Genomic DNA, 71,830 nt, shown 5'->3' on the forward strand with positions numbered 1-71,830 from the left:
CAGTTCTACAGAGGAATTATTAAGTCTGTCATTTGCACCTCTATAACTGTCTGGTTCGGTTCTGCAACCCAACAAGAAAGACACAGACTACAGAGGATAATTAGAACTGCAGAAAAAATAATTGCTACCAACCTGCCTTCCATTGAGTACCTGTATACTGCACGAATCAAGAAGAGGGCCGTGAAAATATTTACAGATCCCTCACATCCAGGACATAAACTGTTTCAACTCCTACCCTCAAAACGATGCTATAGAGCACTGCACACCGGAACAACTAGACACAAGAACAGTTTTTTCCCGAAGGCCATCACTCTGCTAAACAAATAATTCCCTCAACGCTGTCAAACTATTTACTAAATCTGCACTATTAATCTTCTCATCGTTCCACCACCAATTTCTTTCCACTTATGACTGTATGACTGTAACTTTGTTGCTGGCAATCCTTATGATTTATATTGATATATTGACCATCAATTGTGTTGTAAATGTTGTACCTTGATGAACGTATCTTTTCTTTTATGTACACTGAGAGCATATGCACCAAGACAAATTCCTTGTGTGTCCAATCACACTTGGCCAATAAAATTCTATTCTATTCTATTCTATTCTATTCTATTCTATTCTATTCTATTCTATTCTATTCTATCTCTTGCTCCCAATATCTGTAGGATGGCATTACTTACTACAAGTTCTATTGGGTCATCATTCCAACAAGCAAAGGAGAGCAACAAAGAGGATGAGTGTTGCGATATTATGCCATATGAACCCCTTTATGAAATTGTTTATAGAATTACTTATGTGCAAATATAAGCATGAGCACTCTTTGAGAAATTGCTTGTATCAGCATAAGTAAGTCTGGCTAATTTTATCATGTAAGCAGAAATCTGTTTGATGCCAAGGTTGCAAGGATGTATGCCTGCAAATGTATCAACACTTTCGTGATAGCCACAGGACATTCCTTTTCTGATAAAGTTTCTTTTTACAAAGCTGCTTAGAAGTTTCTCCTACACACAATTATATGAGATTTATTAGTATGTGGAGTTGGGATGTTACAAGATGAATTCATGTTTGTTACTGTGATTTTGCTACATAAGTTTCTTGATGTTTTAGAATGTGCCTTTGTTGCTATGTGATTTATGCATGCAAGCCTGCCTTTGATGTAGACGCCTTCTGATAAGATTCCTAATAAAAGGAGAGGCTAGGATTTTGTTCGACGCTCTCTCACCCTGAGAAAAACTGCGTGTTTGTCTCATTTCCCTCATGAGAAGCCCACCAAATGCCTGATGCGTCGACAGATGAGGGGACTGGAGGCTAAACTATATGAATGGTTGCAGGAACTGGGAATGTCTAGTTTAATGAAAAGAAGAACTAGGGGTGACATGACAGCAATGTTCCAACATCTCAGGGGCTGCCCCAAAGAAGAGGGAGTCAAGCTATTCTCCAAAGCACCTGAGGGCAGGACAAGAAACAATGGATGGAAACTAACCAAGGAGAAAAGCAACCCGGGACTAAGTGAGAAGAATTAATTTGTGGAACAATTTAGTTGAAGGTTTTTAAGAAAATATAGAACAGCCATTTGTCTGGAATTGTATTGGGACTCCTGCTTCAGCAGGGGGGTTTCACTAGAAGACCTCCAGGATCCCTTCCAACTCTTGTTATTCTGTTAAACTCAAACCCAGTGGTGAAATCCAACTTTTTTTTACTACCGGTTCTGTGGGTGTGGCTTGGTGGGCATGGCATGGCTTAGTGGGCATGGCTTAGTGGGCGTGGCAGGGGAAGGATACTGCAAAAACTCCATTTCTATCCCAGTCCAGGGGGAACGATACTGCAATATCCCCATTCCCACCCAACTCTGGGACCAGCTAGAGGTGGTATTTGCCAGTTCTCTGAACTACTCAAAATTTCTGCTACCAGTTCGCCAGAACCTGTCAGAACCTGCTGGATTTCACCCCTGCTCAAACTCCAAATCCAGCCACATTTCTAATATTCCCATTTAAGGTCGTCTTCCCAAAACGTATTTCAAGTCGTTGGCTGGATTAAAAGCGGGGCATTATGCACTGGATCGTAAAATAGCTCAAGTTAAAGTTAACAAGCTTTGCATGTTGTAAAAAATGAAGCTGACCGGGTCCTTGAAATGATTAAATGTTTTTGCAAACTCATCTTCTAGTCATGCCTCTCTTGGCTAAGAGCCATCCATTCAGTTCAACCGGAGTAATTGACCACCAAGTATTTCCAAATACATATTTTCTCTCTCTCTCTCACTCTCAAGGGCCTTTAAAAACAAATCCACAGGGATGGTTTATTTTTCCTAAAAAGCAATTTTCCTGGAACGGTACCTGAGAGGCCGAGAACTGAGTTCAGAAACTGGTGAAAAGGGCAGTCAAATCAACTCATATTTGAATAAGGGTGAAGCAACAACCAGCAGACCAGAAGATGTCTGGGATGAGAAAGTCAAATTGCTATAGCTCAAAATGCATTGCAGATGGAACTCCTTGCCACAAGATTCCATGAACATCAGTAACAGTAAAAGAGTTGGAAAGGGACCTTGGAAATCATCTAGTCCAACCCCCTGCTCACGCAAGAGACCTGCACTAGGGATTCGAACCACTGAACTGCCGACCTTTCTGATCGACAAGCTCAGTGTCTTAGCCACTGAGCCACCTAGACAGGTGTTTTAACCAGAGTTTTGGGAAATTCATAAAGGAAGGGATTTGTTATCAATGACCGCTGAACTCCCAAAATATGCTAATTATTATGAAGTGTGGACTTCAACTCCCAGAATATTCTAATTATTATGAAGTTGTGCACTTCAACTCCCAGAATTTGCAAATTATGAAGAGATATAGATTTCAACTGCCAGAATTTGCAAATTATTATGAAGAAGTGTGGACTTTAACCCCCAGAATCTTCAATTATAAAGAAATATGGACTTCAACTCCCAGAATTTGCAAATGCTTGGAGAGTTTGTGAGATGCACCATATCTATTTGTAACCTGCAGCTAAAACAACAGATTGTTTCTCTTCCTTCAAAGATAATACTTCTCTGATGATATCGCTAAGTGGAATGCAGATGGTTCACAAGGGAAATTATGAAATGTCCTTCCGCCTGGCAGATTTCCAGGTCTGCCCAATCTTCAGTCTAAAACAAACTTCAGATTCTGAGACAGGAGGATTGCAGGATACCAAAGGGTGTGTCCTGAGACAAAGACAAATTTGCGGCAAGAAAATACTATTTCTTAGAGTACAAAAGACAGGTTTTGAATTGCACGGCTTGTGAAAATATCCAGAAGACATTTTTAAGGACAGCTTGCTTGTAGCTAGTTTTGACCTGCTCATATTAATTTATATTTATTTATTGCACTCTTCCTTTAAGCAATACAGGAATCATATAATTCCGAGCTTATCAAATTTAACAAGTTTAAGATACGTGGGTTTCAATTCCCAGAATTCCCCCTGCTGGCTGGGGAACTCTGGGAGTTGAAGTCCATAGAATTCAAAGTTGACAAACGCTGTTCAGATTTTGCGAAGATTTAAAAAGTTAGAGAACCTGAGAAGAATGTAAAGATTACGAAAGGGTAAAAGAAAAAAAAATGAAGAATAACAAAAAGATGAAAAAGAAAGATATCTAAGGGAGTAAGCAGTAATCGCCATATGTATTTGTATCCAGTATTTTTTCTCTTTTGTTGTGAATGATAAAATATCCCTTCATGTTTTCCACATTTCCAGTCATTAGAAGTAGCCGTATATATCTTAGACAATATCTCTGGTGTCATATAATTGCAGTGCTGATTTTTAAAAAAAATCTTAATCATTCCTGTGTTGAGAATCGAAGAGGAAATGGAAAAGCAAACCACGAATGATAAAAACTCAAAAAGTGAATGGCCGCCTTTGGAATACAATAACATCTCTTATAAGCAAGCAAGCAGACAAAAAACTACCAGCAATTGCCATCCTCTATCTCCCAACGACCGGTGCGTTCTCACAGAGAGGGACTCCTTAGGGTGCTGTCAGCCAAGCAATGTCGGCTGGCGGCTCCCAGGGGAAGGGCCTTCTCTGTGGGGGCTCCTACCCTGTGGAACGAACTTCCCCCAGGACTTCGACAACTACCTGACCTTCGGACCTTTCGCCGCGAACTTAAGACTTACTTATTCCATCTTGCTGGACTGGCTTGATTATTTAAATTTTTAGATGATTTTATGGGTTTGTAACTTTTATTATTTTTACAGGGTTGATCGTATTTTAATAGTTGGCCACACTGAATAAGTTTTTTAATGGTTGTTTTTAATATTGTATGTGTTGTTGTTGTGTTTTATTTTGGCTGTAAACCGCCCTGAGTCCTTCAGGAGAAGGGCGGTATGCAAATTAAAATATTATTATTATTATTATTATTATTATTATTATTATTATTATTATTATTATTATTATTATTATTATTATTATTATTATTGTTTGTTGTTGTTGTTGTTATTATTATTATTATTATTCTTCAATAGAAAACTTTTTTTCTTCATGGCATTTATTTATTTATTTATTTATTTTTTGCTTCAATGTGGGATGTTTAACTTAGGGCAGTGATGGTTAACCTTTCTGGTGCCAAGCGGCCAAAGCACACGCATATGTCTGAAACCCCAAAATGCAATGTGAGCGCACCACCCTTGCATGTGCCCCAGCCCCACGCCCCATTTTGAGCCTGGGAAGCCTCCTGCACCAACCTACACCCCTCCGTGCATGCGCCCCGCCATGCATGAGCACAAGCGGCAGTGACCCGAAGACCAGCTGGCTGGAGGGAGGAGCTGAGCTGGGGCGACAGCTGGCATGCCTGCAGAGAGAGCTCTGCATGCCCCCTGTGGCACGCATGGCATAGGTTCACCCTCACAGCCTTAGGCAAGGACTTTGGGTCCTTTGTGGTTAGGAGGTTGGCAAGATTTTGAGAATTTAAAAGTTTCTGGGAGAAAACAGTAAAGGCTTATCTGAAAGCATTCAAGAATGTGGACTTACTTTCTCAGAATATCAGGTTATTCCTGCTTTCTGAAAAAAAGGTCACCAGCTGAGAAACAGAGGAGGAAATGACAGCTGCATTAGAATTACATCTCCTTAATGAAAAGAAGGACTAGGGGAGACGTGATAGTAAGTGTTCCAATATCTCAGGGCTGACACAAAGAAGAGGGAGTCAAGCTATTCTCCAAAGCACCTGAGGGCAGGACAAGAAGCAGTGGGTGGAAACTGATCAAGGAGAGAAGCAACCTAGAACTAAGGAGAAATTTCCTGACAATAAGAACAATTAATAAGTGGAACAATTTGCCTCCAGAAGTTGTGAATGCTCCAATACTGGAAATTTTTAAGAAAATGTTGGATAACCATCTGTCTGAGATGGTGTAGGGTTTCCTGCCTGGGCAGGGGGTTGGACTAGAAGACCTCCAAGGTCCTTTCCAACTCTGTTATTATTATTATATTACTAGCCAACTAGAGTTTTGAGTGCTCCATGCTATATATAGCTAATATAACCAACGAAACTAGCAGCATTTTCATGAATTTTGGTTTTGCTACTCATCCACTGTACAGGTAGATCTCGACTTCCAACAGTTCGTTTAGTGACCGTTCAAAGCTACAACGGTAGTGAAAAAGGGACCATTTTTCACCCTTATGACCGTTGCACCATCCCCATGGTCACGCAATCAAAATTCAGAGACACTTGGCAACTGACTCGTATTTATGATGGTTGCACTGTCCTGGGGTCATGTGATCCCCTTTTGCAACCTTCTGACAACGAAAGTCAACGGAGAAGCCAAGATTCACTTAACAACCGTGTTACTAGCTTAACCAGTGCAGTGATTCACTTAACAACCGTGTTATTAGCTTAACCAGTGCAGGAATTCCCTTAACAACTGTAGCAAGGAAGGTCGTAAAATGGTCACTGTTATGTACCATATAAGGAGTGAGCTATAGGCTTCACTCAGGTCCTCCAAAATGGCGGGAAAATACTTGAAGCTCATTGGTTAAGCCGACAGCCCTCAGGCAATGTAAAAGAGGACGCTGCCAGACAAGCAAGTTGTTGTGTTGTGTTGTTGTTAGTTGCGAAGTTGTGTCCGATCCATGGACAACGTTCCTCCAGGCCTTCCTGTCCTCAACCATTGTCTGGAGTCCATTGAAGCTCACGCCGACTGCTTCAATGACTCCATCCAGCCACCTCGTTCTCTGTCGTCCCCTTCTTCTTCTTTTGCCCTCAATCTTTCCCAGCATGAGGCTCTTCTCCAGTGAGTCCTTCCTTCTCATTAGGTGGCCAAAGTATTTGAGTTTCATCTTCAGGATCTGGCCTTCTAAAGAGCAGTCAGGGTTGATCTCCTCTAGGACTGACCGGTTGGATCGCCTTGCAGTCCAAGGGACTCGCAGGAGTCTTCTCCAGCACCAGAGTTCAAAGGCTTCAATTCTCTGGCGCTCAGCCTTCCTTATGGTCCAACTTTCACAGCCATCCATTGCAACTGGGAAAACCATCATCTTGACTATACGTGCTTTTGTTGACAGGGTGATGTCTCTGCTTTTTAGTACGCTATCTAGATTTGCCATAGCTTTCCTCCCCAGGAGCAAGCGTCTTTTAATTTCTTGGCTGCAGTCCCCATCTGGGGTGATCTTGGAGCCCAGGAAAATAAAATCTGTCACTACCTCCATTTCTTCCCCATCTATCTGCCAGGAAATGAGAGGGCCAGATGCCATGATCTTAGTTTTCTTAATGTTGAGTTGGGTTGTACTGGTCTACTAACAAAGAGCTGTTGTTACTGAAAGAGCTTTGTCCATCTCTTCCATCACTTAAACAGCCATTTCACTTAGCAACACACACAAAAATTCGGCTCACTTGTGGTCGTAATCCAAGGACTACCTGTATTCTCATCCAGCTTTGTTTTCAAAAACTTCCCTGCCGGAATTTAGGCTGAGTCAACCGAGTTTAGAATCGCATGGGAAAGGAAATAACAGGTCAGAAATGACTCCCTCCTTCTGTAAACTCTGTTTAAGGCTAGTATTTGTACAGCTCAACCATGAACCAAGACCTCACACGAGATAAATCTCAGTACAAGCGCGGGAAATCCTGACTGCAGAGATTAGAAGCCAATAAATTTCAACTGTCAACAGAACAAAGGAAGCCATCTTCATAGCAACTGATGACAACTCAACTGATTACAGCCCAGGGTTTTGAACCCCTGCTTGCAATAAGGAACAAGTGGCTTTACGAGAGAGGCAAGTAGACCCGTCCAACTTCCACAGCAATTCCTGTTTAATAAGTTCTGCTTGCTACCAAACGAGGAACATCCTGTCCTCTTGGGTATAAACATTTGCAAAAGGAGAAGTTCTAGAAAACATTTGCAACTGAGAAATGGGGAAACTAAGACCAAGAGATAAAACCCAAGGTCAGAGATCCAACCTACATTAGAGATGACCGCTGAGCAGGCTATACTGTCCAGTCTACTGTAAATCTTCTTATTCTATCAGGATTTTTTTTTTAAAAAAAATAACATGTTAAATATTAAATTTAGGAGTTCTGGAATTCAGATCTTGTTCTTCGAAGCGTCTGGGTTTTGTTCCCTTCCTGTCTGTTCTACACCAAAACAAAGAACGTTTTTTACACTCACTTCCGCGCCTATGAAATTGGTACAAAAAGGCACTTATTTCATAATAGGGTTGCAAGAACAAGTAAGCAGGAGGGGAGAGCAATTTGGAGATAAAAAACCTGCGCTGTCCTCAGGCAGAAGTGCAACAGGTGCAGCCTTCCTCGTGAACAAGTTGCAGAAAGGATATTTGGTTTAATCAAGTCTTCTTTTTTTAGAAGAGTGAAACAAGTCGGCAGAAACCTCAATCAAAAGGTTATTAATCATCGTGATATGGAACCTCCACATGCTGAAGCAGTCTATCTGTTAGATTCTACCTTTGGGTGTTGTTGTTGTTCTTTTTTAAAAAAACAACAACAACAGAACTTTGGACCAAATTCTAGCAAATCTTCTTGGCAGATTCTTGAACAAAAGACATATTTTTTTGAAAATAGACAGGAAAAAAAGATTTTCCATTTGCAAATGTAAAGTTGCCATATGCAGCTACAAAAGTGGAATTCAAACCCTGTGAAGAAGGGCTAAAAAATAAAGATGGGCTGAACAAGATCTGGAGAAAAAAACTATGATTTGTCTATATATGAAAAGTTAGCCTAGACCAACAGGACAGACTTAAAGGAGGAGCTAAAACAGACAAAATAATTTTTGCTGTCTGTATATCATTTTTCGCTACATCTTTCTCTCTTTTTTTTCCTGCTTTTTTATTGCACTTTTCATTCCCCCCCCCCTTCTATTTCTTTCCATTATGTGGCCTATTTGTAGTTTATCACAGCCATTGAGGTTAAAATTCTCAAAATTATACATTCAAGAAGAGACAAAGCCACCTCTAAGGAGGTTGCTGGGGCTGCCCTCCCCACTTCCAACTGCTAGCCAGAGCTAGGGGCTGGACTAAATGACCTTTAGAACCCCATCCAACTCTGTGTTCTATAATGAAGGTTGGGGAGCCATTGAGGAGGGAGGCGTGTTTCTAAGCAACCGCAAAGAGTATACAACCATGCCCCACAGAATTTCAACTTTACACTAAAAGCTTTTCTAGCCCAAAAAAGGAACTATCCTAATTCAAAACAATTAAAAAAAAACCTCCTGCAAGTCAAAGCCTGACTAGAATAGAATTTTTTTTTTAATAAGTTTTTATTGGCCAAGTGTGATTGGACACAAAAGGAATTTGTCTTGGTGCATATGCTCTCAGTGTACATAAAAGATACCTTCATCAAGGTACAACACAACACTTAATGATAATCATAGGGTACCAATTTAACACTTAATGGTAGATAGCTCAATGGCTGAGACACTGAGTTTGTTGATCAGAAAGGTCTGTGGTTCAAATCCCTAGTGCAGGTCTCCTGCGTGAACAGGGGGTTGGACTAGATCAGGGGTCTCCAACCTTGGTTCCTGTAAGACTTGTGGACTTCAACTCCGGGACTATGGGAGTTGAAGTCCAGAAATCTTAAAGGGACCAAGGTTGGAGACCCCTGGACTAGATGACCTCCAAGATCCCTTCCATTAACAAACTGTTAATGTCCTCCTCCCTCCTTCCCCTCTCTCCCCCCTAACCCTATTACACACCTTCCCAAATTGGAATGCAACCATCCATCCGACTTACGGGGCTGCGAACCCTCAGCGGAAACCTCCGGAGCCAAATTCTTGGAAGTTGCCTGGGCGAAGTCTTCCTTCAGGTTTCTAGGGAGTCTCCCCATATCCCACCTCCCCATCTTTTCAGCTGCGTTTCGGGCTTCTAGGAGACGTGGAGCCATCCCAGGTTATGTTTAGGGCATTCCAAGGAAAGCCACGAGCAAGCCAGCAGAGAACTCTTCTTCCCCACCTCCCCACCCCATTTCCAGAGATGGGATTTCATTACATACCTCTGCCCAGAAGTGCAGCGCAATTTCTAACGCTGGGGAGCAATAACACGCAGAGCGTCAGAATAAATGCCAGAAATAAAGGAGAATGTAGGCTCAAAAGTTGAAAGGAGGGCTTCCTTGGTGCTCTCTGAGCTGGGTGGGTTTTCTGACCCAAACTAGGAAACATTATCAGCACTGATGAAGTTGTCTAGGTTTGGGTCATGAAACCTCTGCAAGAAAACCCACCCAGCTCAGAGAGCACCGAATATCCCAGAGTCTTCCTCCTCCTCCACTCCGCACACCCCACTCCCTTCTGGTATCAACAATGTTACCTAGTTAGGTCATAAAACACCTGCAAGAAAACCCACCAGCTCAGAGAGCACCAAGGACCCCACAGTCCTCCTCCTCCTCCTCCTCCACTCCGCACACCCCACTCCTTTCTGGTATTGATAATGTTACCTAGCTGGGCCATAAAACTTCTAGAAGAAAACCCATCTAGCTCAGAGTGCTCCAAGTATCCCAGAGTCTTCCTCCACTCCGTACACCCCATTCCCTTCTTGTATTGAGGATGTTACCTAGTTGGGTCATGAAACGTCTCCAAGAAAATTCGCCCAGCTCAGAGAGACCCCCAAGGACCCCCTCAAATACAGAAATAAAACGGTCCGAAGTGACCAAGAGCCATGCCTTTGGCCCGCCCTCTAGCCTTGCTTCAGTTTGGGGGCAACCAGCTTCTCCCACACACCCCACACGTCCCCATATCCCCTTCCTTTTTTCACCTATATCACCGTGCGCTTTCCTTTACGCAGATGCCCAAGCGCTCTTCTCTCTCGATCCCCCCCCGTCTCCAAACTAACCCAGGTTTTTTCCTTGGCGTCCAGATGCGTCTCTTGCACGAAGGGGTTGAGCACCAAGGGAGAGGCCAGCGACTGTTGCCTGGGCAGGAGGAAGAGCCGCTGCTGCTGTTGCTCCGGCGGCGTGGGTAAAGGCAGCTTCCCCATGTCGCCAGCTGGCAAGGCGCTTTCCAAAGCCGCCACCGCTTCTGTGCAAAGTAGCATCGGGTGCTTGAAAAAGGCTCAGCCGGCGCCGGCAGCGCCCCTCCCGGCTTCCAAGGCGCTTGCGCGACACACCTCGACCTGACCCGGCCCTGGAGATGGGGAGGGGGAAGAGGCGAAAGGTAAAGGTGGAGCGAGGGAAGCCAACTCCGACTCCGATTCTCTGCGAGTTTTCCTTCTGCAGGATGAGGAACTTGGGTCCTGCTTGGAAGGCAGCGGAGGGAGAAAGCCTAGATCTAGGCTAAAAAAAAAAATTCTTGGGTTGCCCCGGAGCTCCGTTCTGCAAGAACAATGTAGGAAATTGTAGAAAAAAAATTGTAGGAATTCTGTAAGAAAATTCTGCCGATCCAGTTCTACAGAGGAATGATTGAGTCTGTCATCTGCAGCTCCTTAACTGTCTGGTTTGGTTCTGCAACCCAACAAGACAGATACAGACTTCAGAGGATCATTAGAACTGCAGAAAAAACAATGGCTACCAACCTGCCTTCCATTGAGGACCTGTATACTGCATGAGTCGAAAAGAGGGCTGTGAATCCTGTGATCCTGTCCACCATTAAAACCATCTTTCCAAGCAGCCACCTTGTTTCCAGTGTCTTTCTTCCCACTTGGAACTGAACCCAGATGGACATTTCTTCTAACAGGAAAAACAGAGTTGGAAGGAACCTAGGAGGTCTTCTAGTCCAACCCCCTGCTCAGACAGGAAACCCTGGTATTTCAGACAAATGGCTTTCCAATCTCGTCTTTAAAAACTTCCAGGGTTGGAGCATTCACAACCTCTGGAGGCAAGTTGTTCCACTGATTAATTGTTCCAACTGTCAGGAAATTTCTCCTTAGTTCTAGGTTGCTTGTCTCCTTGATGAGTTTCCACCCATTGCTTCTTCAGGTGCTTTGGAGAATAGCTTGACTCCCTCTTCTTTGTGGCAGCCCCTGAGATATTGGAAGACTGCTATCATGTCTCCCCTAGTCCTTCTTTTCACTAAACTAGACATACCCAGTTCCTGCAACCGTTCTTCATATGTTTTAGCCTCCAGTCTCCTAATCTTCTTTGTTGTTTTACTTGTATTCCAAGGGTAGTAAATATCTGTTTAAATTTGGAGCACGTGGGAAGTAGGAGCCAATATGATTGCAAAAGGGAAGCTCTAGAGGGGATCTCCCCTTTCCCTTCCCCCTGTAACTCCTACATCCATATAGCTGCTCCATGTATCTCAGGATGGGAGCTATAGCCAGACAAATCTTGCCTCTTTCCAATATAATGGGTTAGTTGAAAGGGTACTAGTTCAGGGGTCACCAATCTTTCGAACCTCAGGGACCACTAAATTCATAATTTTAAATCCTGCAGACCACTAATACCATCTGCCTAATGACCAGCTGGGTGGGTGTGGCTAGGTGGTCATGTGACTGGGTGGGTGTGACCAACTTGATGTCACTCACGAGGGGCACCTCGCCAGCATCTACTCACCCCTCCCCTCCCAGCCACTCCTTGCCTGCCTGCCAGGGCTCCTTAGGAAGCAGTTGCTGGAGCTAGGCAGCGGAGAAAGAGGCCCAGCAGAAACACCTCACTGAGGACTAGGAGCATAGGCTTTCCAAGCAGAGAGAAGACCTGCAGGAGTGCAAGGCCAGGTACCAGCATCTGGAGGCTCAGCGGGCTGAGATGGTCAGCCAGTTCCAGGCCATGATGCAGTCCCACTGGGACAAGGCCCTCCAGCTCTTCGACACCAGCGGCTATTTCCCCCCAGCCTTCGCCCAAAGCCTCACACCAGGAGGCTGAAGCAGACCCGAGTCAGAATTTCTGCCCCCCTCTGCCCCACACAAAAAGACCCTGAAGGGGGAGACTCTCTTCAGCAACACAAACATTCATTGCACGTATCCATCCCAGGGGCCGTAGTTTGAGGACTCCTGATTTAGTGCAATATAAAAAATGCAAATAATTTTTTCTGCGGACCACCAAAATTTTCTTGCAGACCACCAGTGATCCACGGACCACTAGTTGGTGACCGCTGGACTAGTAAACTCCCGGAATTTTGAGATGGGATGGAAGGACTGGATTCTTCCTTTAAAGGTAAAGGTTCCCTTGCACATACGAGCTAGTCATTCCCAACTCTAGGGGGCGATGCTCATCTCCGTTTCAGAGCCAAAGAGCCAGCGCTGTCCGAAGACGTCTCTGTGGTCATTTGGCCGGCATGACTCAACGCCAAAGGCGCACGGAACGCTGTTACCTTCCCACCAAAGGTGGTCCCTATTTTTTCTACTTGCATTTTTTATGTGCTTTCGAACTGCTAGGTTGGCAGAAGCTGGGACAAGTAACGGGAGCTCACCCCGTTACACGGCAGCACTAGGGATTCTAACCGCTGAGCTGCTGATCTTTCGATCGACAAGCTCAACATCCTAGCCCCTGAGCCACTGCGTCCCTATTCTTCCTTTGCTCGCTCTCTTTTATTGGGGTTTTTCTAATCCAGATATGAAAACCTTCAGAGGAGTAAAGCAGCAGACCAGTAACCAGCAATCAAAGGCAGCAACTTCCTCTTTGGATTTCAGCTGCTGCTGCTGACCACAACTCCAAGCTCTGGAAGGCTCACCCTTAGGTGTGAACAGGAAGAGGAAGTGGGAAAGGGCTGCTCACTTTCTCGAGACACTTGTTCCTTTGCTGACTCAGGCACACCACGCTCAAGCCCTAAAAATAGCAGTTCCAGCGATATAGGCCTTGTTTGGGGGGGGGAAAAAAACACTTTCTTTTTTAGATGAGTTGGCAATTGTAACAGCTGGGACTCTGAAGGGTGTTTTTTGTTTTTGTTTTTGTTTTTTTGCTTTCTCAGGGAGTGAGGAATATCCTGGTGTGATATTAATAGAGTCATCACCTTGATCACCTGCATTTCAGCAAGCAACACAAACTCATCTAAAGGCCTCCAGGAGCAAAAAGCAGAAAACATAAAACAGCAAGGTGTTTGTTTGTTTTTTAAAAAAATTGGGTTAAGGTTATATTTTTAAGGTTTTGTGTTGTTTTTTTTAAAAAAATAATGCTTAGTAATTAAATCAGCCCCAAAGGAAGTAAATAATAAGTAAGGGGCGTGCATAAGAGCACCAACGTGCCTACCGTTCCTGTCCTAATGTTCCCCTTGATCGTATCCAACTCGTATAATTATTTCATGCTTATACTTATATGTATGCTTATATGTCATATAGTTATTTTATGCTTATGCTTATATATAAGCATAATAAATAAATAAATAAATAAATAACAAGGCTCAGCAAATTGAAGCCCACGTGTCTCTCTCTTAAGAGCTGATACATTATCTGGATTTATTTTATTTTTTTAAAGTGACTCTTTGCTGCCATCTGGCCTCACTTCTGTAAGGAAGAGTGAGAAAGATGTTCAGGAGCTAAACTAGAAAGACTCTTAAAGCTACTGAAAAGGAATTGCTTCTGCCAAACCATTGACCCAAAAGATGTTGAAACGTCTTCACTGCCATGTTCGTTGTTTTCTTACTTGGATCTGCCCACAAATTGCACATCTTTTTAAATTTGCAGAAAGACACCTACAATGCTCTCTACATGGGGCTCCCCTTGAAGAGCACCCGGAGACTTCAGCTAGTCCAGAATGCGGCTGCGCGGGTTATTGAGGGAGCGGTTCGGAGCTCCCACGTAACACCCATCCTGCGCAGGCTGCACTGGCTACCTGTTGTTTTCCGGGTGCACTTCAAGGTATTGGTTACCACCTTTAAAGCGCTCCATGGCTTAGGACCGGGCTACCTACGGGACCGTCTACTGCTGGCCTCTATCTCCCAGCGTCCGGTGCGTTCCCACAGAGAGGGACTCCTCAGGGTGCCGTCAGCCAAACAGTGTCGACTGGCTGCCCCCAGGGGGAGGGCCTTCTCTGTGGGGGCTCCTACCCTGTGGAATGAACTTCCCCCCGGGCTTCGACAACTACCTGACCTTAGGACCTTTCGCCGCGAACTTAAAACCTATTTATTTCATATGGCTGGACTGGCCTGATTTTAAATTTTAAATTTTAATTGAATTTTGATGGGTTTTAAATTTCTGTAATTTTATGGGGTGTAATGTCATTTTAAATTTTCTGGCAAATTTGAATCAGTTTTTTAAGGGTTGTTTTAATTATGGTGTATGTTTGTTTGTATTTTATTTGCCTGTTCACCGCCCTAAGTCCTTCGGGAGAAGGACGGTATACAAATTAAAACATTATTATTATTATTATTATTATTATTATTATTATTATTATTATTATTATTATTATTATTATTATTATTATTATTATTATTATTATTTTAAGCCAGGGATGGCAAATCTATGGTACACGTTCCAGAGGTGGCATTCAGAGCCTGCTGTATGCCACCTCTGTCTCCCCAGCTCAGCCATGTCGCACATGCGTGCATGCCAGCTGGTCTTTGGGTCTCTGCTATGCATGCACAGGGGGCGGATGTACATGCACAGGATGGGGCAGGGTGCAGGTGGGGCACCCGGAGTGGGAGACATCCGGGGGGCACATGCTTATGTGCAGGTCTCACATGCGCATTGCATTTTGGGAGTTCCGGCTTCGCGCTTTGACCACTTGGTCAGGAAAAGGTTAGCCATCACTGATTTAAGCGATTGCTTCACCAGCTTCAGTTCACTTATGAATTCACTGGAAAGGTACAATTTGACCCCAGGTGCCTAAACCAGCAGGATGTATTACAGTGGAAGTTATTGACTTGACAACAATGCTGCATAGGTCCAAAGCTATAGGTGTGACCTTATGAGTAATGCCATCAATAAACAAAAGTCTCCATCGCTCCTTGACTATCAGTTTGGCATTTCAGGGGCTGCCCCAAAGAAGAGGGGGCCAAGCTATTCTCCAAAGCACCAGAAGGCAGGACAAGAAGCAATGGGTGGAAACTAATCAAGGAGAGAAGCAACTTAGAACTAAGGAGAAATTTCCTGACAGTTAGAACAATTTAATCAGTGGAACGACTTGCCTCCAGAAGTTGTGGCTGCTTCATCACTGGAGGTTTTTAAGAAGAGATTGGACAACCGTTTGCCTGAAATGGTATAGGGCAGGGGTCAGCAACCCGTGGCTCTGGAGCCACATGTGGCTCTTTCACCCCTCTGCTGCGGCTCCCTGTCGCTCAAAATACGTGTGTTAACCGCCAATGTGCGACACCCGCCGGCCCGCAATTTATTGAGCTTTTCAACCCCTGGTAGGCCGACCATGGATAAATCCAAGAAAAGAAAAGTTTTAGAAGAAAAGAGAACGTTTAAATCAACTACATATGCTAGTTTTGTGGCCGCTCAGGAAATACTCAGGCACAGGAAGGGTTTTGTGGCTCCCGGTGTTTTCTTTTCTGTGAGAAACGGGTCCAAATGGCTCTTTGAGTGTTTAAGGTTGCTGACACCTGGTATAGGGTTTCCTGCCTAAGCAGGGGGTTGGACTAGAAGACCTCTAAGATCCCTTCCAACTCTGTTATTCTATTCTATTCTATTCTATTCTATTCTATTCTATTCTATTCTATTCTATTCTATTCTATTCTATTCTATTTTCTATTCTATTCTTAATTCTGTTCCATTCTATTCTATTCTATTCTATTCTATTCTATTCTATTCTATTTTCTATTCTATTCTTAATTCTGTTCTATTCTATTCTATTCTATTTTCTATTCTATTCTATTCTATTCTATTCTATTCTATTTTCTATTCTATTCTTAATTCTGTTCCATTCTATTCTATTCTATTCTATTCTTAATTCTTTTCTTTTCTATTCTATTCTATTCTATTTTCTATTCTATTCTTAATTCTGTTCTATTCTATTCTATTCTTAATTCTGTTCTATTCTATTCTATTCTATTCTATTCTATTTTCTATTCTATTCTTAATTCTGTTCTATTCTATTCTATTCTATTTTCTATTCTATTCTATTCTATTCTATTCTTAATTCTATTCTATTCTATTCTATTCTATTCTATTTTCTATTCTATTCTTAATTCTGTTCTGTTCTATTCTATTCTATTCTATTTTCTATTCTATTCTATTCTATTCTATTCTATTCTATTTTCTATTCTATTCTTAATTCTGTTCCATTCTATTCTATTCTATTCTATTCTATTCTATTCTTAATTCTTTTCTTTTCTTTTCTATTCTATTCTATTTTCTATTCTATTCTTAATTCTGTTCTATTCTATTCTATTCTTAATTCTGTTCTATTCTATTCTATTCTATTCTATTCTATTCTATTCTATTCTATTCTATTTTCTATTCTATTCTATTCTATTCTATTCTATTTTCTATTCTATTCTTAATTCTGTTCCAGTCTATTCTATTCTATTCTATTCTATTCTATTCTATTCTATTCTATTCTATTCTTAATTCTTTTCTTTTCTATTCTATTCTATTCTATTTTCTATTCTATTCTTAATTCTGTTCTATTCTATTCTATTCTTAATTCTGTTCTATTCTATTCTATTCTATTCTATTCTATTTTCTATTCTATTCTTAATTCTCTTCTCTTCTCTTCTCTTCTCTTCTATTCTCTATTTGCCCTTCAACTTCAAGCGCTGGCCATTGTTCCCTTTGACTGCATTAGAAAAGGATAAATGCACAATGCAGCCAAAAGCCTCGGCTTCCTGATGAGTGTCTTGAAAGTAATAGGAGTGCAACCTTCTGAGTCCTTTAAGTTCTGAGTCCTTTAAACACTGGGAGTTTTTAAGAAGATATTGGATAACCATTTGTCTGAAGTGGTGTATGCTTTCCTGCCTAAGCAGGGGGTTGGACTAGAAGACCTCTGAGGTCCCTTCCTACTCTGTTATTCTGTAAGTGTGGAGGAAGAGAAAAGCCCTTTAAATGCCCAATCGTCCCACCAGACAGGAGCTCAGACTCAGGTTTGGGTTTGCCTTGATGGAGCAAGAATGGAGTTCTTCTCTGGAGACCCACTCGCTGAACACCCGAGGTGCTGTCCAGGGTGCTACTTGAGCTATGCTTGGCAGACTCTACATCTCATGGGGTTAACCTGCTTCTTGCACCCTTCAGACACTCTGGGAGCCATAATTTCAAAAAGGAGAAGGAGTGGACCAATTTCCGTTTCATTTAATGGACTTCCTGTTCACTAAATGCATCCAGTAGGATCACCTCCAATAGATTTAATGATGCGTCCTTTTTTTTTTTTTAATCACGTTAAGAATCATACCCGTGGAGCGGATTGATGCAGAGACTCATGGTCTTTGTTGTGGTCCGCCAGCAGTGTGCAGAGCTGGCAACGGAGTCGGACAGCGATGAGGCTGAGGAAGAACATGGGCCAGTCCTTGAGGCTGGGGAAGGCCTGGATGAAGGCTCTGGGTCGGAGGCTGAGATGGGGACAGGGCCATTGGGGAGTGAGGTGTGGACTCCGAAGCCTCCAGAGACTGACAGTAGTGAGGCAGAGGAACAAGAGGAGCCTGTTCCTAATGTACACAGGAGAAGAGCTGCCAGAAGGCAAGAGCAGCTAAAGCAAAGAGGATAACTCGGGAGCAGGGCCAAGAGATGATTGGCTCCTCCCATAAGGCTTAAAACAAACTAGCAACGGTGTTTGGGCTCTTTGTCGGAAAACAGCGTTGATAGCCGTGATCCTTGTCTTGCTGCATTTATTTCTTGTCGGTGTCTTCTGCTTTTGAACTTTTGCCAAGAAAGGCCTTTGGCAGTTTGCCTAATTAGACCAACGGGGTGATAAGACTGATGAATTGTGTTATGAAGAATTTGCTTTGATTTAGTTTGGACGACGCTGAGAATGAGTTAATTCTCAGCTGTTCTAATAAAGTCAGTTTGTTTTTGAACTGATTGCGTTTACTACTACCTACTTGGGCCTTGGTCACAACAGTCTTCATGCTGATGAACCTATATGGAAGCCCTTTTACAAGACTGGATGGAATATCTTATGTAGACTGAAACGCCGTAACTTTGCACTTTTGACACCATGGATCCTGACTTGATAACGATAATTAAACCACCAGTCTCAACCTCAATGTTTCTTTCTCAATTAGTCCTAGCCAGCCTCCAGTCCTCCCCCTTCAGATATAACAGGGTGAAAATGAAGAAATTTAAATAATTAAAAGGGACTCTTCAGATTTTCAGCTAACTAGAGAGGGAAAGGGAGGGGTGGGGAAACAGCCATTTGAAAACCTTGAAACTTTCCATTTCAGCAATTAAATAATAATATTTAAACATTTAGACAAACAAACAATACATTAAAAGCAACTCAATTAAATACGCCAAATAATGTCATGGAAAGTGGTCCTTCATATGCTGGGTGTTTATAAAGCAAAGTCTTTTGTCGGTTGGATCTTGATCTTAAATATGTAAAATAATGTCTCTTGCTGGCTGAGGAATTCTGTGAAGTTGAAGTCCACAAGTCTTACAGTTGCCAAAATTGGAGACCCTTGACTCGTAGAGCCTTAGTTCCAGTTCTCAAAATGGCTGGAATGATCTCTGTGCAGCCCTGTCCCAGTATTTCTTAACCTTGGTGACTTTAAGATTTTTGGACTTCAACTCCCAGAATTCCCCTGGCTTAAGATACAAACTCCGCCTAGCTCGAAATACCTCCAAGGTTGAGAAACACTGCCCCCCAGTGACAACAAATCACAAATTGCCAGGAAGCAAAGCTGCAATCTTACATGAGTCCTGCAGATGTCATTGTCTGCTTATTTTACTTGCTCGGGGCCAACAAGCCGAGCTGCAAACAATGGGACAAGAGGATGTCAAACTGATCTGAAAGCAGCTGGAGGATTCTGGGAGGTGTAGTTTTCCTCTTTCCTGCAAACACGCAAACACAGGTTTAGAAACACGCCTTCTTGGCTGCAGACTTCAAGACTCCTTGTGCTTGAAATTTGTTATTGGAATATACGAGTAGGATGGTAGAATCTTAAAATCGATAGGGGCAATTGCTCGGAGCAGGAATCCAAATTCAAGTATTCCCAAGAAGTGGGAGATGATAATTTGCAACAGTGATGAAATCCAAATCTTTTTACTACTGGTTCTGGGGTGTGGCTTGGTGGGCGTGGCAGGGGAAGGATATTGCAAAATATCCATTTCCACCCCACTTTGGGGCCAGCCAGAGGTAGCATTTGCCGGTTCTCTGAACTACTCAAAATTTCCACTACCGGTTCTCCAGAACTGCTCAAAATTTCCGCTACCGGTTCACCAGAACCTGTCAGAACCTGCTGGATTTCACCCCTGATTTGCAGACTTCACAAACTATCTGAAAAATAACTCACAATTCCAGAGGGGGGCTTTGTTCAGTGCATTTAGGCTTTGTTTGCAAGGTTAACTGAGTTTTATATACTTGTGCAGCTAGGTACAGAATGAAATATAATTAGGATGTGAAAGTGAGTGTCTCAAAGATGGGGGTTTTTTTTTCCTTCAAAAGGCAACTGAGCTGGTTTTTTTCCTGGAGGAAGAAGAAGATGTTTCGCTTCTCATCCAAGAAGCTTCATCCGTGCTGATAGCAGGGAGGGGAACGGGAGGCTATAAACAAGAACTAATGAAGCTTCTTGGGTGAGAAGCAAAACTTTTTCTTCTTTTTTCTCCAAGAAAAAAACAACAACAGTCCAGTTGGCTTTTGAAGAAAAGAAGAAAAAAAACCACCTTTGAGACAGTGGTGGGTTTCAAAATTTTTTACTACTGGTTCTGTGGGTGTGGCTTGGTGGGTGTGGCAGGGGAAGGATATTGTAAAATCTCCATTCCCTCCCCAATCCAGGGGAAGGTTACCTGCAAAATCCCCATTTCCTCCCCATCAGCTGGGACTCAGGAGGCAGATAATAGATGGGGGCAGGGCCAGGCAGAATTTTTACTACCGGTTCTCCAAACTACTCAAAATTTCCACTACCGGTTCTCCAGAACTGGTCAGAACCTGCTGAAGCCCACCTCTGCTTTGAGACAACTATGACCTGGATGACTGAGAATCTCCACAGGTGTCAACCCAAGCAATTTTTGCCTCACAATTCTGTGACATTTAATTGCACTTGTGGCCTTTGCTCTTGTTAATTTCTGTGCGGGCCAAGCTCCGCAACCTGAAATTTAGGGACTTATCTACCGCAACAATCCAGAAGATCTGAAATTGCTAAAGAAAGGAGCCACGTAAGTTAGATGTCTGTCCTGTTGCCAAATTCTTGGCCGGGGCATTATTACCATTAATTATTCTTTCAAAGTTGAGGTTTATGTTGGCTCCAGGAATAGGCATTTTGTAGCCAAACAGGTTAGTCATCGTCTGGAACCAGCCGATTTTCCTTCCCTCTGGAAACACGTCTTTGAGGCATGGAATTGGACAATGAGAAGCTTTTAAGAGAATTCCTGGAAACATTGCCCCATTTTATTGGAGTTCTTGGAGAAGGGTAGGAAAGTTGATTGTTGGCTTCTTTGTCCTGCTCTCCTAGATCTGCTTTCTCCTTGCTGGCATGAAGAAAAGGTAGGGAAAGTGTTGGAAAAGAATTGGGAATTCATGGGGAAGAATGTTGGCTTGAGGACTAGAAAATTACGTTCAGTTAGATTATAAGGGGTCTCCAAACTTGTTATCTTTAAGACTTGTGGACTTCAACTCCCAGAATTCCATGTCGGCTGGGGAATTCTGAGAAATGAAATCCATGAATCTTAAAGTTGACAAGCTATAGAATAACAGAGTTGGAAGGGACCTTGGAGGTCTTCTAATCTAGTCCAACCCCCTACACCACTTCAGACAAATGGTTATCCAACATCTTCTTAAAAATTTCCAGTGTTGGAGCATTCACAACTTCTGGAAGCAAGTTGTTCCACTGGTTGTTCTCACTGTCAGGAAATTTCTTCTTAGTTTTAAGTTGTTTTTCTCCTTGATTAGTTTCTAGCCATTGCTTCTTGTCCTGCCCTCAGGTGCTTTGGAGAATAGCTTGACTCCCTCTTTTTTGTGGCAACCCCTGAGACATTGTAAGACTGCTATCATTTCTCCCCCAGTCCTTCTTTTCATTAAACTAGAAAAACCCAGTTCCAGCAACCATTCTTCATATATTTTAGCCTCCTAATCCTGTTTGTTGCTCTTCTCTGCACTCTTTATAGAGTCTCCACATCTTTTTTACATCATGGCGACCAAAACTGGATGCCATATTCCAAGTGTGGCCTTACCAAGGCCTTATAAAGTGGTACTAATACGCCACGTGATCTTGATTCTATCCCACTGTTTATGCAGCCTAGAACTGTGTTGGCTTTTTTGGCAGTTTAGAGACTCCTGAGTTAGTTAGATTTCTACTTAGGTGTCCTTGATCAAGATGTCCTCCACCTCTTTCAAAATTAATTAATTGGATTAATTGGGTCAATGATTATGTATTGATTGTGGAATGGATAATCCCGCCTTTTGATTTATTCCAACATTCACACTTCTAGCAATAAAATAATAATGCCAACTGTAAAGAGATAATTAAGACCCACAAAAATCAAAGTCAATGTTAACATCGGTCATTAAGGTAATTAACAATGAAAAGCTTGGCAAAAGAGATGTACTTTGACCAACTTCATAAATACTGGAGAACCTTTGGGAATGATAAAGACTGAGAGCCACACAGGAGAAAGACCAGTTAAACTTCTAGTAATGAGCTGCGAAAGTAATCAGATGAGACTTCTAACCCCCTTACACACTTAGAGCAGTGCATAAAAGATGACGGAGGGACAGGAACAACACTCTTCCCTTCTAAATCAAGACATCAAACAAGAAACAGATTAACTTGTTGCACTTTCAGTATCCCGGTAACAGTTAAGCAGAAGGCATGGCCAGTATGCACCTTGATAAAGGTAAAGGTAAAGGCTCCCCTTGCACATATGTGCTAGTCGTTCCCAACACTAGAGGGCGGTGCTCATCTCCGTTTCAAAGCCGAAGAGCCAGTGCTGTCCGAAGATGTCTCTGTGGTCACATGGCTGGCATGACTTAACGCGAAAGGCACATGGAGTACTGTTACCTTCTCACCAAAGGTGGCCCCTATTTTTCTACTTGCATTTTTTATGTGCTTTCGAACTGCTAGGTTGGCAGAAGCTGGGACAAGTAACGGGAGCTTAGCGATCCTTTGCAAGCCCCTCTCAACTCACTCAAGAAACTGGACGCGCACAGAAGATTTGGTTTTCTTCCTTTATTGGTATCACTGATGTTTGGTATGTACACTTTTCTTTTCTTTTTCTTAAAAATCCTTTTCTACGAACATCCTCCTTGCATCAGGGTCTACAGCGGAAGGTTTGCATTGCCTGATGCTTTAAAATCTAACCGTGAGGAAATGGGTGGACGAGAAAGAAGAAGGAAGAGGAAGCCATTTCAATACAACAAAGAGAAGAATAAAACACAAAGCGTTCAAGCTTGGCCTTTCTTACAACGTGTCAACTTCAAATTCATGCGTCACTTCATCTGTGTTTCTTTTAAAATCTGTAGATGGCAAAGTGCATGAAGCAAATGGCTGGTTTTAAGTAAAGATATGCCTTTAAAAAACAACAACACCTTAGTCCTTGTTTTATCATCATTCATTTAGTGACCATTGGAAATTACAACGGCGCTGGGAAAAATGTGACATGGCCAGTTTTCACACGACCGTTGCAACATTCCCATGATCACGTGATCAGAATTCGGCTGCTTGGCAACTGGCATGTACTTATGACAGTTGCAATGTCCCGGGGTCACTTTATGCTTTATGGCCTTCTGACAAGCATACTCGAGGGGGAAGCCGAATTCATTTGACAACCGTGTTACAACCGTGACTGCCGTGATGCCCTTAACAACGCTGGCAAGAAAGGTCATAGAATGGGAGAAAGCTCACCTCACAACCATCTTGCTTAGCAATGTAAATTTGGGGGCTCAATTCTGGTCATACGTCGAGGGCTACCTGCACTTTAAAAGCAGGTTTCTTCTCCACGACTTCATCGTGTTTCAGTGCTTAACATAACATCCCCAGGCAGCCTGTGCCTTGAATCGGCCTTTTTCGCAACAGCCGTGTATAAAGAAACGGGAATCGCAAATGAAGCACTCGGGAACGGCAGAGTTTATAAAGCTCTTCATGGAAAAAGCAGCCCCCTTGGGGCGAATCGGAACTGAAACTGATAAGATTCCCCCACCCCACCCCGCAAGGAAATGTGGAAAGTTCAGAGGCCAAAATTCAGAATATAAAGTTCTCCTTTCCATAGTTGACTTACAGGTAGGTTGGAAGGCCTGAAGGCTTTTCACAGCTTCTGTGATTGGAACTTTTTCAAGATTTGGGATGCTGGTATAATTTCATTTCATGTCCAACCTGACTTGAAAGAACAAGATCCGTATAGGGCTAAATTCTTGATTCTTCCAGGCGGTAAAAATAATAATAATAACTCCATTTTTCTTCTCTCTAAATTTAGAAGAGTGGCATGCGTTGAAGCCATCAGCTTCCTGGCGTGCTAACTTTCTACATTTAGGGTGTAAATTTTGATCTCTGCTTACGGCTTGCTAATGATTGCTTTCAAAAATGGGAACAAGATGACCATGACGGTATCTTAGCATTAGCCTTGCCAATCCGGAACACTGAGCAATAATATCAGGCCTACATAGCTTAAATTTTGAAACGAAAGGAGAAGAAATGTCAGATCTAGGAATTCTGAGTTCTAAAGGCTTTGAGAAGGAAGGATATGATGGGACTTGCTTCCAAGTCACTGTGCTTTATCAGATGAAAACATCGTATCAAGTAGTGGTATTGAATAGGTTGGGCTGGTACCAGACAAGCCCCTGAATTAGGATATAGCTCTATTTCTAATGGTGGGGTAAGGCATAGGACTCTTACACATCAGAACGGATATACATGGTTGGTTAGGAAAAGGGGCGCTTTGCTCAGCAAGCCAGCCAGTCCGATTTCACATTGCCGACTTTCACAATCTTTAAGCTTTGATCTTCCAGTTTCAGGTAATACCAGTCCTTGAAAAAGTAGCTGTGACCTGCAAGGAGAAAAAAAAAACCCTGTTAACAAGCCTATATAAAACCACAGTTCTGGGACTCGCTAGGGCAGGTTGTTGTGATCTGCCAGCAGCCTGCAGAGCTGGCAATGGAGTCAGACAGCAATGAGTCTGAGGAAGAGCGTGGGCCAGTCCTGGAGGCTGGGGAAGGCCCGAATGAAGCAAAGAGGACGAATCGGGAGTAGGGCCAAGAGATGATTGGCCCCTCCCATAAGGCTTAAAAGACCAGCAATGGCGTTTGGGCTCTTTGCTGGAAAACAACATTGATAGCTTTGTCTTGCTGCATTTGTTTCTTATCAGTGTTTAGGTGTCTCCCAGGGGTGAAATGCTCCCAGTTCAGACCAGATCATCCAATCCGGTAGCGATGGTGGCGGGTGGTTCGGACAACCAGTAGCAAAAATTCCTGTCCCCCCCCACATGCCCGGCTGAGCTGCGCAATCATCAGAGGGGTTTTTTTTTACTTTTAAAAGCATTTTTTCTTCGACCGAAAAAATGCTTTTAAAAGTAAAAAAAAAAGAAGCCTCTGATGATTGCGTGGCTCACCTGGGATCGTCAGAGCCTTTTAAAAGTATTTTTTTACAACCTCTTCAGCCGAAGAAAAAATGCTTTTAAAAGGCTCCTCTGACGATCCCAGCTGAGTTGCCTGATTGTCAGAGGCTTTTCTTTTAAAGGCAAAAAAAATGCTTTTAAAAGAAAAGAAAAGCCTCTGACGATCAGGCAACTCAGCTGGGATCGTCAGAGCCTTTTAAGAGCATTTTTTTCTACAACCTCTTCGGCCGAAGAGGTTGTAGAAAAAATGCTTTTAAAAATAAAATAAAAAAAGTTGGCCACGCCTACCCAGTCACATTACCCCGCCACCAATCCACGCCCACAAAACCGGTAGTAACAAATTTTACATTTCATTTTTGATGTCCCCAGGATAATGTTGAAGAATCCAATCTGGAGTCAGTCACCAGGAGCAAAGGTTTATTCTTCCAAGTTTTTGGGGCTGGTGCAGGAGCCTGTGCTCTGGGAACTTATTTTTGTGACTTGTTGAAAATCACCCCTTTATGAGTAGGACTATTTGGGGCATACGGTTCAGCAGAACTTGCATGATTTAAAATATCAGCTTTGTCCACCCCTCCGAGTTCCTCTTACCATCACACACACACACACACACACACACAAAAGGCTCAAGTTTTTCTCCCAATCCATTCTGGAAATGGACTTTAGAGGCCACAAAAGATATAAAAGCTGCATCTTTTATTAGTTGCGCCCCAGGGAGGAAAAAATGGAAGATTTTTGCTCTGACTGATGGCGAGGCCATCTCCAAAACCTACACATAATCTGTAAATGAGGGTTTAGCAGAATCGGTCTGTTGCAACCGTAAAAACTTGACCGAGTGAAGGCTATACTTTCAAGAGGCCAGTAAGAATCATATTACTGGAAATATTTTTTTTCCCCCTCTTCCCTTTTTTTTCAAGCATGCCATTTTTTTTTTAAGGGAAAAGATGTGGACAGAGGGTTAAAAGCTTGAATTTGAGCTTCCATCCTTCTTTTCCAACTCAACCCCTGTGAAAAGTTCTCAGCCATTTAGGAGATTCAGTTCAAAGGAAGTTTTTCTCCACCCCCACCCCAATACACTAATAAAGGCAAGATTCCTTAACCAGAATCTGGGCTGCATTAAACAGGGGGTTAGGATTACTCTGCTGGAGACGAGTTATTCAGACAGCCCAGCAAAGTTCAACAAAGGTCACCCTTCCTAAATTTCTTTACAGCAGTGGGAGATTTTCACCGAAGAGAGAAATTTACTGTGGCAGCCGGCAGATTGCCAAAGCGGTCGGCCTATTCAGTGACCACGGCAGCAGACCATGTCTCCAAAAATAAGGCAGTAGCAGACTGAAGTGCATGTATATATACTGGAGTGGCCAAAATGGTGGGAACCTTTTGGGAAAAGTGTAGTTTCTGAAACTAGCTAATAACACCACTTTTATTTTTTGGAGTAAAAAGGTAAAGGTAAAGGTTTCCCTTGCACATATGTGCTAGTCGTTGCCGACTCTAGGGGGCAGTGCTCATCTCCGTTTCAAAGCCGAAGAGCCAGTGCTGTCCGAAGACGTCTCCATGGTCATGTGACCGGCATGACTCAACGCCAAAGGCGCACGGAATGCTGTTCCCTTCCCACCAAAGGTGGTCCCTATTTTTTCTACTTGCATTTTTTACGTGCTTTCGAACTGCTAGGTTGGCAGAAGTTTTTGGAGTAGTACCATCAAATTATATATCAACGGAAAGATCATTGAACCTAGAATGTCATGCAATAACTTTTAGGAAGGATTTGCTGTTAGAATAGCAGTGACAGTTTAAAGAAGAAAAGTGAAACACGTAGAAAAAATGAGATTTGCAAAAATTATCCCCATTAAAAAAATTAGACATACAAAAATGATCCCCATGTCAGTTAATACTTAGTTGGGTAACCTTTAGCATGAATTATGGCCTTACAACGTCTTCCCATGGAGTGAACCAAGTCTTTGAGTCCTGCATCTATTATACTGTGAAACCAAGATTGAATGATGGCTTCTATTAACTGGGTTTTATTGCTGGGTCGCTTCTGACTAACAAGTTTCTTTAGTCAGCTCCATAGATTTTCAATTGGGCTAAGGTCTGGGCTATTCCCAGGCCATTCCAACAGTGGAAAATTCTTGAAACTCCCAAAAAAGTGGTGTTATTAGCCATTAAACCTCAACAATACACTTTTCTCCAAAGGTTTCCACAATTTTGGCCACATATATACAGTTTATATATGTATCTTAGAAAAAAAATAGCAACTTACCGCTTCCACTCACTTCCAGGGCAGCATCTAAATTGTCTGGGACGCCATTCCAAGCATCTGCAATTAATTTAGGGAAGCCGGGATCCATTTTCTTCTTCACTTCATTGTATCTGTAAAATACACAGGAACAAAAAAGACATATTCCTTCCTCACTTCTTGTCCTTCTCATCTTTTCATCTGTCCTATTGCCCATTTCCTTAGCTTCTTATGACTATCTTTGTTGTTTGTATCTCATGATTGATGTTGATTGCCTTTAGTTAGTATCCCATTATGATTGATGTTGATTGCTTATTTAGTATCCTACGACTATCACCGACTGTTGGATCTTACGGTATATGATGATTGTATTTTATGATGATGGTCATGTTTTGTCACTTGTTGTTTGTATGTACACTGAGAGCTTATGCACCGGAGGAGACAAATTTCTTGTGTGTCCAATCACCCTTGGTCAATAAAGAATTCTACTTTCTACCTTACTTGGACAAGCGAACAAGTGTGGTGTTTTTTTTTTTTGTTAGTTGCAAAGTTGTGTCCGACCCATTGTGACCCTATGGACAACTTTGCTCCAGGCTTTCCTGTCCTCTACCATCCCCTGGAGTCCATTTAAGCTCGCACTGACTGCTTCAGTGACTCCATCCAGCCACCTCATTCTCTGTCCTCCCCTTCTCTTTTTGCCCTCCATCTTTCCCAGCATGAGGCTCTTCTCCAGGGAGTCCTTCCTTCTCATTAGGTGGCCAAAGTATTTGAGTTTCCTCTTCAGGATCTGGCCTTCTAAAGAGCAGTCAGGGTTGATCTCCTCTAGGACTGACCAGTTGGATTGCCTTGTAGTCCAAGGGACTCGCAGGAGTCTTCTCCAGCACCAGAGTTCAAAGGCCTCAATTCTTTGATGCTCAACCTTTCTTATGGTTCAACTTTCAGAGCCATACATCGCAACCGGGAAAACCATAGCCTTGACTATACACACTTTTGTTGGCAGGCTGATGTCTCTGTTTTTTAGTGATCTCTGTGTGTGTGTGTGACTCTGTGCAACATTCCTAGCTGCCTATCGCTGTTACGATATCCCGGCGTTGGGGTTGCAGGATTCCTTACCTCCAAAATTTGTCCCCTGCAAAAATATAAGTCTTCTTGTTCTTGCTCCAGTTAAATACAGCATTGACACGTTGCACGTCAGGAGGCAGCCCAAGATTGGTAAGCCTTTTTGGATACCCTCTTTCCAAGGTGCTGGCTGTATAAATCCAGTATTCATTTCCTAGGAAAATAAAGCATCACATTCTCGTGATCTCTGTTGAGATTAAGTAGAAGGAGAAAGAGGTTTTTCTCAATTGAAGGGTCTTGGATTTCAGGCAGTGAAGCGAAATTAAGTAAATTACGGAGGTAAATTGGGACAGGCCAAACACTCCTATTTCAGAATTAACCCCCTACCCTTTAGCAGTCTGAGCCTCTGTGGCTCAGACTGCTAATGCAGTCTGTTATTAACAGCAGCTGCCTGCAATTACTGCAGGTTCTAGTCCCACCAGGCCCAAGGTTGACTCAGCCTTCCATCCTTTATAAGGTAGGTAAAATGAGGACCCAGATTGTTGGGGGCAATAAGTTGACTTTGTATATAAATATACAAATAGAATGAAGGCTATTGCTAACTTAGTGTAAGCCACCCTGAGTCTTCAGAGAAGGGCGGGATATAAATGCAAAAAAAAACCCAAAAAAAACCCCATTGTCTCTGTGGTGAAATGTAAAATTTGTTACTACCAGTTCTGTGGGCGTGGCTTGGTGGGTGAGTGGGTAACGTGACTGGGTGGGCTTGGCCAACTTTTTTTTTTTTAACTTTTAAAAGCATTTTTTCTACAACCTCTTCGGCCAATGCAGTATTCTTCAAACTGCCCTAGATTTCATTAAATTTCATTAGCCTATACATTTAATAAGTGATACATAAATAGTATTTAAACCTTTGTTCCTTCTAAAAACCACAGGAAGTGAGACTATAAAGTATGGACTTATCAGATGTTTAGGCTATATCCAGTTATCATGTAATACGATACACATGAAAATGCCATTCAACTATGAAAAATTCACTTTGCAAGTGTTTCCCCCCCCCCCACTTCTTTAAATACATTTCACTACATCCCCACTCATTTTATTTTATTTTCACTCTCTTGTGTTGAAGGGCAAGAAATAAATAAATAAAAATTTGCTATTCATTTTTGTTTGGCTGAGCCAAGCACTGAAAATCATTTCCCAGATCAGCTGGGTGGCTGCGTGAAAAATAGATGGTCTGCGAAGAGATGGACGTTTCATTTCGATTCCATTTCTCGTTTTGGTTGAACGTTTGGTTCCTTGCATGTCGTACCACTCCAACGTAGACAAAGAGTCTATTTTCATATAAAAACACTTTGCACTCAAACGTGAATGCAATTTTGTGCCAGTTTCAACAACATACTTTTTTTTAATCCACTGTATAATTTATTGTCCCAAACCCATCCTTTCTTTTGCAAAGATTTTTTCCTCTAAAATAGGGGAAAAGTTGGGTTTTTTTTTTAAACTGTAACTCAGCCCTGCAAAATTCAAAACAGGGCAAATTTTGAAAGATAACCATGTTTGGTCAAACCAGAATGCAAAATAACAAAGTTGGAAGGGACCTTTAGAGGTCTGCTCATGGCAGGAGAACCTATGTTATTCCAGATAAATGGCTGTCCTATCTCTTCTTAAAATCCTCCAATGATGGATCACCCACAACTTCTGCAGGAAACCCATTCCGGCTTCTTCAAAAATGGGGCCATTGAATGAAAAATTTGCATTGACGTGCTAAATAAATGAATTGCTTTCTTCTTCCTAACATAAAATAAACATGGACTAAGCAACAATGTGGGATTAGAACATCTTCTGGGCTACAAATACTGGATCTTGGAGGCCAAATCTTCTGAAGAACGTCTAGTTGGAGCAGTTGGCTTTATAGACATCCAGGTGCGTGTTTGCGTATGTTTGTTTAGATGATTTCAGCCCAAATCTTACCTGAAAAAAACACTGACTTCTCTTCTTGAGGGGCTTCGTAGACAGCGTCAATTTTTTCTGGAAGGTCAGGCCAAAAAACAGCAACGAGCAAAGGTCCCGTTGGTCGGCTCCGTTCATTAGCTGTTCTCCAGAAGAATCTAGCCAAAAAATGACAAGCAACTTTATTGGCAGATGTGCTTTTTATGCAAACTGAGCTAAGTCCATTCATGTTTACACACACACACACACACACACACACACCAGTGGTAGGTTTCTACCGGTTCACACCAGTTTGGGCGAACAGGTAGCGGCAGTGGAAGGCTCCTCCCACCTGCCTGGATGTCATCACGGATGCCCTGAGCATGTGCAGAAGCGCCACGCGTGAGCACTCACAGTTCCAAACCGGTAGCGAAGGTAAGTAAAACCCACTACTCACACACACACACACACACACACACACACACACACCAATGCTCGCATTTTACTAGTAACAAACATTAAATTATAGGGGGTTTTATTATTATTCAATGCATCAATCTTTTATTGGTGGGGGTTGTCCCATGAAATTTTTTAATGCATTGCACCCAGACGTTCGCCATTCATAACAATTTTCTGCAGCACTCATATTAATTCTTAGCAAAGAACAAGAACAACAACCAACACCAAAATAAAAAGAAAGACGGAATAGCGGGTGCTTCAATTATCCTAGCAAATAAACTGATTTACAAGGCATTTAAAACTCTTTCAACCTTCTCCTGAACAGATGGATATGCGTTCGGCAAAAGCCAACCTTTGTATTGTATTCCATTACTCTAGAAGATTATGATCGTAGCAACAGAAAAAAGATCAAATCTAATAATCATCGATCAAAGCAGCTTGGCTGTAAATGAAACCCGGGAACATTAAAACTGTTCATCAGTGGAAATGAAAGGAGCAATTTGGAAGCTGTTGAGCTGATATCCTCTTTCGATTTATGAACACGGCAAAAAAAACAAAAAAAAAAAACTTAACTCCGGTTTGATTTCAGCGGCAGTATGTAGGAAATTATGGGACAAGATGTTAATAAAAACATTATTGTGTAATCTTTTTTCTCTCTCTCTTCCTCCCTCCCTCCATCTATGATGAGCAGTTCATTTTGTTTAAAGAACTCCAAAATTAATAGCTGAAACCAGCTGGCCTGTTTCTCAAGCAACAAGTGTATAAAGAGTCAGACAAGGCTGCCTTTTGATAGATGTTGAGCAAATGACTTGTCAGATTAGGCTTTTTAGTTGCATTATCTTTCTTTTCCCTCCCCTGTTTTTAAACTAGAGCTGGCTCTCCGGTTGTGTGACAGGTTAAAAAAAAACCACCCAGCTTTATAGCTGGTTACAGTGACACAGAGCTCAGTTGTCATTTTCAACATGTCGGTCTGATACATACCGCATTTTTTGGAGTATAAGACGCACCTTAGTTTTTGGAGAGGAAAATAAGAAAAGTGATTGGCGGATGGATCGGCCTCCCGGAATACCCCCAATCAGGTGAATTTTAGCACCAGGTTCGTTGATTGTGAGCTCTGTGCCTTGCTTTTTTTTCTGCCTCCAAAACTTCTGAAACTCTGTTTCAGAAAAAACTTTTTTTTTCTGCCTCTGAAAGCCTCTGAAACAGCTTCAGAAAAAAAGCCTCTGAAGCTCTGTTTTGTGACTTTTTTTCTGAAGCTTCTTTCAGAGGCTTTTTTTCTGAAGCTCTGTTTGGAGGCCCTTTTTCTGAAGCTTCATTTCTGAGGCTTTTTTTCTGAAGCTTCTTTCAGAAGCTTTTTTCAGCCTCTGAAATCTCCATTTGAGAGGCTGGGTGGGGCTACATTCGGAGTATAAGACACACCCAGATTTTCACCCTCTTTTTGGGGGAAAAAGGTGCATTTTACACTCGGAAAAATACGGTCGTTAAACTTGGTTGTTTCTTGTAAGCACTTTTTCATTGTGCTTGTTATTAGACTGCCTTGAATCCAAAATTAAACTCATCATCTTCATTTAATAACCCCCATAATCTCTTGCGGGGTGGAGTCTGGACATCTGAATGGAGCTAGCAAAGTGTTTTAATGGCCAGATGCCCTTCCTGTCACCAATGCAGAGTTTTGTTCAGCAGATATATTCTCATTGTGCCAAGAGAGAGAAATATCTGCCTCTACCTAGGATCAAACTCACAGCCTCCTGATTGTGAGGTGAGAGCTCCACCCCTAGGCCACCGCGCCACTCACTAAACTGTTCTCCCAAATAACCAAAGCTTAGCTGATTCAACAAACCGGTTCTACAATGGCCTTGTGAGACAGGAAGGAGAGCTACAGAATGGACAACCAGTGTGTAAAACTTATCTCCAGCCACAGAAAGGTGTGAGGAAAAAGAAGGGACCCTCCCTAGTTTTCTGGAGAGTAAAGGAAGAGATAAATATCAAATAGGCCCTTCTTTGACCCCCCCACTCACCTATCTTTGAAGAAAAAGATCTCGCCCCTCATTTGAGCCACGGCATCAAAGACAAGATCTTGGCCACAAAGTTCAGGAGTGACAGGTCCAAGGGTTGGCTTTGGTCCTGGTCCAACATCAATAGAACCCCCTACAAATCAAGAGAAAGCCAACAATGATCTGGACGTTCTTCTTTTAAGCTTAGAAATCAGAAAGAGAAGCAATATCAGGAATCCTTCATTCTACCTTCCCCCCCGCCCCGGTTATGTCAAAAAAATAAAAATAAAAAATAGTGTTAGATAAAAGAGGAAAAGAACGAGAACAGGGCATCTGGTTTTCTTCAAATGGTTCACCATGATTATTCTACTGTTTTAGGTTCTCCTGGAAAAGCTTGAGCAACAAGATTAATAATGATATGGACTAGTGGTGAAATGCAATATTTTTTTGCTACCAGTTCTGTGGGCATGGCTTGGTGGTGGGTGGGTCATGTGACTGGGTGGGCATGGCCAACTTTTTTTTTTTTTACTTTTTAGAGCATTTTTTACTATTATTTTTATTCGTCCGAACCGGTAGTAAAAAAATGTTTTAAAAAGTAAAAAAAAGGTTCTGATAATTGCGCGGCACAGCTGTGATCGTCAGAACCTCTTTTTTTTTTAAAAAAAGCTTTTTTTACTACCTATTTGCCCAAACCGGTTGTAAAAAAATGCTTTTAAAAAGTAAAAAAAAAAAGTTTCCGACAATCGCGCGGCACAGCTGTGATCGTCGGAACCTTTTTTTTTTACTTTTTAAAGCTTTTTTTTTTACCACCAGTTCACTCGAACTGGTAGTTTTTATCACTACCAGTTAACCCAAACTGGTGCGAAGCATTTCACCCCTGATATGGACTCAAATGTTTCAGATAGGTTTGCACCAAGTGGCAACTTCACTGTTGTGTCTGCGCCCCCAGAGCCGGGCCCCCTGCCAGAAAGTGACTTGGAAAGTGAGGGGGAAGGGCCATCAGGACTTACCTCAGGAGCACCGGCTTCCCTGGCTCAGCTCCGGGAGCCAGAGGCAGGCCAGGTGGAGGAGATAATGAGGCCTCCGTCCCCTGACTGTTTCCCCCCACCCCCAGGCCATGCCTCCAGACCCCGCTGATGGCAATCAGGCCTGGCTGGACCCTAGGTTTCATAGGCAGGAGAGGCGGGAACAACAGAAGCAAGGGTGGGGCAGGCCTAGGAAGTGCTGAGTCATGGAACCATACCCCACAGGATATAAAAGCAGCAAGGGCTGCTATGCCTCTTCATAGCAGGCAAATCAACTGCTTGACTAGAGCTGAAGTACTGTTTGTTGACTCATCGGCATCAAGGGAGATAACAGAGATGCTTGGCAGACGCTCGCTAATTTGCTGCCAGAGCTGATAGTGCCGGCTAATTAAGTCATCGCTCGGACAGAGGCGAGGGGGACAGAATATTCACCATAAAGTTCTTGGATCCCTTGAATGTCATCTTGAGAAAGGCGGAAGTGCTTGGTATAGGTGTAGATGGGGGCCATGAGTGCGCCAGGATCTTCAGAATGTTCGAGTCCCATTGCGTGGCCAAATTCATGAGCAGCGACCAAGAACAGACTGTACCCTGGAAGAAAATAAACCAGCTTTTTATGGCTGCTGGATGGCATTGTCCATACATATCTCTTTGTGAAGTCAATCTAACCATGTTACAAAGGCGCTCTCTGGGGCTTTGAAGGCATCCAAGACAGAAGATGTCACAATGAAAGAAAAGAACACAAGTACTTTTGTTTCCATGTGGAAAACCACTTCTGAACTTCGTGCTTCATGTGGAAAAGAATGTAACTTTTGACTTTGGGTTTTACAGATTAGATTGACAGATCTTTATACAAATGACTTGTTCGTATTATTATGGAAAAACAAAAGGTGGTGATTTGATGCTAATGCCTTATTCTACTGCAGCAGAGAGAGATGGAAGTCAATGCTTCTCGTTCTTTTTTTTCCCCTACCTTTCTTCACTTCTGTCTCCCCTCTCACTTCCCTTTTATTTACTTTTGTATTTTGCATTTTATAATACTTTATAACTTAATTAAAAAAATTGGGGGGGAAAGAATAGAATAGAATAACATTATGTAACAGAGTAGCATTTTCTAATATAATCAAAGGGAACAATGACCAGCACTTAAAGTTGAAGGGCAAAGATAGAATAGAATAGAATAGAATAGAATAGAATAGAATAGAATAGAATAGAATAGAATAGAATAGAATAGAATAACAGAGTTGCAAGGGACCGTGGAGGTCTTCTACTCCAGTCCCCAGCTTAGGCAGGATACTCTACACCACTTCAGACAAATGGTTAACCAACATCTTCTTAATAGTCTAAGTGCTATTGCTATTGCTAAACCATAGTTGCTGTCACTTGTATGAAGTCAGAAACCAAAACTTAGAGGTGTCTAAAGCTGGGTTCATGAAATGTACCGAGTACTGTAAAATCTAAATTAACTACGAAGACAGAAGGCACGTGGTATCTAAACTCTACTTTTTCAGTCACGTTCAAACATTCCCGATCCAGCAATTGGGAAACTTCGTGAGAAGGAATGATTTATGGTTAACTTGACAGTTGACTCATTTGTGAGTTTCTTAGGATGTTTTGGGGGGTTGTTTTTGCAATCGTTTCTGGACATTTGATGATCTCAGTTATACTTCTGAGAATGAGGGAAGCTTGTAAAAGAAATGTTTTGATTCACCAAGGACATGTTGCAATGCAATCTAAAACTTTAGCCTATTTTGCTAGCTTTGAAACACAAGAAAACATAGAAAACGATGCAAGAGTAGGCTGTTTCGTAAGAACTATGTTGTTTGATTCTTTGACCTTTATTTTGGTCTATTAAAACCATGGTGTGTTCCTTGTTTTTTGATACTTTGGAGAACTGGAAGAAATGCTGTAACATTTACAAGGAAGCGGAAGAGGAGAAGAAAAATCTCTACCTTGATCTGGACAAAATCCCCATTTGCGATCTTCATCGTAGTTACTAGTTGTAGAGCACCACATCTTCCCATCTTGCCGTCCCGAAGTAGTACAAGAATCATACTTATTCCCAAGGAATATAAAAGGAAAGACACATGGCTGTCCTTCAGAGTTCCCACCCACAGTAGACATTGCTGCATTGAAAAATAAAAATAAATAAATTAGAATAACAGAGTTGAAAGGGACCCTTGGAAGTCTTCTAGTCCACTCCCTGCTTAGGCAGGAAACCCTACAAGATTTCAGAGAAATGGTTATCCAACATCTTCTTAAAAACTTCCAGTATTGGAGCATTCACAACTACTGGAGGCAAATTATTCCACTGATCAATGGTTCTAACTGTCAGGAAATTTCTCCTTAGTTCTAAGCTGCTTCTCTCCTTGATTAGTTTCCACCCATTGCTTCTTCTCCTGTCCTCAGGTGCTTTGGAGAATAGCTTGACTCCCTCTTCTTTGGGGCAGCCCCTCAAATACTGGAAGACTGCTATCAGGTCACCCCCAGTCCTTCTTTTCGTCAGACTAGACATACCCAGTTCCTGCAACTCTTCTTCATATGTTTTTTAGCCCCCAGTCCCCTAATTATCTTTCTTGCTCTTCTCCACACTCTTTCTAAATCAATAGAAGCAGGAGCAGTTAATAGTATACTATCAAATTCTTGCTTCTGTCAGGTCTGAAAGCCATTCTTTTACATTGGGTCTTCAGGCCTACCACATTTACTACTGTGGGAACCTGGGAGGGGGGATTATATGGAGTGTGGGAAGTATATAGTCAAAATAACATTCCTTTCTCAAAGAGTCAAAGACACCATGCCCTGGCACCTGGAGTTGGATGACTGGAAGGCATCTCCAATTGGGATGGTGCTTGGATTGTACCGTGTGATGGACATGTGGGTGCTGGGCAGGGACTTGGACTTTCATTTGGGTGGGGAAAACCTGGAAATTTTCAGATTCAGGTTTTATCAGATGTGCCAATATGACATCTCTAATAAAATGCAACTTTGAGGAAACTCAAGCCTCGGAGTCTTCTTTCATTGGGGGTGTTACTTGGAACCCTGACATTAACCCGAATCATGACAGCTTTGTCATTTAGAAGTTTTGTTGTAATTATTATGATTTATCAGTTTGATTTCCAGAAGACTGTAATTTGGGTCTGATGACACAGAAGAAAAAGGTAGTAGATGTTTTTTCCCTCCAAACAAACCCATGCCAATTGTAGTAAAGATCTTCTTACCTGTCTCTGGACAAAATCCAAATTTCTTATCCCGGTCATAATCTTCGGTAGTGCCACACCATCTATACCCATCTTGTCTCCCTTCTGTGGTGCAGCTGTCGAAGGACCTTCCCTCAAATAGGAAGGGGAATTTGCACGGTTGCCCATCAGAGTTTCCACCCATGGTGAAAAGAGCTACAGGGTTAGAGTTGTACAATTAAAGGTAAAGGTAAAGGTTCCCCTTGCACATATGTGCTAGTCGTTCCTGACTCTAAGGGGCAGTGCTCATCTCTGTTTCAAAGCCGAAGAGCCAGCACTGTCCGAAGACGTCTCCGTGGTCATGTGACTCAATGCCAAAGGCACATGGAATGCTGTGACCTTCCCACCAAAGGTGGTCCCTATTTTTCTACTTGCATTTTTTAAGTGCTTTCGAACTGGTAGGTTGGCAGAAGCTGGGACAAGGAATGGGAGCTCACCCTGTTACGCTGCACTAGGGATTCGAACCGCTGAACTGCTGACCTTTCGATCGACAAGCTCAGCGTCTTAGCCACTGAGCCACCATGTACTTGTACAATTAAAACCAGTGGTGAAATTCAGCCAGATCTATCTGGATCATGTAATCCAGTAACATTGGTGGCAAGAGACTCCACCCATCCACCCAGACCTCTTCACAGGCTGATTTTTGAGCCGTTTTCAGGCCATTTTTGGCCATTTTTCAGGCTTGTGTATGCATGCACACTGGTCTGGTCTTTGGGTTTCTGACACACACACATGCACAAGCGTTCCAGTTTTGGCACTCGGTGCCAAAAAGGTTCATCATCACTGCTTTAGTCAATATCCAGTTGTTGTTTTTTCCAAAAAGTTGAAGCTAATTGTGTTACATCCACCCACCGCAACCTGTTGCGGTTGGTGTAGGTTGCAACAGATGTCACTCATTGACTTTTCTAGATTGCCAGTGATTTGAGAATGGGTTTCCTCAGCCTTCCAGCTACATTTCTTGTTTGTTCAGAAGACCATTCCAGCAACACTAGTTCAAATGCATGTCTGAATGTAGCCAGCATTGGCGTTCCAAGAATTCCTTTAACACAGCTTTTCTTTGGAGAATGAAAAGGGAATTGGAGGCTGCTAAGACAGACATATTCATTTGCTAGGGAAGCAGCTTTGGGCTATAAACTCGGCCAGGGTTGGCCCTTTAACAACATACCTTATTAGCTTAACCACCGACAATTTAGGATGAAAAAAAAAACACAGTATGGAAACTTAATGTAGTGTTGCTGGAAATAATCATTGCTGCCATGTCCAAAGGAGGCCTTTTTCTGTTTGGTGAGCACAGCCACCCAAAGTTTCCGAATCTTCTGGTGTTTTTTTTCTCACAATTTTCTTTAGCAGCTTTGATAGCAGAGACAAGCCTTAGCACTGGAATAGCAATAATTAAAAAGAGAATATAAGACTGTTCAACGGGGATAACAATGCTGGAAGGCAGGATTCCAATTCCCAAAGGACAGACGGCCTCAAAGTTTGTTCGCAGAATTTCCCTGTTTCGCCGTTCCAAAGGGGCAGCGGGGCTTGGGGAGCTTCCCCCAAAAATATTGATCCATGAAAGAAAAGGCTTCTATCTTTCTCCTTTCCCTGCTTAACAAGCATTTCCAAGTTTAGTTCTAAGGTAACGGGCACAAAAGGCAGATTGTCACACAGCCACAAGATGTAAAACAAAATAGGCAAGGAAAAGAACAGTATGGATGAAGCAAGGGTTCTTTCTACCTGGTGAATTTCAAGACAAAAACTTTCTCAAGGATGCACGCAGTGGTGGGATTCAAGTAATTTAACAACCGGTTCTCTGCCCTAATAATTTCTTCCAACAATCAGTTTACCAAACTGCTCAGAAAGTTAACAACCGGTTCTCCCGAAGTGGTGCGAACTGGCTGAATCCCACCACTGGATGTATGTGTTGTGGTCCGCCAGCAGCCTGCCGAGCTAGCAATGGAGTCAGACAACGATCAGGCTTAGGAAGAACATGGGCCAGTCCTGGAGGCTGGGGAAGGCCTGGATGAGGGCTCTGCATCGGAGGCAGAGATGGGGCCAAGGCCATCTGGGAGCAATGTGCGGACTCTGGAGCCTCCAGAGACTGACAGTAGTGAGGCAGAGGAACAAGAGGAGCCTTTTCCTAATGCACTCATGAGAAGAGCTGCCAGAAGGCAAGAGCAGCTGGGATCGTCAGAGTCTTTTAAAAGCATTTTTTACAACCTCTTCGGTCGAAGAGGTTATAGAAAAAAATGCTTTTAAAAGTAAAAAAAAAAAATGTTGGCCATACCCACCCAGTCACATTACCCCCCACCAAGTCATGCCCACAGAACTGGTAGTAACAAATTTTACATTTCACCACTGCCTTGTCCCCTTGAGAGATCAAATAAATTTATGGAAACCAGCACACGCGAAGTTGAGACGATTCAATGGTTTGCGTCTACCCTGTTGTGAGATCACAGGCCAATACTGATTAAAGCAGCCTCCTTAAAGCCCCACAGCCCCCCCTTCAACTTACATTCATGGGGGCAGAATCCATATTTGCCATCTGCATCAAAGTTGTAGGTGGTCGAACACCACAGAAACCCATCGCTTCGTCCAGCATCGGTGCAGCTGTTATATTCCTTCTCGCTAAACAGGAAAGGGAATTTGCAAAACTCTCCATCCGCGTTTCCGTATTTCACCCTGACCACTTGGAAGGAGAGGAAAGAGGATTAATCAGCAGAATAAAAAATGACAACAGCAGCCAATGGCCCTTGAGTAGGCTCTGAAGCGAAAACGGCTGTCTTACCTTGGCCTTCACCCAAAGTCCAAAATTCGTCATCATCAAAATGAGAATCACCTCCAACCCCTGGTCCAGGAGCAAAAGCGTGGGCCAGAAGACCATCCTTACCATCGAAAGGATACCCATCCCCATGCTCTGCAGAAGAAGGAACAAAACCAAAATGGCATCAGACCCTGGCATCAGGACATCTTTGGAGCAGGAGTGCCAATTTAAGCATTATTTCTGCAGTTGGGTGAAATCTGAGGCTTGCATCGGAATGTGGGATGAATAAAATGCAATCTTACTACCACGAAAGGTCATGGATCAGCAGTATACACACCCATACTCTCTTGAGCTCTTGAGTAGAAGGGTAAATGTCTATGGAGGTTCTCCATCATCCAGGTCATGGTTGTCCCAAAGGTGCTTTTTCAAGAGGCAACTGGGCTTTCTGGTTTTTCTTTGAAGATATTTCACTTCTCATCCAAGAAGCTTCTTCAATGTATGTGTTTCTCTCTCTCCCTCTCTCTCTTTCTCTCTCCTACGTATTATTATCTACCAATAAAAGAGCCTACGTAGATTCTCAGTCACCCAGATCATGGTTGTCCCAAAGGTGCTTTGACATCATCCGAGGTTTGATTTGGAGCCATTTGAAACAAATGGTTTCAACAACACCTGTTAGAGGTGGTTGGTCTTTATACTGGGCTTCTTATTCACTGGAGTAAAACCCAGGTGAAACTCAATCAACTCAACTCAACCAAGAAACCAGAGTAGGAACTGATACATTGTATTATTCAGTGGTGGGATTCAATTTTTTTTATTATCGGTTCTATGGGCGTGGCTTGGTGGGTTGGCCAGGGGATGTGATAGCCAGCATTCAGCCTCCTGAACCCCTCTGGGAGCAAAAACGGGCCACAGGGGAGATGCACCTCCACACACACCATTTTGGGCCTAGGAGGCCTCCCTGAATCCTCCTGGGAGACAAAATGGACCACGGGGGAGGTGCGCCGCTCCCCCCTGCCCTGTTTTGGGCCTAGAAAGCCTTCCTGCACTTACCTGGGAGCCAAAATGGGGTGTATGGGAACTCCTGGAAGGGGCGGGGCAGGAAGGGGTGGAGCCAGTCATCAACTTAACTACCGGTTCTCCCAAACCGGACCAAACCAGCTGAATCCCACCACTGGTATTATGTGCATACCCCATCGTCCAAAGTTGATCATGATATCTGCCTCTCCATCATGAATTCGGGAGAATTCCAGTGGTGTAACATCACTCCAGACCTTGAAGGCTTGGGCAAACGCATCATCAACCGTTTCAGAATCCAGATCTGGGGTATAGCCTAGAATTCTTAAGACAAAAAATGATGATGACGATGATGATTGTCAGCAAAGATACAGAGCTCTAACTCAAGTCTGTCTCATCTGGGCTACACAAAAGCTGGATAGCCACTAAATGGCAGCAGACATGATTTCATCCGTCCTCTTGGGTTGAAGCCCTGAAGGAGACCCACTTTATTACTGCAGAATTATAGTTCTCAAAAACTCTCCATAACATAGGCAGACAGGAGAAAGGCTGAGACGGGTGGGATTCAGCCGGTTAGGACCAATTCGGATGAACCGGATGCTAATTTTACATCTGGTTTGCCAAACCGGTAGTTCCAAGGACTGGCTGGCCCCGCCCTGCCCACTCTGCCCTGCCCCTCCCAGGAGTCTCCACGCAGCCTGTTTTAGATGCTAGGTTAAGTGCAGCGCCCGCATAGAGGCTCTGGGAGGGTGAAAAACAGGCCTCCCTGAGGTTCTGGAAGTCTGGAAACAGGCCCGTTTCCAGCCTCCGGAGGGCCTCCGGAGGGCCTCCAGAGTCCTGGGGAGGCCATTTTTGCCCTCCTGGAGGCTTGAGGAAAACAGGGCAGAGAACCAGTTGCTAAAATTTTTGAATCCTACCCCTGCTGAGAAGACTAGTTCAATGTATGGGGAGGGCCTCGGGTTCTCCTATCTTTGTGAAAGACCTCACACGCTTAATCCTGCACAAAGATCCGTTCATGTAATGCTGCATTTTTTTTTCTGGGTCAGAGTCAGCAGACAGCACCAGCAGATGCAGAAAGGGAATTAATTTCCAAAGCTATTCTTTCTCTTTATCTCCATCATCTCCCTTCCCTTCACTCTCCTCCTTCCTGTCTCCATTTTCCTTAATTCTCCTTCTCTCCCTCTCCTTTCCCTTCACTTTCCTTATCTCCCTCCCTCTTCTCCTTCTTGATTTCCCTTCCTCCTTCTTCTCCTTGTTTCCATCTCCTTTCCCTTCATTCTCCACTTCCTTCCTGTCTCCATTTTCCTTCTTCCCTATCTCCCTCCTCCTCCTCTCCATCTCCATCTCCTTTCCCTATCTCCCTTCTCCTTCTCCATTTCTCTTCCTTCTTCTCATTGCCTCTATCTCCCTTCCCTTGCTTCTCCTTCTTCTCCTTCTCCCTTTCTCCTTCTCCTTCTCCTTCACCCCCTTTCTCCTTGTTTTTTCCTTCTCCTCCTCCCCTCCTCCTTCCCCCACTCCTCCTCCTGTTCTATTTTTTTTTTAAAAAAAAAAACCTTCTGATGGTGAATGGAATCATTTACCACTCTTTCTTTTGGGGGGTGTTCGGCAAGGAGAGGGGAGGAGGAATTTGCATTCATGCAAACTTCTAATCCTCCTATACCTGCAAGCTTGCAAATTTATCTGCTGAATCATCCTGGATTGACTGGGATCTGCAAAGCTTGACAAGCCAGCTTGGAATAACTTTATGCGTCCTAAAATTCAATTTTCTTTTCAAGCAAAGGCAAGAAAAACCTTTGCAAACCCAACCCTCACTGGCTATGTGTTCTATACGAAACTCTTGTTTCATTGGATTGACTCCCAAATCCACTAGCCAATTTGTTTTTGTTCCACAGCTAATTCCTGGCCAGCCAAGTCATCTGAATGAGGTGCAGAAAAGGAGGAAGTTTGTAAACACTAATCTCCGGCTGAAACTGAGATGGAATTTTTTTAAAAACGTATATTTCTTCTACTTGAACCTTGTGCAGCCCATGGTCTACGCAGAGCCATTTTGAATATCCCTTGTTCTAGCCACCCTGTAATTTCTGCTCAGCTTTGCTGCTGCAGACGCAACACGGCTGTGGGATTAATATCATCTCCAGCTCAAAGTGCCAAATCAAAAGTTCTGAGAAGAGAAAGGCAGACACACAGGAGCCTGTGGTGTGCTGTTCCATGGAGTTCAACGGAATGCAAGTTTTAGGGGTTTTTTCCCCCCCTTAAAGAACAACAACAAAAAAAGAGACATTCTACTCTTAAAAACGACCGTTTTTGGAAGGAGGTTTGCAAGCTTTCAAATAAGAAGACGGCTCTTTTCTTAAAGAACAGTTGGTGGAAGGATGAGGTTGTCCCTCTGTAGCATGGAGGACCCCTTGACTCCACTAGAGTTTGTGGAAAGACCTGCAGTCTATAGAACATAGAATAAGAGAGTTGGAAGGGACCTTAGAGGTCTTCTAGTCCAACCCCCTGCTCTAGTCTATATCCGTGATGGCAAACCTATGGCATGCATGCCCAAAGCGGCATGTGAAGCCATGTTGCCTGGCATACACAGCCATGCCTGTTTGTTTTCTGGGTTTCTGGCGCACATGCATGCACAATGATCAGCTGTCCTTTGTGTGCGTGGCAGTGCTGAAAACCCGTGTGCACATGCGTGCCAGCCATCTGATTGTCAGGTGCACATGCGCCTTAGAACCCAGAAGTTCGGCTTTTTCTGAGCGCGATCCCTTCGCTTGCTTGGCAGTACCAAAACCCAGCCTGGCTGATCATCGGGTACACATGTGTGCTAGAACCCAGAAGTTCAGCTTTTCTGGAGCGCAGCCCCAACGAACATGCATGTGCATGCATGACATTTCCATGAGACCTTTTCGGCACTTGGTGCTGAAAAGGTTCGCCACCACTGCCCTATATCATTTCAGACAAATGGTTGCCCAGCCTCTTTTTGAGAGTCTCCTTCAGTGATGGAGCAACCACAACTTCTGAAGGCAAACAATTCCACTGGTTAATTGTCCTCACCATTAGGAAATTTCTCCTCGCAGAAAAAACAATTGCTACCAACCTGCTTTCCATTGAGGACCTGTATGCTGCACAAGTCAAAAAGAGGGCTGGGAAAATATTTACAGACCCCTCACATCCAGGACATAAACTGTTTCAACTCCTACCCTCAAAATGACGCTATAGAGCACTACATATCAGAACAACTAGACACAAGAACAGTTTTTCCCCGAAGGCCATCACTCTGCTAAACAAATAATTCCCTCAACACTGTCCAACTATTTACTCAATCTGCACTACTATTAATCTTCTCATCCTTCCCATCACCAATCTCTTTCCACTTATGACTGTATGACTGTAACTTTGTTGCTGGCAATCCTTATGATTTATATTGATATATTGACCATCATTTGTGTTGTAAATGTTGTACCTTGATGAAGGTATATTTTCTTTTATGTACACTGAGAGTATATGCACCAAGACAAATTCCTTGTGTGTCCAATCACACTTGGCCAATAAAGAATTCTATTCTATTCTATTCTATTCTATTCTATCCTATTCTATTCTATTCTATTCTTAGTTCTAGGTGGCTTCTCTGCTTGGCTAGTTTCCAACCATTGTTTCTAGTCTTGCCTATTAGTGCTTTGGAAAATAGTTTGACCCCCTTGTCTTTTATAACAGCCCCTTAAATATAAGAACAGTGCTATCACATTCCACCTAGTCCCTTTCATTAGGCTAAGCATACCTAATTTCTGTAACCATTCTTCATACATTTTAGCCTCTAATCATTTTTGTTGGTCTTCTCTGCACTCTTTCCAGAGTCTCAACATCTTTTTTGTATTGTGGTGACCAGAAATTGATGCAGTATTCCAAGTGTGGTCTTACTAAGGCTTTGTAAAGCGGTACTAGAACCTCCGTAATCTTGAGTCTATCCCTCTGTTACCTATGCCATGTTTCATCTAAGGCTGTGTAAAAGAATAACAGAGTTGGAAGGGACTGTGGAGGTCTTCTAGTCCAACCCACTGCTTAGGCAGGGAACCCTACACCACTTCAGACAAACGGTTATCCAACATCTTCTTAAAAACTCCTAGTGTTGGAGCATTCACAACTTCTAGCAGCAAATTGTTCCACTGATTAATTGTTCTAACTGTCGGAAATCTCTCCTTAATTCTAGGTTGTTCATCTCCTGGATTAGTTTCCATCCACTTTGGATTGGAATTACATGCCATTTTTTTTAAGCATGCCAAAGAAATGGATGCAGTCCAAGATGGGTAAAATTGAGGTCCTGTAGAAAAATGGGACATTCTTCTCTTTGACCACATTTTGGTAATCCAGTTCTATCCACCAGTTAAAGAGAGAGCCCAGTTTGTAGTGTAAAGGCCCCTGGCTAGAAACCTGGAGACCGTGAATTCTAGTCCTGTCTTAGCACGAAGCCAGCTGTACTGGGCCAGTCACTTTCTCTCTTCCCTATGAAAAAACTACCAACTTCCAATGACAAACTACTTCCTGCCAGGAAAACTGCAAGGATTTCTGCCAACCCTTTGCATAGAGTCCACATTGACCTATAGTAGTGATGGCTAACCTTTTCGGCACTGAGTGCAGTGGCCAGTTGCTCTTCCGGGTTCTGTTGCACGCATGTGCTCTGGACAGCTGGTCTGGTGAGCATGGACACCGGCCAGCTTCTCTCTTTTGGGTTCTGGCATGTGCATGCGAACCCAGAAGAGCAGCTGGCCTCCGCATGCATGCATGTCGGATCAGCTGGCCGCTGCGTATGTGTGCAACGAAACCCGGAAGAGCAGCTGGTCACTGCATGCATGTGTGCCAGACCAACTGGCTGCTGTGTATGTGTGCAATGAAACCCAGAAGAGCAGCTGGCAATAGCGCACATGCCTGCAGAGAGGGCTCTGTGTGCCACCTCTAGCAACACGTGACATAGGTTCACCATCACAGACCTATAGGTTTATGGGCTGTCACATCAATGTTAATTCTGTGAGTGATGCTGTCTTCCTCTAAAAACTCTGAGAAGAGTGAACGATAGAGCAGGATACTTTAATTTTCTACTGATTTCCTGCTGGGCAGTTGCAAGCATAAGACCAGGGGAGGAAACAAATACTAGATCTTCGAGAAGCCCTCTCAACCTCAACCGAGCCATCGACAACTAGATTTGGAGATGGAAGTTCCTTTGAAAGCTGGTGCTGTTTCTCCTCCATGTGGTTGGAACAACCAAAAGATCCAGGTTCTCTTTCTTAGGGTAATCGTTTTCAGAAGACACTGTGCCAGTTTGGTACCTACCTGTACGTGACGAGGTTTTTCTCCCATTTTGGTTTCCTGGGGAAGAAATTATAATTGGCCACATCCGGGTTGCCACACCTTGGTTTTTTCATGGTTTCTATAGTGTTTTGGTCCAGTTCTCCAGTCTGAGGAAGCCCAAAGAACTTCTGCATGTTCTTCAACGTGTCCTTCAGGACGAGTAGGTTGCAGTTGTCTTTGGGACATCCATAATACTTGTTGAGGTATTGCTTTTTGGAGAGAAAAAAAAGATGGGCAGTGAACACAGAAAGAAAGAAATTAGTCTAAACGTCTACCTCTCTACCTCTCTTGTTGAAAAAAACAAAAAAAAACCCCAAACCTAAAATTTTCAAATGAAAGCAAAGATCAGCCCTACAGTTGCCTAATCCTGCCTTTGCCTTTGGCTTAATTGGCTGGACAAGAATCAAGTCTGGACAAGGGGCCTCTGGTGGCTCAGACTGTTAAGACAGTCTGTTATTAACAAGCTGCTTGCAATTACTGCAGGTTCTAGTCCCACCAGGCCCAAGGTTGACTCAACCTTCCATCCTTTATAAGGTAGGTAAAATGAGGACCCAGATTGTTGGGGGCAATAATATTTTTATACATATATGTATATTTTTATACATATATGTATATATGTGTGTATATATATATATGTATATATATATATATATATATATATATATATATATATATATATATATATATATATATTTTCTTCAAAATATGTTGTTTTATCTATAACAATTGTTTGTGTATTCTGTTGTGACAAAAGAAATAAAAAAAAAGGTTGACTTCATATATAATTATACAAATAGGATGAAGACTATTGCTAACATAGTGTAAACCGCCCTGAGTCTTCGGAGAAGGGCGGGATATAAATGCAAATAAATAAAAAAAATCAAGTCAAAAATGATCAGCATGCTTCAGGCTCAATAAGTCATTGTTTCTCCGTCCCTGAAGCTGACGTCAACATGAAAACTAGGCTGGGCACTGTAACTATTGCTTCATATAACAATATGATAGAAGGGTATCCTAGAGCTTTGCTGGCTGGGGAATTCTGGGAGTTGAAGTCCTCCAGGATTCAAGTTGCCAAGGTTGGAGACCCCTGTCCTAGAGGATGGTCAAATGGTAAAGAGGGAAGCCAATGGGCTGCACAAAAAAAATCCCAAACCCAAACCAAACAGGCAGAGCTTCAGTCGTTCCACCATGGCTGCCATTTTGACTTTTTGACCATAACAGGCGGACACCTTGATGTCATCTATGGTTAGAATAACACTAAGTCAAAGGCTTTGCACCTGTACCTGGAGAACAAGGACAGAAGCTCACATCAGCCATGTCTTGAGTTAGTCTTTCATCCCTTATGATTTGAGGGATTCTTGGTGCTTTCTGAGCTCGGTTGTTTTCTTGCAGATGTTTCATGACCCAACTAGGTAACATCATCAGTTCTAGAAGGGAGTGAGGGAGGAGGAGGAGGAGGAGGAGGAGGAGGAGGAGGAGGAGGAGGAGGAGGAGGAGGAGGAGGAGGAGACTTGGTGCTCTTTGAATCCGGTTGTTTTCTTGCAGATGTTTCATTACCCAAACTAAGTAACATCATCAGTGCTATAAGGGAGTAGGGGTTGCGTGGAGGAGGAGGAGGAGGAAGCGGCGGCGGCTGCGGGATCCTTGCTGCTCTCTGAGCTTGTTTACTTGCAGACATTTCATTACCCAACTAGGTAACATCATCAGTGCTAGAAGGGAGTGAGGGAGGAGGAGGAGGAGGAGATTGTTGGGTCCTTGGTGCTCTTTGAACCCGGTTGTTTTCTTGCAGATGTTTCATTACCCAAACTAGGTAACCTCATTACTGCTAGTATATTGAAACATCTGCAAGAAAACAACCAAACCCAGAGAGCACCAAGGACCCCTCATTTCACTCCTGAACTACAAATATCCTCCTTTATCAATACTAGGATTTGAATTCTGCAGTTTGGCTGCGGTGTTATATCATGACAAAGGCCAAGAGGAAAAAAAGAGGAGTTTGTACGACAAACTAAACCACTCTTTCTTGCGGGTTCATTCTTTTTATTCTTTTTTTTATATTGGGTTGTGTGGGTTTTTTTTAATGGTTTGCAAGCCACCCAAGAATCACAGAGTGAGTGGGCAGCCATATAAATCTTCTAAATAATTAAATAAACTCTCAGGCTACTACTTTGCAAGTCACGGGAGTGTGTTCTTTCTAACGTGTTTTCTAGACAGTCAACTTTTAAAGAACCACTCAACAGACAGAGGAGGGATCGTACTTATAATAACCAACATTTTATAGCCCTTCCTCCTTCCCAACAGATTTGCTAGAAACATAACCCTGGCAGAGCCCTAAGGGACAATTACTGCCTTTCAAGATGAGAGTTGAGACTCGTTAGTAAGTTGGCTGAGAAATTAAGCTTTAAACAGTAAGGGGGCCCCTCCGACTATGCATAAGTCATATGTTAAGAAAAAAAAAAAAACAGAGTAAGAAAATCATCCAGATGGAAGTCCCAACTCTTAAAGCTTATACTTTATATATACATAAAAGAAAACAAAAACAAAAACTTACAAGTGTATTGTAGCTCATCCTGAAAGAAACCTGTAGCGTTTGCTTCAGATTTGTTTATTCAAGCCTCAGAAATCTGAAGATTTCTCACTCTGGAGTGAAAAGTGTTCAAAAATACACTGTTCTGACTTGGTGAAAGAAAGAGAGAGTGTGGGGGGGGGAGAGAGAAGAGAGAGACAGAGAAAGAAGTGAGAGTGGGAGAGGAGAAAGAAAGAAAGAAACAGAAAAACAGAGAGAGAAAGAAGAGAGAGAGGGAGAGAAGAAAAGAAGGAAGAGAAAGAAAGAAAGAAAGAAAGAAAGAAAGAAAGAAAGAAAGAAAGAAGAAAGAGAGGAAGAGAGAGAGAGAGAGAGAGAAGAGAGAGTAGGAGAGAAGGAAGAAAGAAAGAAACAGAGAGAGAGAAGAGAGAGGAGAGAAGAAAGGAAGGAAGAGAAAGAAAGAAAGAAGAAGAAAGAGGAAAGAGAGAGAGAGAGAGAGAGAGAGAGGAGAGAAGGAAGAAAGAAAGAAACAGAGAGAGAGAGAGAGAGAGGAGAGAAGAAAGGAAGGAAGAAAGAAAGAAAGAAAGAAGAAAGAGGAAAGAGAGAGAGAAGAGAGAGAGAGAAAGAGAGAGTAGGAGAGAAGGAAGAAAGAAAGAAACAGAGAGAGAGAGAGAAGAGAGAAGAAAGGAAGGAAGAGAAAGAAAGAAAGAAAGAAAGAAAGAAAGAAAGAAAGAAAGAAAGAAAAGAAAAGAAAAGAAAAGAAAAGAAAGAGCTTTTCTAATACCAGGAAGTCAGTCGGTCTGCCAATAATTTTTTGGTCTCTGGTCTATAACTTTGGAAGGAGCTATGAAGCCAGATCTTGCACAAACATTGCAAGACTATTTCAACAACGACAACAAGTTCAACTTACGAATGCCAGTTCTTTGTCTGTTTTGGGGGAAACGTCACCTGGAAACTTAATGATGGGTGATGGGATGAGGTCCCTGTCGGCGACCTCTTCCGAGAGCCTTAAGGTGGGCGGCGGAGGTGCAGAAGCTGGATTTAAAATGGAGAGCAGCAGCAGCAGGATTTTGAAAAGGCAGTCCACCATCCTGAAAGAAACGTTCACCTTCATCTTCTCCGCTTTTTCTTCTCTCCTTGTAGTCTTCCTCGGTCCAAGATACCTCGGGGAGAGAGATTTGAGTTGTAAAACTTCTTTGTTCCCCCTTTTCTTTTTTATGAGCACATCTTCACTTTCTTCTGGAGAGGTTTTTCCACTTCTGCTTGCTCCAGCAATTCCTTTGTATGCTTTCAAATATCCCCAGATGCGCAGGCTCCTAAGTGGCTGCCAGAGGAAGTCTGAAGGAAAGAGGGGGAAAAAAACCCAGATGTGGACTTAGTCAGGCTGGATATATATATATATATTTCACTTACTTTTTAAGGTAGCTTGCACAAGATTGTTATTTTAAAGGAAACCCAGGAATCAGAGGAGACCAGAAGGGCAGTAATTAAAATTAAACAAGAATGAATGAATGTCAGGGGAAAAAATTGCTCTGCCTGAAATTAGATGTTAAATAAGACAGCAGGCTGGGCCTACTCCTCAATGAATATTTCCATTATGATACTTCAATCCTAGGTAGAGGTAGATGTAGGTTCTTCTGCTTGACCAGGGGGTTGGTTTAGATGACCTGCAAAGTCCCTTCCAACTCTGTTACTCTGTTAAACTATAATAGAATAGAATAGAATTCTTTATGGGCAACGTGTGATTGGACACACAAGGAATTTGTCTCTGGTGCATATGCTCTCAGTGTACATAAGGAGAATAAAATACATTCATCAAGAATAAAAAGATACAACACTTAGTGATAGTCAAGGTTACTAATAAGCTATCAAATCATACTAGGAAACAAATAAAAATAATATAAATTGAAAGATACAAGCGACATGGTTATAGTTATAAGTGGGAAGAGACAGATACTAGTAAGGAAGAGAAGAATAATAGTAATACAGTCTTAGTAAATTATTTGACAATGTTGTGGGAGTTAGTTGTTAAGCAGAGTGATGGCATTCAGGAAAAAACTGTCCTTGTGTCTAGTTGTTCTAGTGTGCAGTGCTCTATAGCGTTGTTTTGAGGGTAGGAGTTGAATCAGTTTATGTCCAGGATGTGAGGGATCTGTAAATATTTTCACAGCCCATTTTTTGACTCGTACAGTATACAGGTCCTCAATGGAAGGCAGGTTGGTAGCCATTGTTTTTTCTGCAGTTCTAATGATCTTCTGAAGTCTGTGTCTGTCTTGTTGGGTTGCAGAGCCAAACCAAACAGTTATGGAGGTGCAAATGACAAACTCAATAATTCCTCTATAAAACTAAGAAGTAGTTTTAATCCGACACCAAACAACAGGATGGATTTTCCTTCTGTTTTGACTTGGGACAGATCAGCTGAACGATCTCAGATCAAAGAAAACAACTACAGGGTGGGTGGAGAGATCTATATGTTTAAGGTCTCCTTAAATGCTTGAGTGCTTCATGACGAGGTCAGGGTGAGTTCCCATTCCTCGCTTCAGCTCCTGCCCATCTAGCAGTTCAAAAACATGCAAATGTGAGTAGATAAATAGCTAGCACTTCATTGGAAGGTAACAGTGTACTCTGCCCCTTGGTGTATAGTCATGGTGGTTATATGACAATGTAAGCGTCTTTGGACAATGCTGGCTCCCTTGGCTAAAAAACAAAGATGATCATTGCCCCCTCCCTCCCTCTCTTCCTTTTCCTTCCTTCCTTCCTTCCTTCCTTCCTTCCTTCCTTCCTTCCTTCCTTCCTCTTTCTTTCCTCCCTTCCCTTCCCTTCCCTTCCTTTTTTCTTTCTCCAACCTCTTACAATTCTGCTACTTAATTTGCAAAGTCAAGACATCCTTGCAACTTGTTGATTCAGTTCACCATCTTATCATTGAGTTATGGTATCTGGCTTTGGCAAGTGAGCTAACCAGATCAGCATTTAATTGCTTGTTACATGTCATTTCCCCAAGAAACTATCCAGATCACCATCTGATTTTAACTGGACTCTCTGAAAACTTTCTGGCCATCACAGAGTTCCATTTCCTATTGCAACATTAATAAAACAGAACTTAAAGTCTCTATAGAGTAGACTTGAGAGAGAAGCGGGGAGGCTGATAAAATTATTATATATTTTGCTTCTTGAGCTCTGGCATTCTTTCCATTTTCCTTTTTAATTATTGTTTCACTATTTATAAAGGACATGCCCTAGAGCTTATCAACACAGTCAGGAAGAAAAGAGGCCAAAACTATATCAGTGACAGAAAATAGTTTTTATTTCCCAAGAGTTGACATCTGGATTTAAAGGCCACCAAATACCCAGGGTCACTTTGCGGTTAGTCTAAATGCTTTACATTCCCCAGATGACTGCATCTGCTTAAATCAACAACAAATTGTGATGCATTATGGACCCAGTAATCTACTATCAGGACATATTATCTTGAAATAACATACAGCTGTCACTTGGGGCATAAAGCAGCTGGAAGACTCCAAGCTACCATTTTCATTCCCCACAATGCTTTCAACCATGCAGTGCACCAGAGGATTCTGGGAAATTAAGGCAATGGTTTAACTCGGGTTGCTTCAGTTTCGTCTTGCTGCGGTTAATTGCTGGCTCGTCATGGCTGAAGTCCTCTCCTTAAAGCAGGGGTCTCCAACCTTGGTCCCTTTAAGACTTGTGGACTTCAACTCCCAGAGTTCCTCAACCAGCTTTGCTGGCTGAGGGACTCTGGGAGTTGAAGTCCACAAGTCTTAAAGGGACCAAGGTTGGAGACCCCTGATCTAAATGATTCATCAGTGAACAGGGCCTCTGTGGCTCAGGCTGCTAATGCAGTCTGTTATTAACAGCAGTAGCCTGCAATTACTGCAGGTTCTAGTCCCACCAGGCCCATGGTTGACTCAGCCTTCCATCCTTTATAAGGTAGGTAAAATGAGGACCCAGATTGTTGGGGGCAATAAGTTGACTTTGTATATAAATATACAAATAGAATGAAGACTATTGCTAACATAGTGTAAGCCACCCTGAGTCTTCGGAGAAGGGCGGGCTATAAATGTAAATAAAATAAAAATAAATTAAATAAATAAATAAACAGGAAAGAAGGGATTGTTCCCCAGATGTTTTTTTGTTTTGACATAAAAACAACAACACATCATATAAACATATATATAGGCTAAAATATGTATAAAATATAAAATATAGGCTAAAATATGTATATATATAAGCAAAAGTATTAATTTGATATAATGAAAGGGAACAATAGGACAGGAACGGTAGGCACTTTTGTGCTCTTATGGACGCCCCTTATAGTTATGGCTGTGTACATAAAACTTAACACAAAGCTCTTATGAAACGAACAGACACTTCGTGGCTTTTCAGAATGAGTCACAATAGTAAGCAGCTCAAATGCAAAGGCCAATGAAGAGGGTTTTTCCAGGACTCCCTTGGCACCACGTTTGGGTGAAAGCGTCAGATTTATCCAATCCAGCTGGAAGATAATTACACAACTTTTTTTTCTTTTCTTTTTTGGCCATAGAAGTTGATTAAAACCAAGAGCAAATTTTGAAGGGAAGGCTCTGTTGCCTGCGGAAAGCAACTCTTCCCAAGGACCAGCAGCATCCAAGATTTTCATTTGTCCCACTTCCTGCTTGTGTGGGCACCAATAGCTGGGGACATAACTTTTATATTTATGGATTAGTATGGAAGAAGTAGAAGAGGAAGAGGAGGAAGAAGAAGAGGAAGAGATGATGACCAGCTGCTCTCAGGAATGATATTTCATGACATCAGATCAAGAATTGGAGTAGGCTAGTTTATTGTTGCTGCTATCATCTACAACTTCTTATAGGTAGGTCTTGGATCTACAGGCTGTGAGTCTTCGACAATGACCTTGAAGTCTGACCTTAACAGCTGTTGTTTCTTCATGCACAAGAATTATACAACCCAACAGAACAGACACAGACTTCAGAGGATAATTACAATTGTAAAAAAAACAATGGCTACCAACCTGCCTTCCATTGAGGACCTGTATACTGTACGAGTCAAAAAGAGGGCTGTGAAAGTATTTATAGACCCCTCGCATCCTGGACATAAATTGTTTCAACTCCTACCGTCAAAATGACGCTATGGAGCACTGCAATCCAGAACAACTAGACACAAGACCAGTTTTTCCCCGAACACCATCTCTCTGCTAAACAAATAATTCCCTCAACACTGTCAAACTATTTATTAAATCTGCACTACTATTAATCTTCTCATCGTTCCCATCACCCATCTCCTTCCACTTATGACTGTAACTTTGTTGCTTGTATCCTTATGATTTATATTGATATTGATTGTTTCCTGATTGCTTATTTGTAGCCTATGACTATCATTAAGGCTTGTAAGTGTTGTCCCTTCATGAAGGTATCTTTTCTTTTATGTACACTGAGAGCTTATGCACCAAGACAAATTCCTTGTGTGTCCAATCACACCTGGCCAATAAAGAATTCTATTCTAAAAAAGAATTATATACATAGAAAGTTATATTTTACCTTCTTACCAGCACATGGACACAAAAGCTATATTGTTCGATCACGGGATGTAGAAGCACTCAATAGTTCAGAAAATTAGCTGTTCTCTCTCTCTCTCTCTCTCTCTTTTTGACCAGTGGTATATTGTCTGTGATTTGGTTAAACAAGTCCTTGAATATAATTGCCTGGCAGAGAAGCCAGCACATGCAACTTTTTCAGGCTTTTGAAAAGTTTAGTCAGCATCTGGGAAAAAGTGGTAGAAATCCAAAACTGATGAAAACTTTTTTCCAGAGCAAAGAACAGTGACGTTCCACCCACTTCTTTTCTTTCTTTCTTTCTCTTTTTTTCCCAACATCCTGAATACTAATAGCAAATTTAGATGAACGAATGTCATTGATTCGGCACATCAAACAGCATCCTTATACCCAAGAAAGAGGGAACTGTTTGGGTTCAGACGTCTCACATGTTTTAAGGAGAAAGGATCTGGAAAAAGGAGACAATGGGCTTTAAATTCAATAGCCAGGAAATCGGATTCAAAAACATGATCTACGTGTTCTCCTCTCTACGTTTATGGTTCCACATTTAGACAGTTAATACAGCCAAGTGCTTTCCCAAAGCAAAACTGGTTAAATATGGAAAACAGGACACAACCAGATCTTCCTGCTGACTATTCTCTCCTCTGCTGGAACATGAACATCTGATTTTAATTAAAAATAAATAAGTAAGTCTGTTCCTTAACAAGTAGATCTCTTACAACACAGCAGGGAAATTCAAGAGCTTAGGTTGCATTTAATCCTATGTTGGACATAGCCGTTGATCAAGCTGGATCTTTTCACTGCTTGAAGGAAACCGACTATTATGAACTTCAAGGGAATAGTGAAAGACTGAGAAAGGCTCAGCAAACTTGAATAGAATAGGAGAGTTGGAAGGAACCTTGGAGGTCTTCTAGACCAACCCCCTGCTCAGGCAGGAAACTCTACACCACTTCAGACAAATGGTGATCCAATCTCTTCTTAAAAATTTCCAGTGTTGAAGCATTTGCAACTTCTGGTAGTTAGATAGGTTTTTCTATATTCCCTATTTGGCTGAATAGGTTGTAAAAAAAATGCTTTTAAAAGTAAAAAAAAAAAAGGCTCTGACGATCAGGCAGCTCAACTAGGATCGTCAGAGCCTCTCTTTTTTTACCTTTAAAAAGCATTTTTTAAAAGAAGGGGCAAGCGGGGAAGCGGGCGACCAGGCATTGGGTGGGCATGGGCGTGGGGCGTGGGGGGGGGCAGAGATTTTTGCTACCGGCTCTCTGAACCACCAGCCACCATCGCTACTGGATCAACCGATCCAGTCCGAACCAGGAGCATTTCACCCCTGCTTCAGTGGTTTTAACCATTTGATTTGCCTTTATGGTGAAGCAGCTAGAAAAAGAAAGGTGAAAGTAAAATCAATATAATCTATACCAACTTTATATAATCTATGCAGAAGATTTGCAAGAGGAGGAGGAGGAGGAGGAGGAGGAGGAGGAGGAGGAGGAGGAGGAGGAGGAGGAGGAGGAGGAGGAGGAGGAGGAGGAGGAGGAGGAGGAGAAATAATAGCAGCAGCTTTGGCTAGAAATTGAATTAAATCCACAGCTATCCCAGCTGTAATAAACATTATTGTGAAAGTTGACAGAAGAGAAAAGCTTTGTAACTGCTTCTCTTTCCAGATCATGTGTTCCCCATCTGTTTTTTTTTTTCCTTCTTCTTCTTCAAAGATTGTTTGGAAAAGTCAGATTCAGAGATCTGATTCCTTCTTTCACTTTCTAGAATTAATTTGAAATATGAAGCGCCATCTGGTGGGAACTGAGAAATTTGTTAGTCGTTGTAGAATCTGGTTAGTTCCATTCACACTGATACAGTCTCAATGTTTATTAGGAAAAACAGTTATTTAATATTTATGTTAAAGGAAGGCATGCCAATGTTGTTAAATAAACAATTATGGAATCATGGAACTGGTCAGATTCCTGCAGAAGAAATCCAGAGAGAGTCTTGATTACTAAATAATTTCTTCTGAAGCTAAAGTATCAGGAAAACTCACCCTTGATTAATCTAGAATCTAGATTCTAGATGCTGAGTTCAATGGAATCTTGAAACGATCTATTGGGTGTCTTCCTTCTTCTTCAATGAGCAAGGCAAATTGAGTCTCATATTTTGACCATCATATCGTTTCTTCCTTGTCCAAAAAAAAAAAGAGTTGTGTTTCTAGAAACCCATTTGGCAAACTCAGAAATGCTTCCAAGAGACTTTCTCCTGGAAATGGGCTAACTCCTCGGTTTATTTTTGTTCATATCCATGCACAAGTGCCAGAGGAAATTTCCAGTACTGTGTATTAGAAGTGCATCGTGTTTTCGTCTTGGCTTGGTCAACCATGATCTGCTGGAAAGGGAAATAAAGAAACAAAACTTTTCTAATTTTTGTAAACTTCATTGGCCACAGTATTTGTAAAGCCTGACTACTACTACTACTACTTTTTCTCCTCCTCCTCCTCCTCCTCCTCCTCCTCCTCCTCCTCCTCCTCCTCCTCCTCCTCCTCCTCCTCCTCCTCCTCCCTAGCATATTCCTGCAAGTGCAGGGTCCGCTTTTTGGATCATTGAACGCCACTTTGAACAATCAGCTGCATCTCCAGGGCGCAGGCCCTGGCTGAGGAACTCTGGGAGTTGAAGTCCACAAACCTTAAAGTTACTAAGGTTGGATACCTCTGCTCCAGAGGCCAGAAATGGCCCATTTACCAACTTTTGGTTGGGAAGGAAGTTTTTTGCTGTCCCTAGCCTCCAGAGACTCCTAGAGAGGCTCTGGAGGCTGGGGACAGCAAAAAATGTTGCTTCCTGTCCAACCGGAAGTTGGTAAACGGGCCATTTCTGGCCTCCAGAGGGCCTGGGGTGGAGTGGGGAAGGCCGTTTTCTCCCTCCCCAGGCTCATAGAAAGGCTCTGGAGCCAGGTGAGAGAGAAAAACGGGCCTTACCCACCATCACCCAGGCCCTCCGGAGGCAGGAAACAGCCTGTTTCCCTACTTCTGGTGGGCCCAGAAGGCCTGAAAATCAGCTGGCCAGCACACGCATGTGTGCCAGAGCTGAGCTCACGTGCCCACTGATATGGCTATGCATGTTACCTGTGGCACACGTACCATAGGTTCGCTATCATGGGTCTAGAGGAATACTAATTTAAAAACACAAGGAAAAGTGGCCTTTAACAGATGTAACTGATTAACAGAGTTGGAAGGGAACTTGCAGGTCATCTAGTCCAACTCCCCGCCCAAGCCTCCTTTCTCTCCAGTTTGAAGCATCCCTGTCTTTGCATGTTGGGTGTGATTACACTGTGCATTTTGGACAATGGTAGCTTAGTGACGGTGATTGTGAAAACAAGCGGGAGGTTTACACTTACACGGAAGCACATCTAAAACGAACGCCCAAAAAGCTGCACAAATTCTTTCTTTCCAAGCCGAAGTTAAAATTCTGGAAAAATTCTATCAAACCCTGATCGATTTTTGTAGTTCAATAAATATTTGCAAAATATATTTCGGTACGTTGTCCAATAAGTTCGCAGTTCTTACTGTGAGGAAGTTGGGGGTGGGGGTGGGATGGGGGCTGCTGTTTTAGTTGCAGGCAAAATGAGCTGGCTGATCATAAGAATAATTGAGATTTCCTCGTTTGGAGTGACTGACTGAATTATTTCATTATAATCTCCACATCAGCTCGAGTTCGATGTTGTCTGTGGTATTCCTAACCTCCTATCGCTTTTGCAAGCCTCATATGTGGCAAGAAAAAGTGATTTTTGTAAGGCTTGAAAAGGAAACAGCTCAATTAGGCCATATACACGTCTTTTGTCTTTGGGGAATGCTCCAAATTGCCAAGGCCATTTGTGTTATGTATGTTTGTGTGTTTGTGCCACAGGATGTTTAAAGAGTTCACTTTGCAAGAAGTAGAAGATGGTTCTATATCTCCATCTGGCGGGCAGATGTTGTAATCCACTTTTTACTCTTGTTTCATTTGATCCCATCCCATTCCCTGCAGGGATTTCAGAATTCCTTTTTAAGTGAGTGTTTAGCATCAGCGCTGAGTTAAAAAGTCAGAGGAGGCTCTATGTTAAGCAATAGTTCTGTAAATCCGAGAGCTTTTTTAAACCAGGATCTCTGGTTTTTGAGGGGAAGAAGAAAAAATGCTTTTAAAAGTAAAAACAAAACAAAACACTTCTGATGATCACGCAGCTCAGCTGGACATGTGGGGGCGGGGGGGGCAGGGATTTTTGCTATGGGTTCTTTGAACCACCTACCACCATCTCTACCAGATCGGGTGGTCCGGTCTGAACTGGGAGCATTTCACCCCGATCATGACCCTCACCTGACATGATGCACACCTGACCCATCATAAGACCCTAAGCTGACATGACCTCCCCATCACAAAACCCACTGACTGCACGAAGTCTTTATAAGCAGAACACTGACATCCCCTAAATTCCGCTGACGATGTTACCTAGCGGTGGCGCAGTGGTTAGAGTGCAGTACTGCAGGCTACTTCTGCTGATCAACAGCAGTTTGGCAGTTCAGGTCTCACCAGGCTCAAGGTTGACTCAGCCTTCCAGCCTTCCAAGGTGGGTAAAATGAGGACCCAGATTGTTGGGGGCAACATGCTGACTCTGTAAACCACTTAGAGAGGGCTGTAAAGCACTGTGAAGCGGTATATAAGTCCAAGTGCTATTGCTATTGCTAGCCTGGTAATGAAATATTTGGAAACCAACCATAATGACTATCATTAAGTGTTGTACCTCGATGAAGGTATCTTTTCTTTTATGTACACTGAGAGCATCTGCACCAAGACAAATTCCTTATGTGTCCAATCACACTTGGCCAATAAAAATTCTATTCTATTCTATTCTATTCTATTCTATTCTATTCTATTCTATTCTATTCTATTCTATTCTATTCTATTCATAAGCTCAGACAACGAACATCCACCTTCATTCTACACCCGAGCTACAGATATTTGCCACTATCACAAATTGCCACTATCACAAATTTAACATTCTGTTCGGTGCATCATTGTCTCTTCATTTCTCCCATAGAATTGCAGTTGTGTTGTTGAATGTTGCATGACAAACTGGGATGGAGGATGCACATGATTAATACACAGTGCAATGTAGGAGGAAGCAATTGATCCAGGGATTCAAGTTGCAAACTCCTTTCCTAGTCGTTTGAGACTGTTTCGGCTTAGTTGTTTTCTTTCCATCTTTTCCTACCTTGTTGGGTTGTTGGGAAGATGGAATAGAATGGGAATAGTAGTTTCTTAGGAACAGGGAAAATAGAGAATTTTGTTTGGTTGACATTTTCATGAGGAACTATCTGCCTCCAAACCTTGATGTGGATTGAAACTCGGCTACACGGCCAAATCGGCACTTCTTTGGATTTTGCAGAAACCTGGGAAGACTTCCTTTTTCACGGAAGGTCTCTTCCCACCATGGAGACCAAGAACATCCCACTCAACCTCAAAAAAACCTTGGAAGAACTGAGATCTTTGGAACGATGATAACGGCTGCCCTGTTCAAAGTCCAAGTTCTTCTTCCTGTTTTGAAACCATCCTTTATTTCCCAAGCTTTGATCTCATTTTCTTTGGGGCTCCGTTTCAGAAGTATTTTACAGAAGCTCTTTTGCACAGCTTCCTTTCTTTGGCTCTTCAAACCCAAACTCTGCCCAGAGTTGCTTAGTGACTTCTGACTTGGGAAGGTTCGTCTCCACCACTGGGGTGGTAGAAGCCTCTAGTCAAGCATCTATCTTTCTGCCCCGATGGCAAGAAGAGCATTAGGGAGAGATGCCATTGGATTAGCCTTGCAGGAAGACCCTTCCAAATCGTGCAAACAATGGAGGAACTGGATCGCTGTCATCTCTGGAAGGGCTGAGCTCTCATTTTGGCGGTGTCCTTTGTAATAGTACAAGATGTTCAATGCTCTGGCACGGAAATTATTAAGGCAGGATGCCTGTTGGGAGTCAAGATGTGGGGAAGCCGATAGAGCTAAGGCACCATCTGTTTGAAGGGGATAAGCAGTCTATGGAAAAGGCCTAGGAGGTATCAGCCTGCTCTGAATTGGCTGCCATGGAAAGGATCTTCTTAAAGTCAAACCAACCATCCATCCTTCGACGCAACCTGGCTCGTGTCTGTGGCTTGCTGACAATGCAGAAGAACATCTCAGCCAGAAATGGAGACTATACATGTCAATCCATAATGTGAGCTTCTTGGATGTCTAAAGCCAAGTTTGAAAAACTTCTTCTTGATTTCGATATATTCCCAATTAAATAGGCAGATTGTCTGATGTGATGTACTGGGTTGCTTTCAAAAACGAGGAAGTGAACAAAAGTTATTTTGATACCCTACATTCTTAAGTGGCATCCTTGTTATTTTGTTTTAAATGCTTTCTTCTGGTTCCATATAAATGTATCTATATTTAAGGTGGGCTAATTGGGTGCCCTGATGTACCCTTTGGGTCTACTTTTCCTTACAATTCTTACACCCGTAACAATCTTGACTGATCCTGGAAACTGCGTTTGTCCTCATCTTGTTCTGAGATACAAGATGTAACGGCAATTAAATTCTCATCTCTGGTTGAAAGGTGATGCAAATCACCACCAAATTGAAGAATTAAAAATGGGTGAAAGAAAGATCTGGTAGCGAAATAGAAATCCTACCAAAGTCATAACCTGTTGTGGTCCGCCAGCAGCCCACGGAGTTGGCAACGGAGTCAGACAGCGATGAGGCTGAGGAAGAACATGGGCCAGTCCTGGAGGCTGGGGAAGGCCCAGATGAGGGCTCTGTGTTGGAGGCAGAGATGGTGCCAGGGCCATCGGAGTGTGATGTGTGGACTCCGGAGCCTCCAGAGGCTGACAGTAGTGAGGCAGAGGAACAGGAGGAGCCTGTTCCTAATGCACGCATGAGAAGAGCTGCCAGAAGGCAAGAGCAGCTCAAGCAAAGAAGACGATTCAGGAGTAGGGCCAAGAGATGATTGGCCCCTCCCATAAGGCTTAAAAGACCAGAAACTGCTCTTGGGCTCTTTGTCAGAAAACAACATTGATAGCCTTGCTCCTTGTCTTGCTACATTTATTTCTTGTCGGCGTCTTCTGCTTCTGAACTTCTGCCAAGAAAAGCCTTTGGCAGTTTGCCTAATTAGACCAAGGTTGGTGATAAGACTGAAGACTTGTGTTATGAAAAAATTGTTTTGAATTAGTTTGGCCGATGCTGGAAATGAGTTTAATTCTCAACTGTTCTAATACAGTCTGTTTGTTTTCGAACTGATTGCATCTAACAATACCTACTTGGGCCTGGGTCACAACATAACCTTGAAGTTAAGAAGCCACGTTTATTTGGAGAGAATGGCTTCAGAGACAAAATAGATCAAAAGTAGGATGACCTTTCCCAGAGGACATGGTTCTCTACAGAGGGACAGCAATGGCAGGCCATATGGCACATGAGCTTCTATGTATGTATTTATTTGTTTAACATACCAGGAAAGATAATATTTACACCACACTTGATCTGAGCCCAAAGGCCAAGAAATGATGGCAATGTTTTCCCCTAGAGGGTGAATCTAAAGTGAGATTGATTTTGATAGTTGGCAGGAGGCTGCTGGTTATAATACTGTGTGTGTGTGTGTGTGTGTGTGTGTGTGTGTGTGTGTAAACAGCATTTAGTCTCTTGCTCCAAGGACAGGAGGACACACAGTTGGTAATGATAGATGTCTTTTATCAGTGAATGAATAGTCCATTGTAGATACTTATTATTTACTGGTTATTAGGATTCTGGTCTTTTTTTTTTAATGGTTTAGTTATAAAAGAAATAACTTACCCTTTGAGGAGGATGCTTGTGATTACCCAAAAATACTGAATGGAAAAAAAATAATTAAAAAAATAATCAAATACAGCACTGACCTATTTATTTATTTGTCGAGTATGTATTAGATAATATATATAAGCATGAATTGAATATATAAAATGAATACAATTAAAGAGAACATTAGGACAGGGATGGTAGGTACCCTGGGGCTCTTATGCACGCCCCTTACAGACCTCTTAGGAATGGGGTGAGGTCAACAGTAGCCAGTCTAAGGTTAAAATTTGGGGGGTTTAGGGATGAAACCATAGAGTCAGGTAGTGCATTCCAGGCATTGACCACTCTGTTACTGAAGTTGTATTTTCTACAATCGAGTTTGGTGCGGTTTACCTTAAGTTTGCATCTATTGTGTGCTCATGTATTGTTGTGGTGGAAGCTGAAGTAGTCATTGACAGGTAGGACATTGTAGCAGATGATTTTATGAGCTATGCTTAGGTCATACCGAAGGCGGCATAGTTCTAAATTTTCTTTTTTTTTATTCAAAAAGTTTTACGGAAATTTTCCCCCCCTTTCCCCCCTCCCCCCTCCCTTCACAACCCCCCTCCCCCCCCGACTTCCCGGAACGAGCACAAGTTATAGTTAAAAATAAAACAAACATATGCTAAAAAAATTTCGTCCCAAGTTAATTATACCCCTACAATCATCAATTCCTAACTTCCCCCAAAAACAATCAAAAATAATACATCATAATCATTCAAAAACAGTCTGATAACTCTTAGTCTGATATCTACTTTGAATATAGTCAATCCATTTTTTCGCAGTTCTAAATTTTCTAAGCCCAGAATTTCAAGTCTTATGGCATAAAGTATTTTGTTGCGAGCGGAGGACTGGAGGACTATTCTTGTGAAATATTTCTGGACACGTTCAATTATATTAATGTCCAATATGCAGTGCGGGTTACAGACAGATGAGCTGCATTCGAGAATTGGTCTACCAAATGTTTTGTATGCTCTGGTTAGTAGTGTAATATTACTGAAGAAGAAGCTATGCAAGATTAGGTTTACAACCTTAATGCCTTTTTGTCAATGGTGTTACAGTGGGCTTTGGTACTTGATATCATTTGATATTAGTACTCCAAGGTCCTTGACAGAGTGAGGGTCATCTACTGGTTGCTATGAACCACCTAGGATCACTGTGTGAGATAACAGTGCCATGTAAATAGATTTACATAGATAAATTGATTGATTGATCAAATTTATAATAATAATAATAATAACAACAGAGTTGGAAGGGATCTTGGAGGCCTTCTAGTCCAACCCCCTGCCCAGGCAGGAAACCCTACACCATCTCAGACAGATGGTTATCCAACATTTTCTTAAAAATTTCCAGTGTTGGAGCATTCACAACTTCTGCAGGCAAGTCGTTCCACTTTTTAATTGTTCTAACTGTCAGGAAATTTCTCCTTAGTTCTAAGTTGCTTCTTTCCTTGATCAGTTTCCACCCATTGCTTCTTGTTCTACCCTCAGGTGCTTTGGAGAACAGCCTGACTCCCTCTTCTTTGTGGCAACCCCTGAGATATTGGAACACAGCTATCATGTCTCCCCTAGTCCTTCTCTTCATTAAACTAGACATACCCAGTTCCTGCAACCGTTCTTCATATGTTTTAGCCTCCAGTCCCCTCATCATCTTCGTTGCTCTTCTCTGCACTCTTTCTAGAGTCTCAACATCTTTTTTACATTGTGGCGACCAAAACTGAATGCAGTATTCCAAGTGTGGCCTTACCAAGGCCTTATAAAGTGGTATTAACACTTCACGTGATCTTGATTCTATCCCTCTGTTTATGCAGCCCAAAACTGTGTTGGCTTTTTTAGCAGCTACTGCACACTGCTGGCTCATATCTAAATGGTTGTCCACTAGGACTCCAAGATCCCTCTCACAGGTACTACTATTGAGCAAGGTACCACATATACGGTACCTGTGCATTTTGTTTTTTGTATATTTGTATAACTGCCCATCTGTTGAAAGTGACTCTGGGCAGTATGCAACAATAAACTGGATTTCTTTTCCTTTCTTTAATTTGAACGAAATGTCATCCATATGATTTCCCTTTGAGTGACCTCTTTAATAGACCAGTGCAATTCATCTGCAGAAGCTGAAACTGCTTTAAAGAGTTGTAGACTCCAAACCATATTTTGGGAAGTTCAAAGTATTTAAAAGATCTTTGGTATTAAAAAATATATAATTTAGCAAAACGTTCCGTGTTCCAATCGAATCACTGTGAATAGATACGTAGAGATAAAACACACCTAACCATTTAAAAGAGACAATTGCAAAAGCTAAGAAGGAACATGGTGGCTCAGTAGCTAAGACGCTAAGTTTGTCGATTGAAAGTTCGACAGTTCAGCGGTTTGAATCCCTAGCGCTGCGTAACAGGGTGAGCTCCCGTTAATTGTCCCAGCTTCTGCCAACCTAGCAGTTCGAAAGAATGTAAAAAAATGCAAGGAGAAAAATAGGGACCACCTTTGGTGGGAAGGTTACAGCGTTCCGTGCGCCTTCGGTGTTGAGTCATGCCAGCCACATGACCACAGAGACGTCTTCGGACATCGCTGGCTCTTCGGCTTTGAAACAGAGTTGAGCAGCAACCCCTAGAGTCAGGAATTACTAGCACATTCCTTTACCTATTGTATTAAAAATATATAATTTAGCAAAACGTTCCGTGTACCAATCAAATCACCATGAATAGATACATAGAGATAAAACACACTTACCTAACCATTCAAAAGAGACAATTACAAAAGCTAAGGAGGAACCAAAAACACACATCCTTTCCAGCTCCCAGATAAGCAGGGATTAATACTAGACAAACCATCGAGCAGAAAACAATACCCTAATTGAGGAATTATTGAGGTGATAACCTCACACTCACTTGTGCTACGATATTTAGTGAAATTCTGCAAGTCCAGAGACCACCAAGGGCTTCATTTAGTGCCCCAGGCGTTTCAAAAACGAATGCATAGCCATCTCTTTTTCCAGAGCTATGGAAAATAATCCTGCAGCACATTACCCCTTTACTTGTGCTCCTTCTTCTTATCTCCCAAGAGATAAGGTACAGAAGCATTTTATGCCTAAACATTCAAATTCTTTCCCTAGATTCTGAGAGCCCATCAAGATACAACTTTCACATTAGGCCATGGAAAAAAATGCAGGGGTGGGGGGAGAGATGCATTTTCCGGCTCCGAAATGGGTCAGATTTTGCATGCATCTGCTTGGAACGATACTCTCTGTTGTGACTGTTCTCTTTGTGTGTGTGTGTGTGTGTGTGTGTGTGTGTGTTTGTTTGAAGAACTCCTGTTACAACAGCTGCTGAGGATGTTCAAAGGCCTGGCGCGTGGTTACATTTGCAATCCGGCTGCCTTTGTGACTCCGACTCCATTGTCAGTAACAATAAGGGCGACAAAAAGGAAGTTGGAGGCAATTCAAACCCTGATTTGGTCTTTAAGCTCTGAAAAGTACCCTAGCAGCTGGGTGATCTTTGTCGAATTCCAAAAATGCAAAAAAACTGTAGCTCGTTCCTGCGAATCAGATGAGACGATGGAGGCAGATGCTTGGCAGAATGACACCCCCCCTTCCATGTAAATGGAACCCCCCCCCTTCCACTCTTGTTCAAATATTATATTGAACACAGATACTTAGTCCCTGGGCAGTTTAATTAAATTGGGATTCATCCTTGTTATATAAATGTGACATTGCAGAAAGCCTTGGAGAATAAACCCGAAAGATATGGTGCTGTTGTTGTTGTTTTCTCAAACCCGAAGGGGAGTGAATCTCTCTCTTCCCCCTCCCTCCCTCCCCCACACTTTTCAACCAACACACACAAACACAATTCTCTTTTGAAATCAAAGTGCATGGTTGATAAATACCATTCTAACAGACTCTGGTGGGGTTAATCTTTCTGGAAAATGAATGTGGTTTCTGAATGTCGCTTAGCCTCTTGGGAAATTGGGTTGCTGGTTGGTTTCAGTTAATTAGACTCACTACATTTCTACCAGGATCTCATGCTATCCTTTCCCTGAAGAGTTTAAAAATCAAGGTTGGCCTATACAGCTGGGATGCTGGTCCTCAGAGCACTTTCAAAGAGTTGCCGACAAATGGCAATTCCACCCCACCCCCACCTCCGCAAACTGAAAGAGCGCATCTACTAAATACCCAGAGCTTAATTTTATTCAGTGTTTTTATTTCTTCTTAGTCCATGATGATAATGTCATGAAGTCAAATTTCAGTTCAAGTTGGTCACATACAGAATAGCAGAGCTGGAAGGAACCTCTGAGGTCTTCTAGTCCAACCTTCTTACCCAAACAGGAGACCCTATGCTACTCTGGACAAACCGCTGTCCAATCTCTCCTTAAAAATTTCCAGTGATGAAGAACGCACAACTTCTGAAGGCAAGCTGTTCCAGCATCTTCCAAAATGGAGCAACTGAATGTGAATTTGCATCGAAGTACAAAATTTTTAGAGGGACGTGGTGGTTCAGTGGCTAAGATGCTGAGTTTTTCCATGGAAAGGTCGGCTGTTCAGCAGTTCGAATCCCTAGTGCCGCATAACGGGGTGAGCGCCCGTTCCTTGCCCCAGCTTCTGCCAACCTAGCAGTTCAAAAGCATGTAAAAAATGCAAGTAGAAAAAATAGGGACCACCTTTGGTGGGAAGGGAATAGCGTTCCGTGCGCCTTTGGTATTGAGTCATGCTGGCCACATGACCATGAGATGTCTTCGGACAGCATTGGCTCTTCGGCTTTGAAACAGAGATGAGCACCGCCCCCTAGAGTCGGGAACGACTAGCACATATGTGCGAGGGGAACCTTTACCTTTACCTTACTAAATTCTTGGTTTTGGACCCATCAATATTTGGGGATTTGACCATTGCAGCAGTGGCATCTTTCCAAGATGTATGGAGCCACCCATCTGTCATTTATCACAGCCCTGAAAATGTGCCATGTTGGATGCATTTCTCTCTGCTATCCTACTGTGGAGGTACAGAAACGTTCCCTTTCATTAAGACACATGTTCTGTTGGAAATGGCTCCTTTGAGCCACATTATTCTTCATTGTCCCCTGTAGAGGCAATTCAGAATGATTTCTACTTATCCTGTTCCGAAGACGTCTCTCCTTTTTGTCATTGTTTGGGCATATGCTTCCATGTTACAACAATTCTGATTCTTGTATCTACTATCAGGGACCTACATGTAGAAGGCCAAAAATCAAGTGGAGCTGATGACTGGAGCAAAGACCAAGAAACCTATTAATAGACCGCTTCCTTGGAATCTCTCTGGATAAAGAAAGGACAAGAGATTGCCCATACATGCTCTGGATGGCTGGTCCTTGCAAGGAGACTGCAGGACAGCAATTTTCCTTGGGTTTGAGCACCAAGGGACATTGAGATCAACCAAGTTCAACCAACAACTGTAGCAGAGACTTTTAAAGGGCCCTAAATTCAAAAACTTCACTTTCCAATCACTTTGGGAAACTGCCTAGTAAGCACCCTACAGTTATTAAAGGCTTTTGGAATGATAGCTTTGAAAACTCATTGGGTGAGTTTTATCTTTAACTCTGAACAAAAGAAAAATTAATTATAAGCTTAAGAACTTGAAATAATTTGAAATAAAACAGCAAAGAGCTAAATAAGATTTTGATCTAAAAACTCATAAGGATTATGAGTCCAGATAAACTGGGAACATTGACTTTTACTAAGATTTTGGAATTAACTATAAAAATACATATCTCCTCATGGGCAACATACTACCGTATTTTTCGGAGTATAAGACGCACCAGAATATAAGACACACCTTAGTTTTTGGGGAGGAAAATAAAAAAAAAGCTGATTGGCGGGTGGATTGGCCTCCCGGAATACCCCCAATCAGCTGTTCCCAGAGGTGAATTTTAGCAACAGGTTCCTTAGTTGTGAGCTCTGTGCCTTGCTTTTTTTTGCTTTTTTTCCTGCCTCTGAAACTCCATTTCAGAAAAAACTTTTTTCTGCCTCTGAAAGCCTCCAAAACAGAACTTCAGAAAAAAAAGCCTCTGAAACTCTGTTTGGGGCTTTTTTTCTGAAGCTCTGTTTGGAGGTTTTTTTTCTGAAGCTCTATTTGGGGGGCTTTTTTCCTGAAGCTTCTTTCAGCCTCTGAAACCTCCATTTGAGAAGCTGAGTGGGGCTACATTCGGAGTATAAGACGCACCCAGATTTTCACCCTCTTTTGGGGGGGGGAAAGGTGTGTCTTATACTCCCAAAAATACGGTATATTTTAAGTAGAACATGGACCAGCAGAAGGTGCCCACTAGCGACTTGGGATGAAATGCAGAATATAGAATAATGGCTGGTAACGAAATTCAGAAGGAAACATGTTGAGTTTCAAAACATAGCAGCACTGTTGCTTCATGCTTCAACATACAAGAAATATCATGGACACAGTTGGCTTAAAAACCGATTGGACAAATTCTTTTAAACGGGTTACCAGAATCCCAAACCTTCATATCGAGTGTATAGTCAAATCGCTACCGGTTCGTGCGAACCAGGGCAAACCGTTAGGTACCTACCACTGTTTCTATCATGTGTTGCTTATGACCTCTAAAGATACTGAACATATCTTGAAAGAAGGCCATGTTGATCCATATGGATTGCTGGTTAATTCATTCAAAACAAAGCTTTTGCTCTTAGGGATATCCCAGTCCAGTGAGTATTATATTAATCTTGCAGGAGGTTACAGAGATAATAATGTGTTTGCTCCCACAACTGAATTAGTGAACGTTGACTTAATAAAACTTTAAACTTTAGCAGAGGTGAGGGTCACCCTTCTGTCCCTCGGTTTGGGCTTCTTGTTCAACCTTTAGCTGAGTGAGCCACGCGCTTCAAAGGCTAAACAAAATAACGAGTTAAAATAATGATCGCTCCTGCAAGATCAGATTTTCTTGGTTCTAATAGCTCTGGTTATAATCTCCTTGGAAGATAAATCATATTTTTTTTTCTCCATCGCACAAGAAGAGTATAATATTCTTTTCTTTCATATTTGCCTAATTTTTTCCGGCCTGACCATCTGTACTATTATGTCTTAGCAAGATTTAATCTTATGATATTGGAAATCCAGACAGGATGTTTTCGGCTGAAAATACGTATAAATAACTTGAATTTTGTATCGAGTTATAATCCAGAGCGGTACATTATAACAATTTAACAGAATCCCTTTTTTTAGTTTACAGCAGACGTGTTTTGTAATATATAACGATGGCAAAGATGGAGGCTGTAAGCTGCCAGACGATAGGAGGCAGTGGATGAAGGGCGTTCTTGTCACTGAGATTTATTTTCCTATTTCACTCTTCCATTTATTTCTTCATTTTCAGCACGGAGTCCTAAATCACTGAAGAATTGGTACATATCCAAAATGCATCTAGTGACCCAGATTCATCCCTCCAGTAACAAGAATAAAGCAATTGTTTTTCCAAGAACCGAATAGGTCTTATCCACACTAGCACGCTTGCCAATAAATACTTGGGTCTTCAGAAGTTATCTCCAAGTTCAATAACACAACCCAATTCTAACCACAAATTATCCATGAAAGCTACACCATTTTGAGAGGTCTCCTTGGTTAAACGGTCCACCATCCCTCAAGTATGAGCTGCGCTACCCATAAAGTTGGATTCAGTGACTCTCCCCAGCTTTGATTCTATGGACTTCATCTCTACACACTTGCGTTGGTGCCAAGCGGAACACCCAACGTTCTCAAGTCTAGTGCTTTCCAAAGATGCTGAGACTGAAACCCCAGAATCCCCTAGGGCCACATCGACATTCAAAAAGCCATTACATTGGGTTCAAAGTTTCCAAGCAACTCATGAAAAGTGGAAGGGTCCATATAACTGATCTAGACTTCTAAAAAAAATTCAACCCAGTGAGTTGGATAGAGAAGGGAGTTAAGAATGTAATTTCCCTCTTCAACTGGGTAGCTTACCTTAGTCTGCTTATTATATTCAGTGGAGCCTAAATGAAAGTGAATGGGTATCCGTCACCCCAGAGTTCTCTGCAGGAACTGATGAATGAAAGGAAGCTGAGTACCTATATAAATATGCCTTTATGTCCTCTGTTGTAATGTACAAAGAAGAACAGGAAGTTGGGACATTTTGCTTTTTCCACATATGGAGATAGAGTTGTACTCCCAGTACATGTTCTGAGTAGATGAGAATGCCAGATGTTTTGCCTTTTGCATAAAATTTGCACTCTGCTGGCTTCCAGGTTGCCAATGAGCATGGAGTCCTGTGGTGGGTTATTTCCGTAGTTGAGACAGAGAGAGAAAGAGAGGCGGGGGAGAGAAAGACAGACAGAGAGTGATAGAGAGAGACAGAAAGAGGGGGGAGACAGAGAGAGGGAGAGAGGGAAAGGGGGGGAAGAGAGAGAAAGAGAGAGCGGAGAGAGAGAGAGGGAAGGGAGAGGGGAAGAGAGAGAGAAAGAGGGAGAGACAGACACAGAGAGAGGGATCGAGAGGGAGGGAGACAGAGAGGGAGAAGGAGAGATAGTGGGGGGAGAGATAGAGAGAAAGAGAGAAAGAGAGAGGGAGAGAAAGAGACAGACAGAGAGAGGGAGAGAAAGAGACACACAGAGAGAGGGAGACACAGAGAGGGAGAGGGAGAGGGAGACAGAGACAGTGACAGAGAGACAGAGAGACAGAGAGAGGGAGAGACAGAGAGAGGGAGAGATAGAGGGGAAGAGAGAGAAAGAGAGAGGGAGAGAAAGAGACAGACAGACACAGAGAGAGGGAGAGAGGGAGAGAAACAGAGAGGGGGGGAGAGAGAGAGAGCACACACACACAGAGAAGGAAATTGGACAGCTTGCCTTATTAAGACTCCATTCATCTCCTGTTACCAACTATGGGCTGTAATAACGCAACCATGAATTAATGAAAGAATACCACGCTCTATGTTCCTGCCACTAAGAACATCATTGCAAGGGCAAAAGTCAGGCAAGAAACCATCCATGACTACCAACTAGAACCACTTCAATCTGCCTCCCCACCCCCCACCCCCCAAAAAATAAAAACTAAGAATAAGCCACGTTCACCAAACTAATCTACCCGAGAAAGCCTTTTAAAAAAAAGTTTAATTAGCTATTGCATGTCAAGGAGAGCTTTATTTTGCCCATGGACCAATCACAATACAATCAGTAAAATGAACAACACGAAACTTATCCCCTAATAAACAAGACCTATTAGCAAACATTTATGGCAGAAACCATTCCACATGGTTTCAAAAAAAGAAATCCCATTTTTTTTCCCCTCTCCAAGCTACACTCGGAAGTATCACACTGCTATTCTACAGTTGCCTAGGATTCTTCCTGTTATGTGTCGGAATCAGTTGACATGAAGTCTGTGTTATTATTCCCCCAGTCTCGCCCCACCCAAACAGAAGACAAGCTGAGTTCACAGCCTGTCTAGGTAGTTTCCTTTAAGTCCTCCTTGTGCTTCAGTTTTAGGTTTATGTATTTGGAGCATAATAAAAAGCACCTTAAACTTGTTCTAACCCATTGTTTAATATTTGAAATATAGATCTGCTTTATTGGTTTTGTTGTGACCCAGACCCAAATAGTGATTACCAAACACAATTCAATCCTGAACAAACTTATTTTATTAAAACAGCTGAGAATTAATTCATTCTCACCTTAGTTCAAAACAAAGTCCTTCAGAAAAAGTCCTTCGGCCTTATCACAAACCTTTGTCTTCTTTGGCACCCTGCCAAAGGCTTTTCTTGGCAAGAACTCCACAAAGTTCAGAAACCGGAGATGCTGACAAGAAACAATTGTAGCAATGTTACTTTCCTACAAAGAACCCAAGAGCTGTTGCTGCTCTTTTAAGCCTTATGGGAGGGGGCAATCATCTCCTGGCCTTACTCCTGAGTTGACCCTTTTGC

General features: G+C 42.4%; 2 protein-coding genes across 2 annotated transcripts in view; both read right to left on the minus strand.

Moving 5' to 3' along the window:
• The window catches only part of LPCAT2 (lysophosphatidylcholine acyltransferase 2), a 34,589-nt gene extending 23,926 nt beyond the window's left edge, over window positions 1-10,663 (minus strand). Inside the window, exon 1 of the mRNA XM_058154934.1 lies at window positions 10,291-10,663. Coding sequence (XP_058010917.1) covers window positions 10,291-10,491 — 201 coding nt within the window. The 5' untranslated portion in view covers window positions 10,492-10,663. The remainder of the gene's footprint in view (window positions 1-10,290) is intronic.
• An 11,908-nt stretch (window positions 10,664-22,571) lies between these two features.
• On the minus strand, window positions 22,572-54,195 carry MMP2 (matrix metallopeptidase 2). The gene is made up of 14 exons (XM_058155220.1): window positions 54,075-54,195; window positions 49,430-49,857; window positions 45,978-46,204; window positions 40,837-40,985; window positions 39,672-39,800; window positions 39,399-39,572; window positions 36,881-37,054; window positions 35,615-35,788; window positions 34,098-34,253; window positions 32,665-32,794; window positions 30,230-30,366; window positions 28,313-28,472; window positions 27,224-27,333; window positions 22,572-24,399 (listed from the first exon to the last, which is right to left on the minus strand). The coding sequence occupies exons 2-14, from the start codon at window positions 49,631-49,633 to the stop codon at window positions 24,296-24,298; spliced, it is 2,028 nt and encodes a 675-aa protein (XP_058011203.1). The 5' UTR covers window positions 49,634-49,857; window positions 54,075-54,195; the 3' UTR covers window positions 22,572-24,295.
• Window positions 54,196-71,830: the final 17,635 nt, after the last annotated feature.

The sequence above is a fragment of the Ahaetulla prasina genome, chromosome 12 (genome assembly GCF_028640845.1).
Source record: "Ahaetulla prasina isolate Xishuangbanna chromosome 12, ASM2864084v1, whole genome shotgun sequence".
Classification (NCBI taxonomy): domain Eukaryota; kingdom Metazoa; phylum Chordata; class Lepidosauria; order Squamata; family Colubridae; genus Ahaetulla; species Ahaetulla prasina.

Coding starts and splice junctions, on each gene's coding strand:
- MMP2 (XM_058155220.1), bottom strand. CDS start 49,633: ATGAAGGTGAACGTTTCTTTCAGGATGGTGGACTGCCTTTTCAAAATC. Junction 40,986..45,977: donor AAAAACCTCGTCACGTACAG/GTAGGTACCAAA, acceptor TTTTGTCTTAAG/AATTCTAGGCTATACCCCAG. Junction 24,400..27,223: donor CCTGGAAGTGAGTGGAAGCG/GTAAGTTGCTAT, acceptor TTCTCCTTGCAG/GTCACAGCTACTTTTTCAAG.